This window comes from Larus michahellis, chromosome 4, assembly GCF_964199755.1.
Source record: "Larus michahellis chromosome 4, bLarMic1.1, whole genome shotgun sequence".
In the NCBI taxonomy this organism is placed as follows: domain Eukaryota; kingdom Metazoa; phylum Chordata; class Aves; order Charadriiformes; family Laridae; genus Larus; species Larus michahellis.
This window is the reverse complement of record NC_133899.1, coordinates 32,829,680-32,901,768: the sequence shown is the minus strand read 5'-3', so window position 1 is coordinate 32,901,768 and position 72,089 is coordinate 32,829,680. Positions and strand designations below refer to the sequence as shown.

General features: G+C 44.8%; 2 protein-coding genes and 1 pseudogene across 2 annotated transcripts; all 3 read left to right on the top strand.

The window, feature by feature from the left end:
* Positions 1-16,452: 16,452 nt before the first annotated feature.
* Positions 16,453-17,442, top strand: LOC141743075 (inositol 1,4,5-trisphosphate receptor-interacting protein-like 1). Its single transcript, XM_074586801.1, has one exon. It carries the CDS (start codon positions 16,453-16,455, stop codon positions 17,440-17,442), a length of 990 nt encoding a protein of 329 aa, XP_074442902.1.
* A 3,249-nt stretch (positions 17,443-20,691) lies between these two features.
* LOC141743074 (inositol 1,4,5-trisphosphate receptor-interacting protein-like 1) lies at positions 20,692-21,681 on the top strand. The gene has a single exon (XM_074586800.1). The coding sequence runs from the start codon at positions 20,692-20,694 to the stop codon at positions 21,679-21,681; it is 990 nt and encodes a 329-aa protein (XP_074442901.1).
* A 3,269-nt stretch (positions 21,682-24,950) lies between these two features.
* On the top strand, positions 24,951-51,485 carry LOC141743073 (inositol 1,4,5-trisphosphate receptor-interacting protein-like 1; annotated as a pseudogene).
* Positions 51,486-72,089: the final 20,604 nt, after the last annotated feature.

The window sequence follows — 72,089 nt, the reverse complement described above, 5'->3', positions numbered from 1 at the left end:
ACAAGGACGAAAGGGAAATGCACTTCTTGTTCACTGTTCTTGCGATACTGTATCATCTATTTGATAAATTAGTTATTTAGTAGGTGAAATAATGGTTATTTTTAGTATAGTCTCAATTTAGCATTACCAAAATGAGATAACTCAAGACCCTAAAAATTATAAAAAACGGGATGCCTTTTGGCAGAATTGGAGATAATTAATTTCCTACTGTAATCTCATCATTGCATCCTCTATGTATTTATAAGCTACATCTCCAAACCCAGCTAGCTGCTTTGAGTGAATCACACACATGTGCAAACATCTGTTTATGTTTATGGTCCAATGGCTTCTACTTACTGGGCCAGGAAACCTCCGTTCAGGTCTCAGCTGTGTAATATTCATTTGCCAGCACTGCAGGGTAGAATTAAGTAGACGGCTGACTATGTGAAAGTGTAAGTGACTCTTTTTTGCTTGAGTCCTCCATGGGCAAACAGGAATAGGGGCACTGATAAACAATCCTCCTTCCCTGCCTCAGAGCTGCAGATGGACACACTCCTCCTTCAGCTCATTCCAGACAAACTTGTATTACTGCCTTTCATGCACCAATAGATACTAGCTGGAAATATTTTATTTAACACATATTTTCCTGCTCTGAACAAACAACAAAAAAAAAGGTGATATATTCATTTCCAATACTGAGCAGAACAGCTTCTCAATATGATTACTCTTTCTCATTGACAGAGGATTTCTGAGTATAACAAACCACGCTGTTCTCTTTTGCCTGCAGAATCTACTTTATTTCTGGAGCTTTCAAGGGATTTTAAAGCACTAAGCAAGACAGATAAATAAGAATATAAATGATAATATATACAAGTAACCGCATCATCGCTTTAGTTGAACATAGATCTAGGACTGGACCTGTACTACTGAAAATCCCAAATTCATGTAGACATGTAAGACAGACTTTTCTTGAGTTAACTGGAACAAAATGTAACCGTCTATTCCTAAAGTATTGTCTATTTTCAGGTAGGCAGCTGAACTGCAAATGTATTAGGAGTGCATATGAAGTAGAGAAAGGTTACAGTACAAGCTATAAAGCTGAACAAGCATCCTTTGTCAGTGCATCATGAGCACACGGTGCTGGTGCTATTGCTCATGTGTTATGATATGACCTTGGTCTTACACCGTAATTTTTTATTATCATATAGAGTGATATAAAGCTTACCCAGCTTTTTGAACACAGTCCATCAAATAAGCGCCTCTGCCTTCTCTTCACATTAAAATCTACAGTGATTAATTTCACTTGTAATGAAGTCTTATAAGAAACTTAAAAGCAGAACTGGTTTATCACCTGGGTTATCAAATCTTTGTTAGTGCCACTGAAGGAATCTCAGAATATAAATCTTTGAGAAACAGATAAAACAAACAAATCATAATAATCTAAGATGAAAAAGAGATACACAGCCAATGACAAATAAAGTCGTCTTGCAAATAAATACAGAAGACTATCATAAATATCACTTAGTTTGTCCAAAAAGCTAATACCAGGGACTGACAATTTCGTTTTAGTTTGAAATAAGCAGTGACCTAAAACTTCAAGAAAAGCAATACTATTCTTCATTGATGGCCTAATGAACAAACCAAAAAACAAGTTAGCAGGTGTCTTGTCCTGCCAGCTTCTCAGATATAAGTAAAATAAGACTCCAGTGAAGAAATTAACCATCAAATTAGGAAGTCTTGGGGATTTGAGCAGGAAATAGCTTTTCTGGCCTCTAGAATCCTTTAATTTCACTTCTTAATCTTGATACTTGTCTATCAGAACAGTTTATATAGGGGACAGCCTCTTGCCTTGAAGCAAAAGTACTGTGTGACTTTGACAGAAACACAGGCCTCAGAATAGCTTAGAGTTAAATCTGGAATACTCAGTCCGACATCTTGAAGAATAATTTTGTGCTGGACTTCATGGAAATATGATCATCCTTGCACACTGCTCTCCCCTGTGCTGTATCATGTCCCCCCTCCTGCTCTGTTGGGTTGGTGCCATGCAAACCATGTAATCTTCAGACTGATGAGTGAAGGAGGGGAAGAAAACACTAAAGAAAACACTAAAGAAAACACTGCCTTATGCTTACTTTCTAATGCATCAGCATCATCAGCAACAGCAACAATAGACTGGGCTAGATGAACATTTGATACGACCCATTGATATCCTTTTTGAAATGCTGGACCACATTCATTTTTCTCCTATTGCACTCAGACGGAAGTCAGCATGTTGGCAGTGAAACTGCACGTTGTCTCCTGCCAGTTCTTTGCCAGCCTTACTGTAGAACTTGCATCTGGACCCTAAACTTCAACAGTGTGGGATGAGGTGAAAGGGTTGAGATTGGAGGGCACTGGATGTCATAAAATCATAGAATCATGGAATGGTTCAGGTTGGAAGGGACCTTAAAGATCATCTAGTTCCAACCCCCCTGCCATGGGCAGGGACACCTCCCACTAGACCAGGCTGCTCAAAGCAGCTCATCTGATCCAACCATCCTGCTCAAGCAGGAGCACCTATAACCAGTTGTCCAGGACTGTGTTTAGATGGCTTTTGAATATCTCCAAGGATGGAGATTCCACAGCTTCCCTGGGCAACCTGTACCAGTGCTCAGTCACTCTCACACTAAAAAAATGTTTCCTGATGTTCAGAGGGAACCTCTTGGGTTTCAGATTGTGCCCATTCCTTCTGGTCCTGGCAGCAAGCACAACTGAAAACAGCCTTGCGCCCTCTTCTTTGTGCCTTCCCTTCAGGTACATTTATATAAATTATATATATATATAATTCATACACATTAATAAGATCCACCCTCAGCTTTCTCTTCTCTAGGGTAAACAGTCCCTGGTCTCTCAGCCTTTAAGGAAGCTCTTAAAATTAAGGAACCTCTGCTGGCGGCAAAGGAACCAGGAGGTTTATAAAGTCATCAACGAAGGAATATATCTTCTGTAATTGAGTAATTGCATTTACCTCTCCAAATCAGGCGAGAGAAAGGGATGTGTTACTGGAATTTTACAATCTGGCTCCCTGGATTTGGATGATGAGACTTTAGGGAAGCATATACTCATATCCCACACAGTTATGGGAGAATAACTGCATCATGGATGGGGCATGGTAGCATCCAAAAGGACCCTGGAGTGTCCATTCAGAATCTTCAAGTCCTCTCTTCATCCCAGGTAGAAATAGAGATTTATTATGGAGTAGAAGCAGACTGGGAAAAGCTGGGAACAGCTTCAGGGACCAAACTGAATATCCTCAATGGAATTTGTATTTATACCAGTGTTAAAAAGGCATTTAAACTGCAGGTATTTGAGCCTCAACCTTTATTAAAAAAACCCTGGTTTTAATAAGTACATTTAGTTTTCAGCTTGCTGTACATGAGACATTTGAATGAGAAGAAAACTACCTTGTCTAGGACCATGGAAAATGTGAATATAGACCCAGAAACTAATAAAATGACAACTAAATTTTAAGACTTAATTACGGCCTTTGTTACAGACTCCTCTCTCAGATTTATAGCTAGTGATTTATAAGAGCAGCTGTGTACTGAAAAATGAAGAAAGATGGGAAAACTCGCTAATTTATTGCCAGAGACTAGTCAGTGGGAAGTAAATAAACTCTTTTCTTTCCATATTAGCAGTGGATAAGCTCCTTGTATTTGTGTTCATCTTTGACTATACCTTTAGCTGGTACATTTTTCTAAAGGGCAGCTTTTCACCATTCCGTCGCAGCTCAGCTCCCAGCCTGGCTTATTCTGTGTGCACAGCACAGCGAAGGATGGAGAGCATCCGAATACCTCAGCCACCTCCAGCTGCCAGGGGAATTCGAGGTAAGCCGAATGTAATTTGCACACTGGAAGTTGGCCAGCACACCAGGACTATTATCTCCAGTTTTGCAAAAAGGACTATGGGAATGTTAATTAACACAAGTGCCCAAGACCTTGGTTTTATGTGTCTTCTGGAGGAAGGACACGGGGCTGGAGAGAGGCGCAGAATGTCTAATGAACACAGAAGGTAGTTAAGTTGTTGGCTTTCGTCTGGGTTGGTCATGTTGTGCTCAGAGGCATATGGCATGTTTCAATGATGGGAAGAGAAGGGAGAAATTGCTCAGAGTCATGACCGCCTCATTTTATACTTGATTAGCTCGATGATGACTTACCTATAAGTCTGAAAACAAGTAGCTTGAGTGGGAGTGATTTACACAACTGTCTGAGCGTAAGCCACCACTCCAAAATATGGCACCTATACACGTGGTGTATGCAACAGAGACACAGTTTTAGCTGCTTCCCACCATATGTCTGGTGCCCAAAACCCTAAAAAACATTTTGTTCTCTGAGCTGTTCCCAGTCTTTTAAAGAAAAATACAAATATACATTATAAAGCTGTCTGACACACTTGAATTTTGGCCTCTGTCTGTTTCTGCTAACTAATTTTAGACTGGCAATACACATTTTCCTCCTATATATCACGATTTTCTGTATGCAAAAGCCAGAGTTTGGTTGTGCTGCAGCAGAGAACTCAGGCAGGCTTTAAGCATTGTCAGGAACTAAAGAAACAGAAGATTCCTCAAAAGAAAGATATGCTCATAAACGTTCTCTCTTCCATATGAGTGAGCTACGTTCCAGTGCATGACAAGAACGTAGAGTTAGTACCAATTACTACCATACTTATCATTGGAGGATTGACATGTAGATTGAGCCACTAGAGGGAGATGCAACATGCATTTGGCTGGACTTAGAAGAGAATGCTTTATACTATAAATTCCCTTACAGCAGTTATCAATTGCATATTATCAGTGGTCTTTAAGTCAAATGAGCAGGGCTTTTTAAACTTTTTGTTTCCTAACATGTGAAATATATACATATATAACAAATAGAAATGTGTAATATGTAACATACAGAGGCATAATTGACTTTTAAAATGTGTCCATGTTCATGCCAAAATATGTTCACATATATGCATGGCAGTTGCTACGTGTGGTCCTTGTGCTACAAATGGCTCATAAGCACAGCTCCCAGCTCCCACACTGGGTCTTTGTGAGACAGCAGTGGGGCTGTGATGGTGTGGTGGCTCCTGGGTAACACAAATTCCTGAATTCTGGATGAAATGTTGACAGCCATGGGCTTGGGCCATTCTGCCACTTCTCTCTATGCCCAAAGCCATCTTAATAATGAGATACTGGGCTTCTTGAGAACCTGTGTGAGCCATGATTGAATCTGACCTTGCTCTTAGCTTTCCAGGGCATGTGACAGGTGTCTTATAGCTCTTGGACATATACTTTGTTAAATGGCTTACAGGTTAGGAAGATTACCCCCTAATTTGAGGCATGGTGTCAGGTCTTTAATGGGTGAATATCAAGCACAGAGGAACTGCAATCATTTTGAGGGACAGGCTTAGAATTTAAAATCTGCTTGACAAATGGGTGAAATGAGCTGAGAAAAACTGGATGTAGTTCAACGAAAACAGAGAAAAGTGAACGCTTCTAAGTGGAGATAATGAACTGTACAAACACCGGATGCAAAACGCCTGCTGAGCATCAGCCCTGTGAAACAGGATCTGGAGGTTACCAAGGTTCACAGGCTGAACTTGAGTCAACATTGTCACACGACTGCAAAAAATAAATATTATAGTGGGCTGTGTAAACAGGAGAGTTGCACATAAAAGTCACATGAAGTAATCCTTCCACGTGGCTACGCAAAGACAGTGCTTCTCACCTGATATCCTTGGCACTGTACTTTAAAAAGGAGGTGGGCCAGTGAAAGGGTAACAAATACAGAGCAACAAGAATGTTCAACGTTCTAGAAAATGGGTCCCTTTGGAAGAACTGGGTGGCCTCAACTAGAAAAGAGAAGGTAACACATACCAAGAATGTGAAAAGTTGCCGCAAAGTGCGAAGAAATTGTTCTATTTGTCCTCTATGTCTTGGACAAAGATCAGTGAGTTATTGCCTGCCTTGCAGGAAAGGAGATGGAAAAAGCTGTAGGTGATAAATAGCTGGACAACAGAAGAGATTTCCATGAAAGGTGGTGAACTTTTCATCATTTGAGATTTTCAAGAACAAGTTAAACAAAAGAAGTGAGTTGATCCTGCTTTGGGCACAGAGAAACAGACTAAACAATCTCAAATAGGACCTTCCAGCCCTACTTCTTGACAGTATGACATATCTTCTTGAAAAAAAAAAAAAAAAAGGCTTCAGCAAATATTTGAAATATTTGTTTGAATTAGAGCTACTTATAAAAGCAATAGCATAAAATTAGAATTATTTTTGATGTATATAATCAAATCCTCCTGATATCAGATACTTAGAGATAACAAATAATATTCCAGAAAAAAATTTGTTCAATTTAGTCTAGAGACTGGAATACGGAAGGTGTATAGGGATCAACTTTGTTCTGGCAGGCAGATGAACCACACAAATTAATAAATTCTTTCTTATCTAAATTCTACAACAAGGTCATCCCAGCACATACCTTTCTCAAGTAAAAGTAATGGCTTTTTGTTTGTTTGTTTTTGTGTGTCTAATTTGAATTTAAAGCACAAACATCCTGGCACTGCTGCACCCTAGGTCTGCCATACATTCTCTGAGAATAAAAGCTCCACGCCTCCCTTGTTTACACCCCTTCCTGGCAAAGCCCCAATTGCCTTGAGTCCAATCCAAAAGTACTTCAAACAGAAACCATACGGCTGTGGGGGGAATATTTTTCCTTTAACCAAACATTTCTATGGCACAATTAAATAAACATTTTTTAAGGTTTGCTATTAAATTTTACTAGCATCCTACTGAGTAATACAGCCAGTTGGACTGCTCTAAGTGGCAAACAAACAAACAGTATATTGAAACAAACAGAAAACCCAACAGGACATATTCCGGGAAAGATTGTTCTGAGTGGGGCAGGCGTCATTAGTAGGGCTGCAATGCTCCCAGCTGCTACGTCCCACCACGTACGCTCCATGTTCTGAGGCCTTTTGTGCTTCCTCTTTTAAAAATAATTATTCATTGTGTTTGTGATTAATGAATCTCTTCATTTGGGGATGTCAGTTTTTGTGGTTCCTTTATATCCTGCACGGAGAGATTTGTTCAATGAATGACAATTACATGTTATTCCATTGTCTCAAGGAATGAAAGGCAGAAAAAACATTGTTTGGATTTTTATTTTTTTTTCCTCTTTAAGATTGGCAATGGAATCCAGAAAACTAGACCCAGACAACTTAACTCTGGTGGAAACCAGTTTAACGTTGTTATTAGTTCCATTCAGCCCCCTGGAAGGATTAAAAGGTCATTTGTTTTATGTTACAAACCTCTCCCCAATTTATGTATGGCTGACACGTCGGCTGCTTTGCAAGGAGGCAGCTGGGAGCAGAAGATGGGTGTGAGCACCATGCAATGGCCCAGTCGGGTCCACAGAGCTTGGGGAGCCCCTGCTCAGATGGTGCTTGGGTCCCCCCACCCAACCCCTTTCCCCTGATGGAGCCCCAGGGCCAGATCCAATGGCATGGCTTTGGGTGAGCCTTTACCCCAAACCCCCCCACCACAGGGGATGGAGAAGTCCCGCCATGCTTCAGCTTAGCATCACAGAGGGGATGTTCCCTGGGAGGCTGGGCTGTCCTCTCCTGCAGCAGCCACAGCTGCTAATTTGAATCCAGAAATTGGCTGCTCCTGGATGGGAGCATGACCTCGTGCGAGCACTTATGTGGGCACCAGGACTGCTGTTGCTTTCGCAGTGTTTCTTCTGTTCGGGCATCACTTCAGCAAAACTGGAAGTTTGCCCATGTCTGTGGGCTTTTGGCTGCCTCGGATACATACTGTCCACTCAAAAAGAAAGGACAATTAAAGGAGAAGAAAATAAACATGCTCTTTTCCTAAAAGCATCTTCATTTCCTTCAGTGAGAATATTGATTGACTGGCAACAGAAATTAAAACACAGCAAAAAAACCCTCCAGAACTCAGATTTTAATAAAATAATTCTTTTCTTTTAGAGAGAGAAGTTTCCTCTCCGCCCCCCCATTTTTTTGTCAGAAACACTGCCAGACAGCTGCCAGCCGTAGAACTACACTAAGACAAGCCAACCGCTTTTCAGATCTTTGGAAATGAATGTTGGAGGTACTTTGTTATGCTTAGCTGATTTATCTGGGCACAAAAGGAGCACAGGCACTCTGATGTAGATTAAACAGACATTTTGGTGGTTGAGATAATTTCAATAGTGCAGTCATGGGATTCATTACTTAGAGTTATCCATCAATTTGACGAGCCCAGAACTATGAAAAACAAACAATCCACTGTCTGAATGAATTTCTAAAAAGAAATAAAATTAAAAGAAAAGAAAACAAAACAAAACCAAGTGAGAAAGAAAAGGGAAGGACACAAACACCTGCATCACATCATGCTTTAAATTCAGGCTAAGGATTCTACTTAAGGTAATGGTTTGAAGCCCAGCGTTTCACAAAGTAATTTGCTCAGGCACTGTACTGACTGTGTCGTGGCAGAACAATCTCATCGGGGTATGAGAACAGTGAAAATATTCAGTGCTGGGCTTTCCTGCATTACAATGAGGTGCAGAGCAGGAGCCCTGCTGGAAATCACTCTGCCGTCTCAGAGAAGAGAGTGGGTCACTCTCTCAACCAGGGGACGACTGCAGCATCCCACACAGAACCAAGCTTTTGTATCTCTAACAGTTATCTACTTCCCAGGGGCCGCCTAATTGCCGTTGCCATCAATCCCCTTGTCACCTGCAATTTCAATCAGTCTCCTAAAGGTTTTCCTACCTGGGTTTTCTCTTCAGTGCTACTTTCTCCTTGCCAAACGAGCCTTGGATATCTGTCATGCCAAATGCTTAAGCGATCGTTTCTGGATGACCGGGGAGCAGCAAACTCTTTGATTATAGATGGCCTGTTGTATGTTAGATTAGGTATCTGCTCCACTGTGAAGCTAAATGATACAATGCAGGGGCTGAATAACTTTTCAGTCATGGTCTGGGGTTGCTGTAATCCTTTTTATTTTTCTTAAACCGTGACTAGCCATGTGTTTTCAGTTACAAGTAAATGCAAATCAATCTGTGTGATGTGGACATTAGGGAATCGTGCAATTTTCTTTAATTCATATTATATTAGCTTTCACCCGCAGGATAACATGTGCACATGAAACTTGGGCCAAGGAGAACGGCGGGGGGAAAGGAAGGCAGCAATTATGCATGCTGTAATTGCTCCCACCCAATATTATGGCATGCAATGCATTTGATATGACTGTAACTCCACAGTAGCATGACATTTTAAGCAACGTCAGCATGTGCTTTGCAACTGGCAGCCCCCACGTCCCTCCTCATTCTGCCTTTCCCCGTACAGAGCTCATCCACTATACAGATAGCATTGCTTACCAGCAGCTGCAACAGCTGCGTAAATGAACATACTGTCCTGATGATGGGGTGACAAGCTCTTCGTTTAAATTTCGGTCAACAGCTCCAACACAAGGAGATTCAGAATTAGGTACCAAACCCACATCCAGCAAGGGCTGCTCTGTCTCCAGGAACGCTCCCCAGGAAGCCTACGGGCACGGGAACTGTAGTCCTCAGCAGTGCTGGGAGAGACAACACTTGAACACGCCCTTCTTAAAGGAATGAATTTTTAATAATTTCATGGAAGAGCTATTATTTTGACATTTAGACCACCATTTCAATTCTTCTGAACTTTGCAACGAAAGAATAAAAATACAAGCTTGACACTGATGAGGGTAAGGTGCTGCAGCTCCAGCGGTCTGGATGGAGTTGGGCAGATTTGTTGTATTCAAGGTCATGGTCTTAGAAATGTTGCATTTTATGCTCTTTGGCAAAGCCTGCTACCAGGGCCAACATGCAATGCAGCGTTTTAAGGCAGAAGCAGGTGCATACTGTGCTTTTAATTGCTTTTAGGAAGGATGGTGTTTATTTGAGAGCCTAAATCAAATAGTTGAAAAAGGGGTGAAAAAAAGCATTCTGGACTAATACAAACCCATGGGGTAACATCTGTGCCTGGGCTCACTTTGCTTTGCAAGGGGAAGCACTCACACAAGTTGCTGCAATTAGGTCAGTATCATGTCGAGGTGTGATAACGTGCACTCGTGTGAATGACACTCGAAGACCCAGGAGGTCTCCTCTCAACCAGCATTCCTCAGCTTATCCCGTTAACTTCAAAGCAAATAACTATTTTGTCCCACTAGTATCCTCTAATAGGCCAATAGTAAATTTTAGGTATTAAATTTCTGTTTTAAGATACATGATTCAGAGGTTCCCTCCCTAATGCTGGCCTGACTTAGTAAGTCTCTACACATTGGAATAAGGATGGTTAGTGCAATTACAGAGACTTAATAGGACTTTGGTCAGCTTTCAGTCACCACTGGTTTTGGTCCAAGGATACTGCAGTTTTGCATTGTAAGCGAAAGAAACCACCTAATAAAAGTAACCAAAATACTGTGCTCATATTTATTTAACACAGTGATAGGTCTCAAGAGAGGATTTTATTTCCAAGAGCTGAGCTATAGGAAGATACAGCAGTTTTACTGTAGCAATCGCATGGATCAGGGGGTGTCTTTGGGCTGACAAGGGTATAAAAAGAAAGCTGAAACTTAAAGATTTAAAGATAAAGGGAGAAGAACTAGAGCATAACATGATGGAAAGATGATCTATTAAACAGAGCAGTGGACTTGTATAAAACTGTCACTTCCACAGGAGAAGGACAGTGCACATGGCTGAACAAAACCTGCAACCCTCTGAATGGTGCCCATACACAATAAGGTCAACATTAATGAGCAAATAGTGTTCCAGTGATGCAGGAAATAAATATCTCCTGCTTTCATCCAAGGTGGAAGGCCTCAGCTCCTCACAATTAACCATGGCTCTGTCACGCTGTGCTCCTTTGTTTACTTAGCTCTCTCCTGTGAATCCCAAGCACCAAGTGGTTCGATATTGCCCTATCCAGTGAGTAATCCAGCGTAAAGTACACACAAGCAGGCTGATTTTTCAGATGGAGCCACACAATCGTTCCTTTTTAATTGCATTTGACATTACTGGTAATGTTCTGTGCAGCTCCATGCATAACACACATTTAATTGTACCTGTGTGGTAGTGATAACACTACAGCATGGTAATTTTCTGTATTTGTAGCATGTGGGAGCCAATTCATTTTGGGTATTTCAATGCAGTTTATTAACTGGGAAGATTGGGTAACTGGAACCTCCTTTATTAAAGTTATTGGCTGCCCTGTAGCAACGGAAATAAATTGTGATAATAGCCAGAACAAATTAGCTTGCGTATGTATTAGCCCTTAAACGAAAAGAGGAGGGGGAAACTAACCTTCTCTTGGTACATAAAATGCCCGTATTTGGAAAGGACAAGTATGTTGACAAATAAAAGTAGGCTGATTTAAGAAGAGAAATTCTCTCTTTCCAGGCACCTTACAACACATTGTATGAACTTTAGGGCTGAGCGCGGATTTACACCTCGTGTAGAGGCACTGTGGAGGACAACGGGGACTTCCACTTCAGACAACCTGTACCCCAAGTGCAGCGCAGGTCAGGGCCGTGCCTGGGGGAAAGCTGACCCTCAGCCTGGGAGTGCTGAGGAGAGCCACGCAAAGACAGTTCTGGAAAAGGTACAACCACATCAGCTAGTTACCGCAGCTGAGAAAGATCACCTGCCCTGCTCTCGGCCCTAAGCTGGTCTTGCCCCTGAGTGGGTATCCTTCAGTGGCAGGCAGAGGATCTCTATGTTTTATTATTTACCTTGAAAAATCTCTTCAACACATGGAAAGTCCACCGTGGCTTAGGTCAGCCAGAACTGACCTCAGTTTAATACTGCCACCGGTTTTCACTCAGTGATTTGTGAGAAGAGCTGCTGTACCTCTTCAGAGATTTTGTGCCTCCTCTTAACTCCCTTGAGGCGAACAGAAAGGTATCTGGGGAATGGTTCATGGAGCTCAACACAGGCATCTAGTGCCACTCCAGACTATCCTGGCCCTTGTTGCAGCTCTAAGGGGGTACCGGCATTTCGTACCTGCTGAACTTTAGGGACATCTCAGACACCATACAGTCTATAAAATTACACTAGATTATATCCTTGGACTGTTTCCCTCCTGACTGCAAGAGCCTGTGAATATACACATAAACAAGGTGCTCTGAACTCCTTTATTCCCCTTCTGGTTGCACAGGAAGATGTCAAAGGATCGGTGTAAAAAACCTCATAATCTAGGCTACTGGTTTTTTTATACATAGCTGAGATCCAGAATCACTCCTGACTTTGCTGAGTTAGTCCGTATTTTCAGTAACACACGAGTGCAATTGAGTACCAGGCTGGTATTAAGGAAGTGACTGAAAGCTCAGGTAAGTGATGCGTGAGCACGGTGCTCAGCGTGCATAATACATCTCCTAGCAGTCCTTGGGAGCTCATGAAAATAAGCCAGGAAAGGACTGATAGGGTCCTTGAGGCCAGGTCTCTGCAAGCGCAGAGCAGATTGCTTAGCTCACTGAAAATGCTGCCTGCAGAAACCACAACACGGTCCCCAGCGCACTCTGACAAACAGAAGACCAAAACCCGCAGAAAAAACACGTGGTAAGAAGAGAGCAGGGCAAGCCAGACTCTCACTATTGCCTTTGCTCACACCAGCAGAGAAACTACTCAGTGACATGACACATGAGCTCAAAAAATGGATGTACTTGAAGAAAGGGAGAATAGGAGACGATTGAACCTGCCAATATGACTTGAAGGTAGTGAGAGCTTTAACCTGAATTCTCAGGTTAAAATTCTCACCCTGAATTTTAACCTTGAACACACTGCCACCACACACCCACCGGGCTTTGTGGTGGCTTTTTCTGTACCTCCAGGTGGGCCCACACATCTTATGCAGCACTAATTCTCTCTGGGAGAAGACAAAATAACCAACGAATAGATGTCAGGGAAACCAGCAGCAACCCTACACTTAAAGCTGCTTGGGTAATTAAATGCAAAAAACAAGCTTGAAGAAGAATGCATTTTAAAATGCACAGAGGCCAGGAAGAGTGAACTGTGTGCAGAGGTAAAGACCCTCTTGCAGGTCTTTTGCCAGGAAGGGGAAGACTAGGAAATGTTGTGGAGAAGTAGATGTAGAAAGGATCAACTGAAAGATACCTTTAGGCTCTGGCAGGACATTAATGATTCTGTCTTACTGGTGCAGTGGTGCATATCCAGAGTGCCTACTTTTAGGTTATAAACGGAGGTGTCTGAATTAAAAGCTGGTCTCCTTGAGCTCCCTGGGTAAGTTGCAGATACACAGATGACACAAGAGCTTGGTGTGACTCAGAGGAGGAGAGCTGCCTCCCTTCAGCCACTGCCCCTTCCTTTCCCTTTCTGGAAGCCAAATTAACTCAGAAAATAGCTCATCTTTCCTGTTCGTGGGTTAGTTTTCTCTCAACTGAAGTAGCTCAGAACATGAGAGGCTGATCGTCGGTGCTGACACGAGGCAGTGCCTAGCTGGGAGTGTGGAGGAAGGGGCGCGCAGGGCTGCTGTAGCATCAACCATCTGTTACATTGACCCCACAAAGCCATTCTCTGGAGTGCTCTGAATTTACTTTTGGAAGTCTCTCTTTCAACCAACTTTATGAGGGTGTCTAGCTCCTATTTCAGACCCAAAGTGACAGTGTGAATACCTTCCTTCACTGTTCCCCAGCACGGTAATTCTGACAACAGCAGACTACGGAATGCTAACAATGCTAAGAAATAGCACGGGTGTTTGTTTCTTGTTTCAGAGGCTGGGATTAATTCCAGCACATACTCTACCATTACTGGCACAAATCCTTTTTTTTTTTCCCCTTTTAATTACATCATAAAACAAATGTCATTCACAGGCCTGAAACTAATTTTCTATGAGCAAAGACAATGAAATACATTTGTATAAAGCAAATGCACAAGGAATGAGATGTCAAATCAAACCTAAACTGGTGTTGCTTGTTTTATCTCTGGTAACCTCCATGAGTGTTGCTTTTCTTAGATCACTTTCTAACTGTCTTCAAGTGAGCTCCCTTTTCCCTATAAAGCTCTTCAACAGTGCTCACATGCCTAAAAATCAATCCTGTAATAAACAACATCGTATGGCCTTTGGATTGGCAATGGCTCTTGTTCTACTGCCTCAAGTGAGGCAGATCCTTTTCTTCCCCCAAAATGCATTTTAGGCTTGCCATCAGGCATCTTTTCTTTTTCAGTCTGGCTTTTATAGCAGTCATCTGTGTAGCCTCTGTGTCTTGCCAGTCCTCCTCTCTTGCCATCCAGACAATTTCTCTAGAGACGTTTGCTGCCCACCAGGAGCTCACACTTGGGACATCACTGAGAGGCTGCCAAGCCTGGTGAACCCTGCAGGTTGTCACCCACTCCTACTATGCGTAGGGTCTAACGATGCTGCGAGGAGGCAAATTGGAAGTATCCAAGGGGACACTGTGTTCCTCGGAGCAATGTTCAAAGGATGAGGAGCACAGGTGGCGTTCTCCTCTCTCCCCCCAGCCAGAGGAAGGGGTTCAGGAGGGAGGAGGCAAATTGAAGAGGTGAATGCCTGGCTGCACAGCTGCCACTCAAGGTTTTGGCTTCTGTGATGGTGGATTGACCTTGGAGAAGCCGCATCTGTTGGGAGCTGATGGCATTCCCCTGACCTCATACTGCAGGGAAAAAGAGGGGAGAATGGGCGACACAGAAAGGAAAGGGAAATGCCCGCGCAGCAGCCCTCTGCCAACAGCGGCAGCGTGCTCCTCGCAGTGGCCTCCCCAGCGCAGCAGCCGGTGAAGACCGTGGCGGCTGCAAAGATGATTTTTGCACTGCTTTCCCTTCACACTGTCATGACCATGGTGGCGATTGGACACGGGTCGAGAAACTCCCTGGCAGCTCTGGCTGGGCAGGGACCAAGTGAGAGGCGCTGCTGAGGTGCCTCTGTGTGTTCACTGGGGTCCCGGTGGAGCATCTGCTCATCCCAGACACTCCTCAGGGAGTCGGTGCCACAGAACAGACCGTGCTGGACATGGAGAAGCCGGTGCTGTGTCATCAGGGGGAGTTGCCCACGGGGAAATCTACACCTGCATCCCCAACATCACTCTTGGGAAATGTCTCCTTGGAAGCAGTGTCCTCTCGCCGTGGCACAGCCGGAACGGAGATCCTGCCATGGACAAGCCCCATGCCACCACCAGCATATACACCACCACCCACCCATCGGTGTCCCGAAGGCACCGAGAGCACAACCACCACCACAAGCTCAGAGGCCAGCACCAAGGCAGCCGATTCCATCTCACGGGACGGGATCTCAAGGAGCAAGCAAAGCATCCACGGGCCACAATGCCCCATTTTATGTTTGCTAAGGGTTTGGGGGTGCTTCTGTGATGGTGTGCTCCCCGCCGGGTGCCAACCGGACCTTTATCTCCCATGTCCCTGCCCAAGAGATAACCAGCCGTGGTGGTCACAGTGGGTGCACCTGGTCGCGATGGCGGCATCCAGGGCTCAAAGGTGGTTTCAGGGAGTCCGATAACAACACAATAGCCAAGGGCAAACTTGAGCAATGCCGGTACTGTGGCCAATGTGCAAATAGGACTAGAGCGCAAGCATCTTACCCCTGTAACTAGTCAACAGCCCAGGAGCTCTTGGAGCTCTCCTACATGGCAGCAGGCTACCTTGAGTAGGGACGCCTCTCAAGATTACTTCTCAAGATGCAGATTCCTTGCCACAACAGATCCTGGGTAAGTGACTAATAGCATGCTAAACTTTGAGATCGTAGCTAAGTCATGGAAAGGACTGATTGCGCAGGTATCGTCCTGTAGACATAAACCCTTGAGCAAGACTGGGACTAGCACTGGATCCAGCTGCCCCTGGACTCCTCTCTGAGAAGAAGTCTGGAAAGCAAGAGGGTCCTCTCTGAACTTCCTGACTCAACGGGAGGCTCTCCCTCACAGTTCTGACTGACCCTGCCCTCCACGCAGTAAATGACCGATTGCACCTCGCCATCGAATCCTCTTAAAACACACTCACATTTACTACAAAAAGCTGTCACTGAGCCGGGGTGGGGGGTGCCCAAGGGTGGGGCTGGCTGCCGGCCTGTGATGCGCTCTGTCGCCTGGGACACCACAGGGGACGCATCACAATTTGGGGGGGTGGCTATAAAGGGCAGCAGCAGCAGCGCTGCCCCAGTACGGCCTGGGCTAGCGGTGAGTGGGCTGGCGGGGGGAGGCTGGGCTGGACCAGGACCGGGGCAGAAACGCCGGCCCCCGCGGGGTGGGTTCTCACCCAGCATCGAGGGCCCAGCCACTGGCCCCTGGGCTGGGCACAGGCCTTGCTGCCTCCCCGCTGCCTTGTCCCCTCCCCTACCTGCCCCCATCTTCCTCCGGCTCCCATCCCCATTTCCCCCGCCGCCAGCTCCCTCCCTCCCAGCCCCACTGAACCCCTTCTCTCCCTGTTCCTACAGGCTATGGCTGCAACAATAGTCCTCGCCTTGCTTGCGCAAAGCATCATCCAGCTCCTGCAGAGGGTTGGCAGTGAGCTGGACGACAGCAAGCACGAGCACGTGCAGCAGCTTATGGAGCAGCTGAGCCTGGAGACGACTCGGCTGCTGCAGGAGCTGGAGCGGGGCGCCTTTGCCTGGGGAGCCCTGCTCTTCGCTGCCTTACGGCAATGGCAGTTCTGGGCCATTGCAGGAGTGATGGTCCTGCTCTTCAGGCTCTGCTGCTGGCTCAGGAAAAGGAGCCAACAACCAAAGAAGGACACTTTGAGAGACGAGGCTGATAAGGAGGAGCCAGAAGAAATACCCAGTGTTGCCCTGGATCTGCGCTGGATTTCGGCCACACGCCTTCTGGACCTGTCAGAGTCCTTCACAATGGTGGAGGAGCTGGTGGACGAACTTCTCCGTATCTGCCAAAAACTCTCTTGGGACAGTTTCGTGCCACGACTGGGGCCAGTCATCGGGGTGAGCAGCACCTTACAAGGTTGGATTCCCTGTGAGGAGGAGGCCGTCTACCGCCTACTCGTGCCCCTGAAGCCCCCCCGGGGCCATGCCTTCCACCTGGAGATGGGCAGCGCCACCGAGGACACGCTGGCGAGGAAGGCCAGCCTCCGCGTAGACCTGCGGTGTACCTGCATGAAGGAGCCGCTGGCGGAGGACATGCTGTGCTTCCTCCACCACCCTGAGGAGGAGCTGAGGGAAAAACAGGGGCCCAGCCTCCTACACACCTTCTGCACTGGCCCCTACCTGGACATAGACACAACCGCACGCTGGCTCCAGATGCTGCTAAAAGATGCCTGGGCGGTTATGCCCCAGTCGAGACACTGCTGTCTAACGGTGCTGCCCTCCAAGCACTCCTGCAAGCTCCAGATGACGCACACTTCCAACAGAACCATCCTGATTGAGCTCATGTTTGGAGTGAAGCAGGGCGACTCGTACGCCTTCCTCAGCTGTGAGTAGGCAGAGGCCACTGTTACCAGCAGCAGGACGCGGCCATTGCCAGGAGCCTTCCGATAGAGACTCTCTCCCGTTACCCCCTCCACAGCGACCGCCCCCCCTCTTCCCAAATCCGTTCCCCTGGGGAGCTTTACCCTGTGCTTATTTATGTCAATAAATCACTTGTTTAACACACAGACGCTGCCTCCGTGAGTGTCTGGGCACCACTTTGTTGGGGAACACAGGCACAGGGTGCTGACGGCTCAGCTGCCACAGAGCCAGGGAGCATTTTGCAGAAAAGCTGGTTCCCGTGTATGAAGCACACCAGCGACTGGTGAACTCCCTCTCCTCCCCTCGGTTTAAGCTGAGGCAACCCCTGGCCCACGGCAGCTTGCCATTCCTCTTCAGAGCTGATGTTCCGGCTCTGGTTGCACTGATTCCCTAGCTAAGGCTCCCCCTCCCGCGTTGGGGCAATGGGAATAATTTGTCACCCTCCACAGCTGGGCACATTGCCTGTGTGGCTCCGCAGGGAGGGAGCCTGACGTGGCTTCCTTGGGGGCCATACACAAAGCAAGCCCTGGGAGCGCCATAGCATTGCCCTCGGGTGACCCCAGCGAGGTGGGAATGACGCGGGCCGAGTGGGGAGCCCTTTGCACGGGGGACAAGTGCCACGACGGCAGAGCGGGGCCCTGGCGGCTCTGGCTCCTGTACCAGCATGAGACTCATGCTCTACACCCTCTCGTCACCTCAAGCTTGGGTTCCCACCACTTTAACACGGGAGACTTAACACGTGCAGCAAGGTTAAAGAAAGCTTTTGAGACGCCTCCAATTCCAGGCATGCACTGGCGAAGTCCGTGCCACGGTTTTGAGAAGTAGTGGCCTGGGGGCAGCTGTGTGGCAGGAGAGCTGCACTCATCCCTGCCTTTGGGACACCTCTAGTGGAAATCCAAGGATGGTGTGTGGGTGAAGATTTGCTAGACCTTCAGTAATTGCCACATCAAAAGAACTGCCTACGTTGAAAGAAGGCTAAAGAGGCCCAACGGATGCCCGGTGCCCATGAGCCCAAGGGACGCGGCTTTTCCGGGCTCTGCGAGGGCCGGGCTGTTACAAAACCGACTCTTACCTTTTCTCGCAGCAGGCCTAGTCAGGGACAGCTCGTGCTGTCTGTCTCTCCTGGCCCCGGGCTCTGAGCTGCCAATAGCCTGTCCTCCAAGCCTGAAGCAAGAGCAAAATGCCAGCTCCTCTCAGAAGCACCGCCCCAGGGTGTAGCGAGAGGTGCAGCGAGTCACTGAGTGTCTGCCCAAGCCATCGCTGCCCGTGGTACACTGCTGATGTGCCTTCTAGGGGAGCGGCCACCTTCACCACTGGCTTGGATCAACGAGCCACCCGAACCGGCAGTCTGTGCTGTCGCCGTGAAGCTCCGTGCTGGAACTCAGTCGCGTTGGGGGCAACTCGTCCCGCAGACGGGGTTCAGCCACTGAAAGCCGGCCACAGCGTGGGAGATACTGCTTCGCAAGGGTCTCTGCACAACACACACAGTTCCCTCCGCTGCCGGGAGATCTCAGGCTTGCAAGATAGCCTTGGCGTGTTTGAGGGCGTTTCTGTGCTCCTGACACCCTTGGGCTGTGCGTGGGAGGGACTGGCAGGTCGGCTCGGCTGGTGCCGGCTGTCCCCGTGGCAACTTGCAACCCTGGGAAGTGTTCAGAAACCTTCACAACTGGCCCGTGCCAAGCCAGGAGAGAGGCTGGGATGCAAAGTATAGACTTTCAAGAGTAATTCTTGATTCATGCGTGTGAGGTCTCCCATTCAATTTGGCGCACCCTGAATGCGGTTATACACAAGGTTCTTCTGCCTTTCTCCTGTGGTGAGCTACAACATGGTTTGACGAATCCCTGCTAAACACACGCATACTACAATTTACAAAGCAGCTCTAATTCTGCAGCCATCACCATCCATCTCCTCCTGTCTTGATCTGAACCACCCTGGGGCAGGTCTGGCTACAGCTCCTTCTCTCTGATGCCAGACAAGGGGAGAGTTTCACAGAGGTGGTAGAGGGGCTAGGAGGCAGACATGAAAGTCCGGGACTGGAGAATCCAGGGCAGGGGATGGGACAGGATCTCAAGGAGCAAGCAAAGCATCCACGGGCCACAATGCCCCATTTTATGTTTGCTAAGGGTTTGGGGGTGCTTCTGTGATGGTGTGCTCCCCGCCGGGTGCCAACCGGACCTTTATCTCCCATGTCCCTGCCCAAGAGATAACCAGCCGTGGTGGTCACAGTGGGTGCACCTGGTCGCGATGGCGGCATCCAGGGCTCAAAGGTGGTTTCAGGGAGTCCGACAACAACACAATAGCCAAGGGCAAACTTGAGCAATGCCGGTACTGTGGCCAATGTGCAAATAGGACTAGAGCGCAAGCATCTTACCCCTGTAACTAGTCAACAGCCCAGGAGCTCTTGGAGCTCTCCTACATGGCAGCAGGCTACCTTGAGTAGGGACGCCTCTCAAGATTACTTCTCAAGATGCAGATTCCTTGCCACAACAGATCCTGGGTAAGTGACTAATAGCATGCTAAACTTTGAGATCGTAGCTAAGTCATGGAAAGGACTGATTGCGCAGGTATCGTCCTGTAGACATAAACCCTTGAGCAAGACTGGGACTAGCACTGGATCCAGCTGCCCCTGGACTCCTCTCTGAGAAGGAGTCTGGAAAGCAAGAGGGTCCTCTCTGAACCTCCTGACTCAACGGGAGGCTCTCCCTCACAGTTCTGACTGACCCTGCCCTCCACGCAGTAAATGACCGATTGCACCTCGCCATCGAATCCTCTTAAAACACACTCACATTTACTACAAAAAGCTGTCACTGAGCCGGGGTGGGGGGTGCCCAAGGGTGGGGCTGGCTGCCGGCCTGTGATGCGCTCTGTCGCCTGGGACACCACAGGGGACGCATCACAATTTGGGGGGGTGGCTATAAAGGGCAGCAGCAGCAGCGCTGCCCCAGTACGGCCTGGGCTAGCGGTGAGTGGGCTGGCGGGGGGAGGCTGGGCTGGACCAGGGCCGGGGCAGAAATGCCGGCCCCCGCGGGGTGGGTTCTCACCCAGCATCGAGGGCCCAGCCACTGGCCCCTGGGCTGGGCACAGGCCTTGCTGCCTCCCCGCTGCCTCGTCCCCTCCCCTACCTGCCCCCATCTTCCTCCGGCTCCCATCCCCATTTCCCCCGCCGCCAGCTCCCTCCCTCCCAGTCCCACTGAACCCCTTCTCTCCCTGTTCCTACAGGCTATGGCTGCAACAAGAGTCCTCGCCTTGCTTGCGCAAAGCATCATCCAGCTCCCGCAGAGGGTTGGCAGTGAGCTGGACGACAGCAAGCACGAGCACGTGCAGCAGCTTATGGAGCAGCTGAGCCTGGAGACGACTCGGCTGCTGCAGGAGCTGGAGCGGGGCGCCTTTGCCTGGGGAGCCCTGCTCTTCGCTGCCTTACGGCAATGGCAGTTCTGGGCCATTGCAGGAGTGATGGTCCTGCTCTTCAGGCTCTGCTGCTGGCTCAGGAAAAGGAGCCAACAACCAAAGAAGGACACTTTGAGAGATGAGGCTGATAAGGAGGAGCCAGAAGAAATACCCAGTGTTGCCCTGGATCTGCGCTGGATTTTGGCCACACGCCTTCTGGACCTGTCAGAGTCCTTCACAATGGTGGAGGAGCTGGTGGACGAACTTCTCCGTATCTGCCAAAAACTCTCTTGGGACAGTTTCGTGCCACGACTGGGGCCAGTCATCGGGGTGAGCAGCACCTTACAAGGTTGGATTCCCTGTGAGGAGGAGGCCGTCTACCGCCTACTCGTGCCCCTGAAGCCCCCCCGGGGCCATGCCTTCCACCTGGAGATGGGCAGCGCCACCGAGGACACGCTGGCGAGGAAGGCCAGCCTCCGCGTAGACCTGCGGTGTACCTGCATGAAGGAGCCGCTGGCGGAGGACATGCTGTGCTTCCTCCACCACCCTGAGGAGGAGCTGAGGGAAAAACAGGGGCCCAGCCTCCTACACACCTTCTGCACTGGCCCCTACCTGGACATAGACACAACCGCACGCTGGCTCCAGATGCTGCTAAAAGATGCCTGGGCGGTTATGCCCCAGTCAAGACACTGCTGTCTAACGGTGCTGCCCTCCAAGCACTCCTGCAAGCTCCAGATGACGCACACTTCCAACAGAACCATCCTGATTGAGCTCATGTTTGGAGTGAAGCAGGGCGACTCGTACGCCTTCCTCAGCTGTGAGTAGGCAGAGGCCACTGTTACCAGCAGCAGGACGCGGCCATTGCCAGGAGCCTTCCGATAGAGACTCTCTCCCGTTACCCCCTGCACAGTGACCGCCCCCCCTCTTCCCAAATCCGTTCCCCCGGGGAGCTTCACCCTGTGCTTATTTATGTCAATAAATCACTTGTTTAACGCACAGACGCTGCCTCTGTGAGTGTCTGGGCATCACTTTGTTGGGGAACACAGGCACAGGGTGCTGACGGCTCAGCTGCCACAGAGCCAGGGAGCATTTTGCAGAAAAGCTGGTTCCCGTGTATGAAGCACACCAGCGACTGGTGAACTCCCTCTCCTCCTCTCGGTTTAAGCTGAGGCAACCCCTGGCCCACGGCAGCTTGCCATTCCTCTTCAGAGCTGATGTTCCGGCTCTGGTTGCACTGATTCCCTAGCTAAGGCTCCCCCTCCCGCGTTGGGGCAATGGGAATAATTTGTCACCCTCCACAGCTGGGCACATTGCCTGTGTGGCTCCGCAGGGAGGGAGCCTGACGTGGCTTCCTTGGGGGCCATACACAAAGCAAGCCCTGGGAGCGCCATAGCATTGCCCTCGGGTGACCCCAGCGAGGTGGGAATGACGCGGGCCGAGTGGGGAGCCCTTTGCACGGGGGACAAGTGCCACGACGGCAGAGCGGGGCCCTGGCGGCTCTGGCTCCTGTACCAGCATGAGACTCATGCTCTACACCCTCTCGTCACCTCATGCTCAGGTTCCCACCACTTGAACACAGGAGACTTAACACATGCAGCAAGGTTAAAGAAAGCTTTTGAGACGCCTCCAATTCCAGGCATGCACTGGCGAAGTCCGTGCCACGGTTTTGAGAAGCAGTGGCCTGGGGGCAGCTGTGTGGCAGGAGAGCTGCACTCATCCCTGCCTTTGGGACACCTCTAGTGGAAATCCAAGGATGGTCTGTGGGTGAAGATTTGCTAGACCTTCAGTAATTGCCACATCAAAAGAACTGCCTACGTTGAAAGAAGGCTAAAGAGGCCCAACGGATGCCCGGTGCCCATGAGCCCAAGGGACGCGGCTTTTCTGGGCTCTGCGAGGGCCGGGCTGTTACAAAACCGACTCTTACCTTTTCTCGCAGCAGGCCTAGTCAGGGACAGCTCGTGCTGTCTGTCTCTCCTGGCCCCGGGCTCTGAGCTGCCAATAGCCTGTCCTCCAAGCCTGAAGCAAGAGCAAAATGCCAGCTCCTCTCAGAAGCACCGCCCCAGGGTGTAGCGAGAGGTGCAGCGAGTCACTGAGTGTCTGCCCAAGCCATCGCTGCCCGTGGTACACTGCTGATGTGCCTTCTAGGGGAGCGGCCACCTTCACCACTGGCTTGGATCAACGAGCCACCCGAACCGGCAGTCTGTGCTGTCGCCGTGAAGCTCCGTGCTGGAACTCAGTCGCGTTGGGGGCAACTCGTCCCGCAGACGGGGTTCAGCCACTGAAAGCCGGCCACAGCGTGGGAGATACTGCTTCGCAAGGGTCTCTGCACAACACACACAGTTCCCTCCGCTGCCGGGAGATCTCAGGCTTGCGAGATAGCCTTGGCGTGTTTGAGGGCGTTTCTGTGCTCCTGACACCCTTGGGCTGTGCGTGGGAGGGACTGGCAGGTCGGCTCGGCTGGTGCCGGCTGTCCCCGTGGCAACTTGCAACCCTGGGAAGTGTTCAGAAACCTTCACAACTGGCCCGTGCCAAGCCAGGAGAGAGGCTGGGATGCAAAGTATAGACTTTCAAGAGTAATTCTTGATTCATGCGTATGAGGTCTCCCATTCAAATTGGCGCACCCTGAATGCGGTTATACACAAGGTTCTTCTGCCTTTCTCTGGTGGTGAGCTACAACATGGTTTGACGAATCCCTGCTAAACACACGCATACTACAATTTACAAAGCAGCTCTAATTCTGCAGCCATCACCATCCATCTCCTCCTGTCTTGATCTGAACCACCCTGGGGCAGGTCTGGCTACAGCTCCTTCTCTCTGATGCCAGACAAGGGGAGAGTTTCACAGAGGTGGTAGAGGGGCTAGGAGGCAGACATGAAAGTCCGGGACTGGAGAATCCAGGGCAGGGGATGGGACAGGATCTCAAGGAGCAAGCAAAGCATCCACGGGCCACAATGCCCCATTTTATGTTTGCTAAGGGTTTGGGGGTGCTTCTGTGATGGTGTGCTCCCCGCCGGGTGCCAACCGGACCTTTATCTCCCATGTCCCTGCCCAAGAGATAACCAGCCGTGGTGGTCACAGTGGGTGCACCTGGTCGCGATGGCGGCATCCAGGGCTCAAAGGTGGTTTCAGGGAGTCCGATAACAACACAATAGCCAAGGGCAAACTTGAGCAATGCCGGTACTGTGGCCAATGTGCAAATAGGACTAGAGCGCAAGCATCTTACCCCTGTAACTAGTCAACAGCCCAGGAGCTCTTGGAGCTCTCCTACATGGCAGCAGGCTACCTTGAGTAGGGACGCCTCTCAAGATTACTTCTCAAGATGCAGATTCCTTGCCACAACAGATCCTGGGTAAGTGACTAATAGCATGCTAAACTTTGAGATCGTAGCTAAGTCATGGAAAGGACTGATTGCGCAGGTATCGTCCTGTAGACATAAACCCTTGAGCAAGACTGGGACTAGCACTGGATCCAGCTGCCCCTGGACTCCTCTCTGAGAAGGAGTCTGGAAAGCAAGAGGGTCCTCTCTGAACCTCCTGACTCAACGGGAGGCTCTCCCTCACAGTTCTGACTGACCCTGCCCTCCATGCAGTAAATGACCGATTGCACCTCGCCATCGAATCCTCTTAAAACACACTCACATTTACTACAAAAAGCTGTCACTGAGCCGGGGTGGGGGGTGCCCAAGGGTGGGGCTGGCTGCGGGCCTGTGATGCGCTCTGTCGCCTGGGACACCACAGGGGACGCATCACAATTTGGGGGGGTGGCTATAAAGGGCAGCAGCAGCAGCGCTGCCCCAGTACGGCCTGGGCTAGCGGTGAGTGGGCTGGCGGGGGGAGGCTGGGCTGGACCAGGGCCGGGGCAGAAATGCCGGCCCCCGCGGGGTGGGTTCTCACCCAGCATCGAGGGCCCAGCCACTGGCCCCTCTGCTGGGCACAGGCCTTGCTGCCTCCCCGCTGCCTCATCCCCTCCCCTACCTGCCCCCAGCTCCCTGCGGCTCCCGTCCCGGCTCCCCCCGACGCCAGCTCCCTCCCTCCCTCCCTCCCAGCCCCACTGAACCCCTTCTCTCCCTACTCCTACAGGCTATGGCTGCAAAAATGGTCCTCGCCTTGCTTGTGCAAAGCATCTTCCAGCTCCTGCTGGAAGTTTTGCTGTTTGGCAATGAGCGGGATGACAGCAAGCATGAGTGCGTGCAGCGGTGTGTGGAGACGACTCGGCTGCTGCAGGAGCATGAGTGGAGCAGCTTGGACTGGGGAGCCCTGGCCTTTGCTGCCTTGCAGCAGTTGCAGTGCTGGGCGATTGCTGACCTGTTCTTCGGGCTCTGCTGCTGGCTCTGGAAAAGAAGCCAACGGCCAGACAGCAGTGATGAAGAGGAGAGCTCCAGCAGCAGCAGCACAGAGCTGGAGGAGGAAGGAAGTGGAGAAGATTCTGATGATGAAGGGCATCCTCTGATGACAAGGATTTTTGCAAAGCGCATCTGGTGTTCAGTGGAGAGCATGGCCTACAGGACACAGGTGGTGGAAGAGCTGGTGGGCGACCTCCTGGTTGTCTTGCAAGAACGCCTGTCAAATAGTTTCTTCCCGGTGCTGCAGCCAGCCATCGGGGTGGGCAGCGCCTTTGCAGGTTGGAGTCCCGCTGGGCATGATGCTGTCTACCACCTGCTCGTGCCCCTGAAGCCTCCCCATGGCCATGCCTTCCACTTGGAGCTGGGCACCGCAGGGCAGATGCCGGCAAAGAACTGCGTCCGTGTGGAGCTGGAGTGCACCTGCACGAGGGACCAACGTGTGGAGGACATGCTGTGCTTCCTCCACCACCCTGAGGAAGCGCTACAGAGAAATCTGGATTCCACCCTCCTAAGCACCTTCTGCACCGGCTTCTACCTCGATGCGCAGAAAATTGCCCGCTGGTTTCAGAACTTGGTGATCTCAGCCTGGGGGGAGATGACTCAGTCGCGTCACTACAGTATGGAGATGCTGCCTTCCAGCCGCTCCTGCAAGCTGCAGCTGACAAATGCCTCTGGGAGATCCCTCTTGGTTGAGATGGTGTTTGGGGTGCAGCAAGGCAACTCGGACATTTTCCTCAGCAGCCAGACTACAGAGGCCATCTTCACCCCAAGCACAACTTGGGCAGAGACCTACGCTGTGGCAGAGGCAAAGTTCTTCAGGCGTATGGCCAGGCAGGGTGTGACACCCTCTACCTCAACTGCCTGCAGCTCTGTGCCAGTATCCTTGTGAGCGCAGGCTTTTCCTCCTATACTTGGAAGACGGTTGTCATGCACCTCCTCAACACCATACCCCCGTCAAGCTGGAGCAGGTGGGACTTCATGATGCGGCTGCAGGATATTACGTGCTACCTGCATGGCTGCTTGGAGGAGAAACGCCTGGACCACTTCTTCTTCGGGAATGAGAACATGCCTGAGGACATCACCTTGCCCGCAGCCTTCCAAGCGGCTGAGCCGATCAACCTCTTCCAGTGCCTGGTGCAGGACCCAGCTGCCCACGCCAAGGCATGGCGTGAGTTTGAGGAACTGCAAGATCGGCTCACAAGACTGCAGGTCTTTGGCATCTGAAAGGTCTTCACAAACGGAGCTCTGTTTGTGTCCCCTAGACTGCCCGCACCTCTTTGACGGCATCCCTTCCTTCTGGGAGCTTTATTTTGTACAAAGTTGTCAATAAATGGTGTGTTTGAACAACAGCTGCATCTCTGAGTGAGTTTGCATCAGCTTTTTGGAGAACCCAGGCATAGGGTGCTGGCTGCTCAGCTGCCCCAGAGGTGGGGAGCATTTGCTGAAGAGCTGGTGGGGTGGGCTCTGGTTGCACTGATTCCCTAGCTAAGGCTCCCCCTCCCGTGTTGGGGCAATGGGAATAATTTGTCACCCTCCACAGCTGCGCACATTGCCTGTGTGGCTCCGCAGGGAGGGAGCCTGACGTGGCTTCCTTCTGTGCCATTCACAAAGTTTGGGGGTGCTTCTGTGACGGTGTGCTGCTAGCACAGGCACATTAGAGTAGAGATTTTTCAACATTTTAGGTGTAAATCTTCTCAGAGGAAACTATGAATTTGAAAAGGAAAGGGGTGGAGTTTCAACAACATTGGTTATATATTTGGGAACACAACAGTAGAAGGGACCAATAGTGGTGTTGGTTTCAGTTGATTTCTTCCATTCTTTCTTGCTGAAATAAATTCTTTTTGGCCCAAAAGAAAAATCTGTAGAATTCAGAAAGTGCCTATCAGTTTGTGAGGTTTTATTAGTCTTCAATGTAACATGGGACCATATTTAAAGGCCATTTCTGGATTTTGCTAGCAGATTCCAGACCGGCTTTTTGATAGCCTTTTTTCCTGAGCTTCTGAAAGCGTCTTTGGCAGGAAATTGCAAGATCTGTGATTTTGCTTGTGCTGTTTTGAGAAATTCTGCCAATGGCAACACCAAACAAGCTCCAAAGAATGATACAAGAATGACCCCTACAAGGCTTTAGCTTGGTTGGCTAGGTAGGGCTCTCCAGAGCAGCATCTAATTCTGCAGGGCAACATCATTATGCAACAGATGCCAATCCAGACAGAAGATATTAATATTTAGGGATATAGGTGGAGGATGATATAAGTCTTTTATTGGTATTTTCAAGAGCCCCTCATCTGAAGTCTGTTTAATACCTCCTAGCATGGTATCATCACATAGTGTGAGATATTCCCTAGGGCAAAGAGCTTTCTCCAAAAACCCAAAAAGCTGACATAGCACAGAAGTGACCTGGTGAGGTAATAACCAGAGCAGGGATTGATTGAACCCCAGCCTCAAGAACTCCTAGTCTGCACAGTCAATCCAACCAGACTTTGTTGCCTACCAGTGACATGGTCAGGATTGTGTATCCAGTCTCAGACATGGAAAGCTCCATGCAGAAAAATACAATATTGGCAGGGTATCCTTATTAGCAGTCTCAGGAGGCCAAAGGGTCAATCTTACTGATCTGATTGCTAGTCCCCTCAGTAGACAAAGGAATGCTTCATCTTTACTCACCACCTCATCCAGCAAAGCTAGTTTCAATTTCATGCATCACCCATTTTTCTTAGAGCAAAGATAAAATCTTTTTTTTTTTTTTAATTTTTTCTTCCAAGAAGATTTGGGAATAATGCTTAACTGAGGCTTCTTTTAATTTTAGAAATTGGTTACTTGGAGTGAATTTCAGTTTGCTCAGTCTAGGGAAAAATCGATGAGGAGTAGAAATTAGTTTTCTGAATGGTAAGAACAAAAATAAACTCCTTTACAAAATAATGCAAATTATATTGTCAGATTTTAAGCAGAAGGACAAAACACAGGAAGAAACTGGTATCGAAATGCCTTTGTGCCCCTCAGGTGGGTCAGAGGGACCCTGAGGATCTTCTGAGTCATTGCCTACAATTCATTTTCAAGGCACAAATTCTCCTCTGATATAACACAGTGCTACTTTCTTTCATCTGCCCACTTTTTCTTACCTTTGCAATGGAGATACTGGGGTATTTTATGGTAGGAGGGGAACTTACGACACTTGTCTGATATAGCAGTGGTAGAAGAAAGGCATTTATTGGGGCGAAATTTATAAACTGGCTTGAATCACAGCTCTGAGATCAAAGTTTTCTTTGCCTCAATTCTTTTTGAGGAGGCTGGGGTACTGGGCCTCAGCCTGGCCACAAAAATCAACACCTTTTGAGCTTTTTTTTTAGTAAATAGGTGCAAAAGAAAGTAAAAAGAGAAAATACCAGAATATCAAATGTGGGTTGTTAAGTTGCAGAATGAAAATGAGAAACTGTAGGAATTGTGGAACTTCCAGTATTCCTATTCAGCAGAAATTATACAGTGACTTAAGTGGTTAGCTGTAAAAATAAACATGTTTATTACAGAGCGAGGGGAGGTAAAGGAAGTCATCCCAAAACAAGAGCCAACCCAAGGAAAAGCAAGACAAACAATATTGTTACCATAAGAATATATAAAGCTTTCTGACTTTGACCTAAAATAGGCAGTTAAACATAACAATGTCACCATTGTATGTATTTCTGCTATAAATCATTTCAACATCAGTGAGAATGCAGCTGACAAAGGAAACACTATTTTTAAAATACAAATTGTTACCCAGTAGCGGAAGCTGGATAATGTTGGAAGTTATTTTTTGTATCAGTATATGCTGTACACCTTAATTGGTAATTTTCTCTGCATGAGTGATTGGGAGATTTTATTAAAAATACATTAATTTTTAGAATGGGATATTTAAAAAGTTAATAGCATGGCACAGACAACAGCATTTATGGGTGAAAAGAGGAAAGGAATGGCAGACATGCAGAGAAAATGGCTATGTGAGACAGAAATTCAGAGAGGAATGAATATGCTGTTTTAGCTGGCTTTAGCATTGTTTCTCATTAGGAGAGTTTCTTTCTCATTGACTTCCTAGTTCTCACCCTTTTTTTCTACCTCATCTGCCTCTTCTGCCTGGACTGTGATGGCAGCTACAAGGCGGACTTCAAAAAGAAATCTGCGGACTTCAGGAATAGATCCAAGATGAGAGAATGGAGATTGTCTACTTTGCTGGGCTGTGTAGTGCTCAACAGCAGGGCAAACATTCCTCTCTTAGGTTTAAAACTTCCAACAAATTACTTCAATGGCAGCATAAAACAAATTGATTTTGAGAAATCAAAAGGATCTCTCTTAAGATTTTTCTCCATCCACTCTGTTAGACTCAAGCTTGTTGGAGGGTAGGAGATCTGTTTCAGTTTGTTCCTTTATGAAGTCTCAGTATTTTCTGAGTAGGAGGAACCCATCTGAAGGAGAAATCACTCCCCTCAACTGGAGGAGATCCCCAGGATCTCTTGTGACACAGAGCCAGCCAGGATGGCGTCAAAGCCCAAACCTGTCTTCACTGATGTTAGCCCCTGGGCTTTCAAGGTCTGAGCCCTTTGAAGTGGCTCTGCTTTCCCTCCCACGGCCCTTTCTCTTTCCGCTCACACCAGCCCTTCAACTCTCCCTCATTTCTGCTGGAGCAGCTTCCCCACTCACTCCCCGCAGGGTCCCCTCCTCTTTATTACCCTCTCAAAAACTCCATCTGTTCAGACATCAACTCCAAAACCAACAGTGACTGCTTCGGGGAAAGAAGTCGTAAAAGCACCACTGCCTGGTAAGTGAAAACACTGTGTGTGTAAGGAGGCGGTCTGGGACCCATCCAGCTCCATGTGGTGGACGCATGTCTGGCACCCCACAATAGCTTTCTGTACCTCTGATGGGCACACGAGCCTGGCAGAAGTTACCTTGGGGAAAGAGTACGGCAAATGTAAAGAAACAGCGGTGTGTTAGGGAAAGGAGACTTGTCAGCACGGTTAGGAATGGCTTAGTCTTTTCACACTATCTGTGCACAGAGAGAAGTTTAATAAGTTAGTTCATTAGTAAAAAGAAGACTCCCTTTTTCCAGAACTAGAAGGAGGAGGCATTTTGGTGCTTTCTTGTAGCCCACCACCAACCTCCTGCAAAAAGATTCTCCTTTCTTCCTGGAGAGCTGAGATGTACCAGAAGGCAGACACACACTGTAAGGTGCTACTGCCTTAGCGGTCAGGCAAACCCTCGTAAGGTTTCCACCACAATTTAGGAACACCACTTTTATTTTTATGTATTGGTACTAGTGTCTACCATCCCTAGCACTGAGAGTACCCCCCTGCACCGGTGCTGTGCATGTGCCTATAGTCAGGGCTCTTGTCGTCGAGGGACTTGGACTCTGCTGAGCCTGGTTTTCACTGGCAAAACTTGTGCCTGTGCTACAGTTGCCCCCAGTGCATGGGAACTCATTTCTTCGGCTGGTGCTTTTATTTCATGCCATACAGCTTCTGCTGCCACTGGCCTGGCTATAGGGAACTGGAGAGGATTAGGAGCTGCAGTGGAGGAAGAGTCATTTCCACGGCATATGGATCTGACATCCCAATTCTGCTCATCTTCCATGGTAGGGCAAAGGGGGGATTAAAAACCAAAAATCCTAGCATTTTTTTAAATCAAGGAGGGAATAATCTCAATGGTGGGTGGCATTTACTCCTTCAATGGTCCCATGTTTGGTAGGCTGAAGGTGTCAGTGGAGACTGATGAAATCTAGGTCATCTGCCAGAGCCCAGCTGCAGTCAGTAAATCATTATTATCTAACGACTATCCGGTAGCCTATATGAAGTGAGTTGGTCTCTTTCAGCCTCCCAGTGGGTAAATGTTCACCCTACAAAACTGCTGGTGTAATTGGTGTTAATTGTCCGTGTCAGCAGAGGCTGTGAGGTGCTCACTGTGTGTCAGGGCTCAAGCACACGGGCAAATAAACAGCAAATGGTCTGCACCTTGCAGCAGACACCGAGTGGACAAACCTGAGCTACCAGTCCACGAGCTGCCAATTCTACAATAAATAAGTAAATAAATAAGATAAAAACTAAAAGTGAAAGCGTGAGCTGTAGATGGGCCTGTAACGGCCGAAGTGTTTCACCAAAGCTGTTGCCTTATGAGTGCGCTGGAGATGCTGGTGAGTGAAACAGTACCACGGAAAATTCAAGTCTTTCTGACCAAGGTGGAAGCTTCTTCCAGGATTTTGTTAAAGAAACTTATTTAAAAAACAAGCTCAGAATGGCTTCCTGTGAGCAGAAGTATTTTTTCCCATTTCTTCTTCCCATCAGTTTTGAAATATAAGGAAATGCTACAAGAAACTCTGACCCGCTAAGGCTGGAAGGGTGCTTATGATGAGTGACATGAAATAAATGGAAGACAAATAGAAAACTCACTTGGGGCATACCATTAAGCAAGGACCACTGAACACGGGGTGAGCTAGCCTGCCAGACACAAGACTCCCTCCTTCTCTCCTGCTGAACAGAGAAAGGGGACAATATCTGCGACAGTCCATATGGTTATGGTGTGGAGTGTTCGCCTCCCTTTTGCCCCTGATCAAGCTTCAGCTGCTGTGCCAGTATGGCCCTAAACCCAACATAAGCAGCATCCCAGGGAACGCAGTGATTCCCTTTGCTGACAGAGTGTGGTTTGCCGGGCTCCGGTCCCATTCAGTCCCTGCATAAACACCATGGTCTGTCAGGGGTGTCAGTATGTCATAAAGGGATTTCTTTCATAAAGGTATTAAATTCTCATCATTTTAGAAAGATATTAATGTCGCTATCAGATTGCAGATGACTATTATCAGCATACAATAGAGGTGCATAATGACATCCTAGGGCAAGATAGAACTTAGCTGTTGCCAATAAATAATGCAATTTAATTTTATAGGTTCCCCCCACCCGCCTTTGGCTGTGTGTCTTGCTGTCCGAGGCATTTTGGAGATGGCTTATACGATGGTGTGGAAATGGTTCTCAAATGCCAGAAGCTGCAACATGGCTTTTCCACAGTGGGCACTACATGGCCACATTGTACGGCTGGGTTAGGGAAAGAGCGTCGCAGATTTGCCTGTCTGTGCTCTAACCTCAGCTTGCTGTTTGCTGCAACATTTCAAATCCATGTAAGCAGTAGGCAAGTTAGTCCTAAAACGTTATGGGATGCCAGCTGGTGTCGTAAAACTGCTCCTTACCAGCCTGACAGCAAAATCACCTGGCTCTCATTCACATTGATCGGGGCACATTTTTGCTGGTGGGAACAGACTCCATATCAAGCGTGGTCCTAATGGAGCACAAATTCTTTCTGTTTTCCACTTCCACAGCTAACGTGCTCTGTGTTCTGGTCAGATAGCAAAGCAAGGGCAGACACAGGTTTATCCCTCCTCCCCCTGCTCTCAGCTCCATGCCCTTCACACATAAGGGTTTGTCTTTGTAGGCTAAGCCGTAAGAAGCAGAACTGATAAAATATTCAGGAGGATTTTCAGTGACCTCTGCTGTAAGACTCCCCTCCATCAAGGTACCCCAGGCTCAGAAGGGAAGAATGAAAGAAAAATCAGTCTTAACGATTGTTTTTTCTGATCAGTCAAATAAACATAATTAGTTAATGCCACTTCATATGGAGAAATGTTCCCGTCTGTACAAATACAGCCTTTAGATGTCCTGGCCTCTCTATTGACAGTCCTGGAGGAATGAGAAAGTGCACAGGGCTTCACCACCCCTTCTTTTGCAACTGCTGAGGAGCAATTCGAAATATAGTTAAGGACCCATCCTGGTGCACTGGGCTTTAAGAAGAATCAGGACACTGAGGACAAAAGAATGCTGCAAAAAACAGCAGGGCTTCCAGTCTGCTGTAATAAACCATTATAGCAATAGAAAGGATGCTGGCTTTGTTTGCTTATTTATTTTGGTGGGCTTAAAACCTTTTTTCTTTCTCTTCCTTCAGAGACATAAGCTTTGTTTCACAGCACTCAGCTGGAGAACATGCACAACTTTAGTTATAGATGGTTACAGTTTGTTACCTTCTGGGAAGGCTTTGCTGGGAAAGTAGCTTTTGGGCTTTTTTTCTGCCCATGGCTGCTACAAGACACACAACAGCTTGTACCTGTCAGCAAAACCAGTCCTTTTTCTTAACTGCCCTGCTGCCTAACACTCTTATTTCACAGTGTCAGGCACTGTGAGCACTTTAATCTGTTAAAAGGGCTCTTTTTTCCTTTTAACACTGAACCCATGTTTTATTTATCAGTCTTTGATTTAGAAACGCTTAGAAGGCATAACACGTTTTCTAAGATGGATGACTTCTCTGTGGCTTTTGTGCGTGCCCGTGTGTGTGTGCATAGGTGTTGTCGTTGCTGGAAGTCCAAAGGAAAGCATCTTTATACAGAAACGCTCTCTGGCATGTAGTCCTGGAGAACTGCTGCTCTCTAACAACAGCTTTCTGAGCAGAGACCTATAAAGCTGTTCTGTTAAGAGCCAGATCCAGCTCTCATTGAAGTCAATGGGAGTCTTTGCCTTGGCTTCAGTGGGCTTTTTTCCAGGTCCCGCTGAAAAAGAGCGAAACAGTGCTGAATAAAGGGAGATGTAAATACTGCAGTTTGTTTCTGGGATGCTTTAAAGTCATATGAAGCTAGTTAGATTTATCATCTCCAGCTGATAGTATAAAACTCAGTCAGAGGTTACAGAAACTTAATTTCCTAGCTAGGGAAATAAAATCCTCATCACCGCCCCACCATGTTCAGTGGTTTTTTGGGGCAACCATGTTCCAGCCCCACAAGCTGCCTCTCTCCTCCAGCCTGTTTGGCAAAGGCGTGAGCTTCCCCCAGCCCTCCCACCACCCTGCCTGATCCAGGGGGATGCGTCGACAGAAACCCAGGAAACCCCATCTCCCCATGCGCAGACCCGAGAGCTCCATGCTGTGCATCACAGCGAAAGACCCCGCTGGCCACACAAATTACTCAGTGTCTGTGCCGAGGGTAGCCAAAAGCAGCTCTTTTACCCTCCAAGAGACCAACCATGCAGTTTGCAACTCGTTTTTAAGTTGCTGTTACAGGGAAAGAAGGCCTTTAGCAGCGCTAGCGCTCAGTCTTGCACATGTGGCCAGGGCAGACCCAAGCCCCGTCCATCACTCGCAGCGCCTCTGACCAACATGTGGACCACATCTGTGTTGCATTTCACAAGGGACACGCATCCATATGTGCATTCACGTATGTGCTCTCTATACTGCCCCGTACTCTGCAATGGAGCCTTCCCTAGCTTTGCAATACCTTGAACATTAATCTAGTATATAATTAGGAGTGTGTTAAATACAGTCTGGCAAAGGGAAAACACATGCTTGTTCAGCAGCTGGGGTAGAGGACATCTGCCCCACTGGAGGCTGGGTCTGCCACAAGGAAATCCAGTATTGAGGCTGTTCCTGGGGCCACAGTGGAAAACGGCTTTTGTGGAGAGCAGCTGTGAGTAGGAGGTGAATTTTGCTGCTGTCTGATGGCAGCTGAAAAGGTCCCTGGGGTAACAGCAATTGGGTGGCATGACCACGCTCTAACACCTTCTCCTCTCAGTGTAGCCAGCCAGGGTCCTACATCTGCAGACATAAAGGCTATTATTGCGTTGCTCTGAGCTTTTCCACATAAGAGTGAGCTCCTGGATGTCCTACTCTTAATCAGGAGGGCTGGGAAGTCTCACATTGCTCTGTGGCCACCCGTTATGGCCTGATTACACGAGACAAAAGTCAGGTCAGGATCAGATCTCCCTGTAAGGAAAGAGGGTTAGGGAGCATCTCCTGCAGGACAGAGGGTGATTAGGAGCACTCCAGCCACGTTATCTGTGGGCTCAGCCCCTGAAGGAGCTCATCCCCTTGCTTCCTATCTAAAAATCTTCCTATCTGGTCACGCCGTGACCCAGTTAATAAAACCAGACTATTTTAAATATCCAAGAAGAAAATTATTGTGATATCCACTGGTTTCTTGTATCATGTCTTATTACCACTACCCTTATTTACAACTTTTTCTTCTGAGACATTTCTGAAACCAACATTTTTAGGCCTGCGTTTAAACGGCAGATCCCTGAGGCTGGGGTGCCACCTCACTAGTTCAACAGGCACTCTGTGCTGCCAGCCTGGCAGCTGCCGTGGAGTCTGTCAGATGGTCATGAGGATGATGAGATGTCTAGACAGCCTTGAAGTCCTGATGGCTATTTGTCTTTCACTCACATTTCACTGGGAAGGAGTTGTTAATATTTGGTTGCTTAAACAGAAGACTCTCTTCAAACCCCTCCCTTGATCCAAGCATACTGCGCATTGGTCCCATCTCCAGTAAGAAAGTGATGTTTTCCCCCTGGAAATATGCTCCACAGAGACAGCTTCACTACGTAATCCTGTCAATCAGCTGCCAATCACTATGGTAACTGGGTGCCAAATACAATATTAAGATAAGCATTAAATAGCTGCCAAATGAGGCCCTCTCTGTTCTCACCATCTTAAAATCTTCATCTTTCTTTTACTCTCTCTTCTCATCTTCTCTGTCTGCTACTGATGTGCAGTTTTCTCTTTCCTAACAAGGTCTCTGTAAAGAGTCCCTGCTCAGTGTCCTGCAACTATTGAGATGCCACCGAGGCTGGAAAACAGGGTTGGCTGGAATACATACACTTTTCAACAGTATACAATACAGTACTTTTCAAAGAAATGGAAACCAAATAAATTTGTTTTGTTTTGTTTTGTCTCACTTCATTTGGAGTCTCTTGTTACACTCTCCATCTGCATTGGCATGCCATGGTTGCTGCCCATGTTGTCTGACCAGCCAATGACGTAAGAACAAAGTTAGATGACGGATCCTTTAACCCGTTATCCTTTCTCCATCAGCAGCAGAAAACTAAGGAAAAACTATAGGAAGCAGAGGAATTATAGGAATTTTTCCAGCAGCCTGTAGCTCAGGGACTTTCTGAGCTGGAGGTAACATCTGGAATATCATCGTTGCCCCTGATAGACCTCCTCCATCAAATTTGTTGATCCAAACTTGAACTCATTTGTACTTTCAGCCTCACAACATCCTGTATTAAAAAGTTCCCCGATGAAATTAGTGCAGGATGTGAAAAGTTCTTCATGTTTGTGCTCACTCTGCTCTTTGGGCATTCCGCTGACTGCCTCCTTGAGTGTTATATGATGAAAAGTAGTTTAGTTCCCTGTTCCTCTTCCATAATTCATGGGTCTAGCACCTGTTGTTTCAGTTGTCAAAAACCATGGAAATGTTTTGTTTCTCTATTTGTTTCCACACACCGTAGGTTGAAAACATTGAAACGTTGCCATATTCAAAAGGTTATTTATAACCTTATTGGAAAATTCCTCCTGTGATGTTTTGAACCCAGCCAAAGCAGAAGAGGCATGAGACTTACCACTTCATAGGAAATTCTGCCATTTTGACGTCTTTTCCAATTTGAAGCAGAAAAAGTATCATTTTTGCAAAAAAATAAACACAGTCACTTGGGAGAGCTCAGCGCATTGCGTTCCAAGTAAGCAAATGTGTCCAATTGCCTAAAAGTTGAAAAACAAAACCTGCCTTTCGAACAGCCGTCTGACAGTGAAAAACAAAAAAAAAAGGAAGAAAAAAAAGAAATGAAAAGCCTTTATGCCAAATACTGTACTGTGAAATTTGGTGTTTTGACAACATCAAACACTCTGTGATTTTTGCCTCTGAACTGAACTTTCATCCACTCCAAATAAAAACCAAGCAACTTGCTCAAAATATATCCATTTTGAAGGAAACCATGCTGATAAAAGCTTTCCTACAAGGTGCTCCATGTTGCATAGGTTGATCTTGGGAAGGAGAATAGTGACCAGGATTTTATCTGTGACTCTGCCCTGTTGGAAAGTGTTGGTTTTACAGGCTGAGTCTCAGCTTTAACCAAACCTCCAGCTGCAAAGGAGCCAGCTCTTGCTGCAGTTGGCATTTGCAGAGACCCTGCGGCCCGGCCGGCTGCCATGCCAGGGCATCTCCCTCGCTCAGTGCCAACTTGTATCTGTCACCACGTTCCCTCAGACTTCCCAGCCAGCTGTCCAGGACTGGCGTCATCTGGAAATCAGGTGGCTGGTTGCTCCCCAAAGCTGTGAGCCACTTGTGGCCACGGTGGGCTTCTCCCACCGCGTGGCTGGGAGAAGAGGGAGGTGTTCTGAAAGAAATGGCATTTACAGGGATACACAGGCTGGTCTTCTCTGTGCCCTAGCTGTTGGACAATGTTCAGGAGCAGGCACAATGCCATCTTGACAGGTGGACTTAAGTGTAGGTAGCCAAAAGGTCACATATGTGCGTAAAAGACATTTGTTGAAAGCAGATGCTCTGAGCTGGGATAAGAAACAGTCCGTAGCTCCCACACATCATAAATATGGCATCGACCCTGCCACTGGATTAACAACAAAACTAAACATGGGAGCTTTGGGCTGCGGTGGGTGAGATACAGCTTTCTTGATTATGGGCCCATGTTTTATTTTATTTTTTTTATTCCCTGTTGTCTTTCCTCTATGGAATGGGCAAAAAGGGGTTTCCCAGACTTGGTAATGTATTTTGAGAGTTCCATGTGTCATTAGGGTAGGGGAAAAAACGCCTACAGCCCAAACGTGCTTCACAGCTTTGTATGTGGATACGAATGCAGATTAATATGATATTAATGTAATGCAATTAAGAAAAAGCTGATGTTATTGTTTGAGACAGACATTATTTCCCCATAGAAGAGTAAATCAATTGCAATTATTGCACTTTCTTTAAGAATTTGCACATTTTACTCTAGGTCAGTTCTATTACTGAAATGAGGTACTACTACATTTTAGCTACTCTGAACAAAGGGCAGAGGCAGTCACAGGTACAACGTGTGACTAATCATGCTGCACGCGTAACCATTCAAGAGTTAATGAGGGACAAACTAAACATAAATGCTCTCCTGAGTGTTTACATTCTTTAAAAAATAAAATAAAAACAAGTCAGGGAAGGGAAGGGAAGGGAAGGGAAGGGAAGGGAAGGGAAGGGAAGGGAAGGGAAGGGAAGGGAAGGGAAGGGAAGGGAAGGGAAGGGAAGGGAAGGGAAGGGAAGGGAAGGGAAGAAAAGAAAAAGCCAGCATCTGTCTGCTTTTCCACTGAAGCATCAGTAACAGAAATCCTCTTCTGGAGCTATTTATTGCCACCAATCTTTGACACATTCACACCGTGACCCCCGCACCTGTAATGCGATACACAGGCGAAACAAAAGCATGAAGGGAAAGGGCTCAGCTTCCTCTGCTTAATTACTTCATGCAAAACAAAAGCCACCCAACGGGTTGTTTGGAAGAGAAAACAATACCGAGCACCCTTGCAGTTGCTGTGGACAAACGACGTGTAAGTAAAATTCCCCACCTGGCACGGAGCCAGGGGACACGGGTGTCACCAGCACCCTCCTCCCGTCCCCCATGCAGAAACAGAAATGCTTTTATCCCATTTGGGCACTAAAATTCTTCACTTTATGGACAGCTATTTTGGTGTAGGGGAGAGCTGGAAGCAGCTTTGGGCAGCAAAGGCCACAGTGGAGACTTGGAGGAGAGGCAGAGGGCGTGATGCAAAATGGCTGCAAGCCCCGTGTCACTGAGCCAGATAGGGCCAAAATGTGCTTGGAGCTGCTTGGAAGCCAGGATGGCCAAGACAGGGTATATCTCAGCTGTACTCTCTTAATGGCTTTCACAAAAAGAGGTTTTAGGGAGTTGTGGCACATCTGCATCCCTGCAAATTACTTTTAACCAAAACCTGGTTACTACCAATTTTTGATTGCACTGGCCTTGAGTGCCCACAGGTTTATTTCAGGATAAATGTGAAGAACAGTATCGTTAAGCTTAAACCAGCAGGATTCATGGGGCTATGTTCTTGTTGCGTGTTTGCAAACCTGAAGCTCAGATGGCAGCCCAGGGCGCCAGTGGCATCCCACCAGGCATCCTGCAGGCAGTCATCACAGGTCTCAGCTGGGAGGCAGCAGGTTTCAAACACATGGGGACAACCATTGCAGCTGCCACATCCCGGCTCAGACCAGCGCCAGGATGGCCCTTTTCCGATCCACTGCGAGGACTGAAGCCAGACTCGTTGGTTTGATGCCGGACAAGGGTGGAGGAGAGCTGCTTGCAGAGCAGCAGTCTCTGCTAAGAAGCAGTTTCATTGCTGCCTGCCCGCTGTGCTCTGTAGCATCTCTGTGGCAGCCCATGAGAAAGCCGCCTTTTCCCTCAGGGCTGCCAAACAGCCCGGAGGTGACACTGAAATCGCTAGAGCCCACACTCTGGACCGAAAGTGGGTCTAATGCTGTTTATCTACAGTATAAAAAGGAATATGTGCATGTGTGGGGGTAAGCTTAATATAAATACCTGATATTAGGAAGTTAATTTCCAAAGAACTGTAAAAGATGCTATTTCTTTGTATCTTATGTTTGAAGACTTGCTGGTGTACCACTATACTGTTACAGTATCTTCAGCACTAGTATGTGTTTTCTTTTTTTTACAAGCACCAAGTAGTTCAAAGATCATGTTTTAAAGCTCTTTCATTCAGTCAGAGAAGGGAAAGCTCTAAATCATCCCTGTTGTGTTTTTCCACATTAAAGAGCAATAACTAAGAACACCAGGAGCTAATCTATTCCACGTTTTCATGTCCCTCTAGCGACATGTTACAGGAATGGCTTTAACTGACATTTTGTCCTACAGAAAAAGCAGGCCTTCAAAAAGCACAAAACCATGCAGACACCAAACCCCACAGAATATTTTCTCCAAGACTTCCTTTTTTTGTAAGGAATTCCCAGAACTCACCACAAATATATTGGTGACAATAAATCCCTTACTTGGTTGAACAGGGAAAGTCTCCCAAGATAATGTCCTTTTAACTCAAATGTGTAAGAACAAACAGCTAAAGGGAAATCCCTCTAACATCCTTCATCATTTCCCATTGCCTTCAGAGCACACCTTTACACTCATCAGGATTTCAGCCCTGCCTCCAGCCGATAAAATAAGACATAGCTCCCGTGTCGCTTTTTCTATGCAAGGTTAGTATGAAGCATCCATCAGGAGCAGTGAGGCCGACCACTGCCCAGTCCCAGCTCTGGACAATGTGTAGGACTCAGTCCCACCACCACCAGCTCCTGAATACAGAAACCACTTACAGGCTGCCCAAATTATTCCCCGCCTCTCAGGGCTACGGAGGAGGATCTGTCTGTGAAACAGATACCCCCAGAAGTACATGGCTAATTGTTTAGGTTGGGTTTTTAAGGGGTATGGGCTGATGGAGGAGCTGGACTCAAGACATCTGTTTTCTGACATTGTGCAAACAAGCTAAATCACCTGGCCCCTGGCTGGAGAGGGAGATGCCTTTGTCCCAGTGAAGAGCCGAGGTTCATGCTGTCCTTGACAGTCTCAGAGGGAGCGAGATGTGCTACACAAACTCTCCTGACCAAAGCAGGGTACCCCATGAGCCAATCTTCCTGCATCCTACTTAAACCAGATGCTCATAGGAGCAGCAGTCAGAGGGACGCCCAGGTCCTTGCTCAGCTCTCACTACCTTTTCAAACTTAAATACGCACAATCCTGTTAACCTTTTACTTAAGAGGCTTATTTGTAGCTGTCGCATGCCACACACCTCTCTATATATCCATGATCTCTGTTGTATCCATGGCCGGATCCAAATCCATTGTCTTTGCCACTTGACACCGAGGACATGGCGCTGCCCCCGAGAGAGTTACAGGCCTCCACAATGGGCATTCCCACAGCCAGCTCCCATCAGAGCATCATGGATGACATGCACAGATGTGCACAGATGCACAGAAACAAACACTTAACTTGGAATTACATTGGCTCTATCCACATTTTTTTGTGAGCCTCTTCCAAATGGTGTGTTAGCCTCCAAGGTCAGAATGCGGGAGCTCCAGAAGGGGCTTGCTTCTCCTGACCATTGCAGAAAACCAATAGATGAAAAGGGGAGAAATTTTCCCTCCTTTTGATGGCTCTGCCCTGTCAGTATAGGGAAAGAGGAAGAGGAGAGCGTGATCTACACAGAGCTATTTCAGACTGTCCCAGCTGAGAACCCAGACTTGAATGCCTTGTAAAACAAGCTTTTAGCTTAACAAGCCCTGTCTATTGACTGTATCATATTGGTCTTTATGAATATTTCATGCATTCTCCCTTCTTCCCACTCCTTCTTGCAGTTATTTGTTAAACAGAACTTATTAAAACTGGAAAAAAAAAAGCATTTGAGGAGCATTTATTTTAAAGACTTACAGGATGATGTAGTCAAAAACATATTTTAAAGATTTAGCAGAATCAAACATTAGAGATTAAAGCAAGGAGAGTGCCAATTAACTATCTTACATAGAAATGGGACAGTCAATAAGTCATAAACCCATCAAGTTGTCTTGGTGGTGAAATGCTTTTCATCAGAACTAGATAAAAGGTATTCAGAAGACATGCACTATGTATTGAAAGTATCCTTAATGCACACATTTTTCAACTCTACTCTTTAATGTACAGAGCTTGAGGTCAGTTTGCAAGAGCAGAATGCCATCTTTATAAGAAATTCATATCTGTAAATATTTCAATTATATCTCAACAAAACAGAGAAAGGACTCAGAAGTGCAGAAACTGTAAATACAAGGCAGATAGAACTCACTATAGAGAGTTTTTCTTCCTATTTGAGCTGCACAAGTTGACCCTACTCTAAAATTTATACTGTAGGCCTCTTTAGTGAGTATGGATTCGAGCACAGCACATTCATTTCTAGGATGTGATCTTATAGTGACCACAATCCGTGTCAGTAACAGTGTTGTCAATAGGATTCGAATAAAAGTTTTTGCAGTTCTACATGCCCACAGCTGGTGAGTGACAGGACATCCTGATGATGAGTGTGGGTTTTGCTCTTATGGCAACCTGTCCTACAGTCCTTTTATTTGCACCATTTTCATATGCTTCTCTAAGCACTGATGAAATTAGTCCTGAGTGAAACCTCTACATGGAAGTGTGAAAGAAAGTCTGGATGCAGCACAGATTATGAAATGGGCCTCTAACCTAAGTTCTTCTTGCAGAAGACATTCCAGTAAGGGAGTGGAAGGGATGTAATACGAAGTATTCCACTCATCTCATTGCCAGAGGAGCTTTTGAACAATGAGCTTCATTTTTCCTTCCACTGCACTAAAACAAAACCCAGCTTCTCCAAAAAACATTTATGGAATTATACCAGCACAACATTGATGGTATGGACTAGAGAATTAGATTTGCTGTACTTAAAGGAAACAATTGAAGAAGATTACAAAAGGAAGGGCAAACTCAAAGTCTTCAGCTTTCATTAAAACTATTCATTTCCTTAGCAAGGCAGAAAATTGGATAGCTCTCCTTCTGTTCATAATATAATGGCTTGTGTTCAGTCAGAGCCCTACCTACCTGCTTAAAAGCAAATCATATGTAGCAGCGATACACATTCATTACCATCCTCTCTCAAGATAATTTGACAGTTCCATGGCATGGTGCCACAGTTGGTCGTTATCTCTATCCCCAAGTGTCGCACTCTCCTGCAAGATGTTGCAGTGACAAAGAAATCGCTGGTAGCTCCATTTGGCTTTCTTCATCTGGTCAGCATCTACTCCAAGAGGAAGGGCTCCAGGGATTTTACAGAGGGATGCAGGCATAAAACAGTCTCACTGCTTTTGTGTCGGGTTTTTTGTTTGTTTTTTTGTTTGTTTGTTTATTTGTTCGTGTTTTTTTAAGATTTAAATATTCACAGAAGGAGCAGTTAACTGGAAATAATAAAGTGGAAAAAAGAACCTGTCACCCTTAAATACTGGAAACTGCTCCCGCTGCCTCCCACCAACTGGCTGCTTCTTATCCACTTGTAACTTTCTCAGAGGACTTAAGGAAGTCGGTAAAGAAGATCTAGAAGGATCATTATTCAGTCCTTCCTCTTACCAATACAAGTTTGCTGTTATCCCAGTATGCTCTACCACCATGGCCTTTGTGCCCCAAGAGGTTGATAGCTTATCAGGCCAACAATAAGATAATTACAAAATTGATGTTAAAAAAAATGAAACAACCTCCAATTCCATCATTTTCTGCCTTATTGTCAAATGCCCCGCCATTTACATGATTTACTGTGCATATGTTTTTTTCTCTGTCTCCAAGCCCAGAATTATCTTCTATTGAGGCTGTATCAGCTGCTGGTGCTTGCAGATTTTCTTTGTCCTTTCCAACCTGCGAAATATCATCTGCAGAATCCAAATCACTGTCTGCCTATTCTCTTATCTTCTACTTCTTTTACCCATCAATAGCCAAGCTGTGCTGTTCGGTAACTACAACATATTGTAGGAAGGAACTGATAAGTACATCAAACAGCATTCACAGACTACACACAAACATGCGCCACTGACATTTTTTATTGCCTGTGACAAGTCACCCATCCCCACTCAGTCTTTCCAGACGCATAATGCAGATTTCAAGTCTGTGTCACTGTAGGTACTCTTTATTATAAAGAACTTATGCATATATAATCACAGCTAGAATTTGAAAACCATATGCAGACAAAAAGTACATTTCTTTCTAATATTACCAAAAAAAGGATGACTATAAAACTGTAAGGATGGGAGAGCTAAATTAAATATCTAAATAAGGAATGGTCAGATAAGCGCTTGTGATTTAATGGAAGCAATTTAACATTTCTCCTTAGCTAAGGTGTGGTAACTTGTCTCGTGTGACTCCCACGTCTGTTGCTCTGCAAAGTAATATCCACTTTGTGTAAAATTCACACCACTGATATGGCTTGTGCTCCAGATGACAAGGAGTTCATACAAAGTTGGTTACTGAAGATTAGTCAAAGAGGGGCAACTCTTCAAATTCCTTGCTTTTTTGTGATCTGCTCATTGTCATCTGAAACAATGAAACAGCTACAAATTTCCCGGTGACCATAGTTCACATATTTAAAAGTTCAAAAAGCTTAAGGCAAACTTATCAAAGTTGGACGCAAGTTACTGCAGAAAAAGTGATCATTGGACCCCCTTTTAGATTGAGGCTGAATTTGTAACACAAAACTTAAATATTTTTCACTGCAAGCAAGGGAAAAAATTATTGGGCTAACCTGGACTGCTCAGGAGAAAAAAAACCAGATTCATTTCTTAATTGTCTGATAGGGTCCCCATGAGATTTGGGTAAATCACCTAACCTCTGGTTATGAGTTTCCCCCTGTCAAATGTCATTTGTTCTTACCCAGGTGCTGTTCTTCAGTTTTTTTGTAAATGGGTAGATAAACCAAACCAAGGCTAAACTAAAGGTCACTACTCTAATGAGTCATGTACCTAAATCCCATCCAGTCAAATTTAGGTTTTACTGCAATGCATCACCTCGATTATCAATTCTATAGCAATGTATATTACATGTGTGCATTCAGTATTCCCGCAGTGGCAAGACTGGAAAAATGTGATACAGGCTTTAATATTAAGTCAAGATTGTTGCAGATTAGGTTTCACATATGTTTTGACTATGGTTATATTTTTCACTATTATTTTAGTTTGTCATATTCCACACACATTTAAAATGTTAACTAATCTCTTGCAACTGTTAATCTTTAATCATTTCCCCACTACCAAACCCTAAAAAAAGGGACTCTGCAAAACCTGGAAATAATTATGAAAAGAAGGTATAGGCGTCTGTTTTTTAGGTTTGAGCTGTGACTGATAAGCGGTTCTGTTGTTCATAAAGGGAAAACATCTGTAAAGATTTAAGCCATCAGGAATGATAACCTCTGAACTCTCACCCCACGCTGAGCTCCAGTAAATGAGCGCACCTATCTGTCCTGCCAAGTGTAACGCGATACAGATGTGAAGTTTACACCACAGGCTGTTTGTCTGGCTTTGAATCTTGAAGTTAGATTGGGAGGATTCTTAAAACAGCAAATACAGGATCACAACAAATTAAAATCAATAAAGTGAGAGGAGCAACTATGTATTTTATGTCAGTTTTGAAAGATTAAAGATTTTTAGATAGTGAAACAAAATACATGCCAATTTTTACCAGGGGCTTCAGGAAAGATTCCATCTGGGTCTTGCAGAGGAATGTGAAGTCACCAGCTTCTATGTAAATTTTAAAAATATAGACAAAGAAAGCACAAACTAGTTTTATCTGGATAAGAAATTAATACCTGCTGTAGCTGAACTGAATGACACAGTAATGCAGGTATTAACAGCATGCAATATTACAGGGTAATGAAATAAGTCAGCCCACAGTCTCACAAGTCATAGGAAGCCCTGTAGTTGTGCTCAGACAGCCACAACACCAAACTACAGCCACAAATCCTCCTCCAGTGCTTTTCCCCCCAGGCCCGAGGTTTGAAAGGAAACACACTCCACAAACCTTTTAATTTAGCTTGGCCCTTTTTAATGAGAAAGGATGTTTTTAAACAGACATGTGCCCTGGTTTTCCTTCCCCTTCTAGCGCATGCATCAGCCAAATAAATATTATGAAAGGATTAAATATCTTGTGCTTCTCTTGGATATTTCATCCGAGTATATCCAAAGTGCTTTACAAACTTCAATTAATCCCCCACAGAGAGCAGCACGCATAGCCATGAGCAGCGGGGAGAGGCGGCAGGTACGAGTGTCTCTCTCAACTGCACGATGGGTGAGCGTAGGGCGGGCATGGGACTCCAGCCATCCCTTGCTTCCACATCTTTTCTGCTGGGTTTTCGCAGGCATTTGCAATTTGTATCAGGCAGCAAAGACAATGATTTCAAGCTTGTGTGGGCACTGGACACTTCAACTCTCTCTCCCCATTTAGTGAGACCCACAGCGCCTCTTTACTACCATGACCAAGGCAAGAGCCGTGGTGTGGTTGAACTGGGCACACAAGTTCCTCCAGTCTCTCCATCCACCTTCCCAAGGCTTTGACCTTGGGTTGTGGGTAGGACAGAACTGGGCAGCGGGCTTCAACTTCTAGCAAACCAGCATGGCAAAGCACAGGGTGTCTGAAGCCTGCCTTCTGATGTCTCATTTAAGACACCTGAATTACATTATTTCTCTGGATGTCAAAAATCATCGCCAGAACGCATATGATCTCTCTGTACCTGAGACTACAAGGGTTTGGGCAGGTTTTTTTTCATTTCTTTCCTTCTTTACAAAAAATGTGTCAAAGACATAATTTATTACAATGAAACCGTGAACATACAAAACAAAACTGACATCTCCTCACTTCAAATGCCTTTGTGCCTAGAAGACAGGAGATAAAAAGGCAATTGATACGGGTAAACAAAGCCATATTTTATGTCTTTCTCCTGCCTTCCAGACTGTAATGGGCTGCGGTCTGCAGCTCGGAGAACTTCTGCCTGATTTATATGCATTTTTTAAGCAAGTCTCACTGTTTCAGCTTTGTAGCAGGACCAGCAGCAATGGCACCTGTGTTCGGGGGTCAGGCCATTAAAGCACACGACTGTGTGCCATTCGTCCCCGGGAGCCGCCAGCTGAACAGCAGCTGGGGTAGGAGTTTTGAAGCATCTCAGTATGGCACTGCTCACTGAGAGCTTTTTGTGATTCATTGACAAGCTGGTCACCATGGAAAACAATGCTGCTCCCAGCATATTTCTTTGGTTTGATGTATTATTAGACTTGCCTCCTGTTCTTGGATTTTTGTTTTGTTTTGTTTCAATGGCCGTAAGTACGTTTCTGCAGAGCCAGCAACACTGGCCTGTGAAGCAATGTGAAATGCTGCACATACAGCATGATCCCGCAGGCCCAGGCTCTGCTCCAGCTGGGCTGTGTCCCTCTAGATGTCATGAACAGACAGATGCCAGGCATCCAAGCATGATTTCAGGTTTACAAGGAGAGAACTGTGCAATTTATTCCCATGTCAATGCAAGCTCCTGGGGCTTTTGGACAATCACGGGCCACAGGCTGGTAGAACAAGGAACCACATGATGACGGGATTATGCACAGCACCGTTTTTCCAGCTGAATCCTGAGTAATGAAGGCAATGAAGGGGATGTCAATCATCAGTTTTCAAGAGGCCCGGATAAAGGATTTCAGTCCAAAATACGGGCATTAAATTGAGTGGAGTTTTAAAACCTGGTAGATTAAGCTGTCAGGACTCTTGGGTTTCCATTCTGAAATGCAGAATGTGACTCCCCAGAGAGACAGCTTATGCTTGGTTGCATAAATACACATATATGTGACTGATTTGTCCTGCCAGGCTGGAAGACGATGGCTGTATAAGCCTCAGCATAGGCCTGCTGGCATTCCTCAGGAGTAGGAGTCTCTGTGAAGTGAGGCTATGGCATTATCCTTGACTTGAGCATTTTGATAAACCTGGCATTGAGTCTGAAGCATGAATCATGGCACAGAGTAGGCTGCAGCTGTACCCTGAAAACTGGGTCTGGATGTTGGCGATGAGTAATATATTAGTATTACAGTGGCATCACGGCTCTAAATGTACTTAATATCCAACGATGCTGGGGTGGTATCTGGGATATTAGCCTTGTACCTAGCTCTCGAAAGCCAAGGTCAGCCCTTCTGGGATCTGAATCCACTGCCCTCACTTTGGGTGGGTTTGATGGCAATAGGACGTTGGAAGGTCTCACGTCCTCTCTCAGTCATGCATGCTACATGGCTGTGCCAAACCTGTGCATCTTTTTTTGGATGTGAACAATAGCATCATAGTGCTGAATACTTGGGCCACAACGGAAACATTCTCTGATATTTCTATTCTGACAAAGAGATGCAAAGAAAAGCAGGCAGCTTTTCTTCTCCTCTGTAACTGCAACAGGATTGTCCTTGTTGACGAGGTGAGTAACATTTTCCCCTGTGTAATTCTTGGCAAACACAGCAGGAAGAAGAAAGGGTTGAGCCAGAATCCACATGCAACACTGTTCTACAGCATCTCAAGTTCAGCTGGCCAGCAGCCTTCTCAGAAAATAAAAGCGATAGTCTAGGAAGCAGCAGACTGCATAGTAACAAGACCATCATGCAGGAAAACCGAGACACCCAAAGCAGGATATAGAAATATATTTATAAAGGGCAATTATTAAACTTTTGTGTATGTTTAGCAATTGCTTTGCTGAATGCTGTTTAATGTTACAGGGAATATAAGTATTTGTGGAATCTTTCTTAAATTTCAAAATTCAGGCCAGATTCACGGAGAACTTGTGACTGTATATTCAGTTCTCGAAGACCATTTTTGAGTCTTAAATGGAAAACTATAAATCCATGTCTGGATGAGATTCTGAGAACTGCAAGACTTCAGCCAAGATGTGGTTATGGTGATGACCAAGTTTCTGTGGATGTTTTCCAGTTCATTGAAATCTGGACAAGTCAAAAATTAAAATAAAACAAACTATCCAGATTGACCATCACCTAAAAGTAAGCCTGAAGAGCATTTACCATTAAAGCTGCAGAATCGGTCCGGTAGTTCTTGCTTGACCCCATTTCCTTGAGCATTACCAAGTCTCAAACCAAGAGACTTTCCTACAGTCAGATCTGACAAAGGATAGGAAAAATCACCCAAATAATACTGGAGTGGAAACAGGCAAAACGCAGGAGCCACCCTATTCAATGCTGCTTCCATAGGAGCTTCCCTTAGGCCTGTATATAACTCTAGGGAGGTTTGAATCCCTCTGACTACAAGTGGGTGAATAGAAAGGAAACTTTAAACTACATCTGTGCCCCTGGCTTCACGCTGACCTGAATCTGGGATTTTTGGACATAGACACTGCCTTTCATTTGAGACACAGCACTTCCCAAACTTTCATGAACTGGAGCTGAGGAGGACAGCTGTTGCTGTAGTTGCATGCAGGTGTGTTGGCAGGTCCTTTGGTGTCTCACATGGGTTATATTTTCACTAATATCTGCACCAGGAACATAAACACATTCTGGACAGCAGCACCATAATTCAGCTGCATGCCCTCCTTCTTCATAAGGAAAGAAAAGTATTGCCTACCATTTCTCAGATTTTTCTAATCCAAGGTTTAATTAATCTTTTGATGCAATCTCTAAACTATCTTGATTACTGTTTCCACAATGGATTTCCTTTGTGACTAAATATAGATCAAGCTAAATTCTGGAGATAAGCTTACTAATTCTATTTTGCCTTCCACTTTGCTTGCTCACTGGCAGGTGGAGCTTTTGGTTTTCAGCAATTGTTTTTCTGCTTTCTGTTGCCTTATAGTTTGCTAACTCAACAGTTATGTCCTGGTTTAGTCTTGATAGAGTCGACTTTCTTACTGGCAGCTGGTGTGGTTTTGGATTTCTGATGGGTGTAGATAGGTTTTTTGTTGTTGCTAAGAGGTCAAGGCCTTTTCTGCTCCTCGCACCACCCCGCCAGTGAGCAGGCTGGGGGGGGCACGAGAAGCTGGGAGGGGACACAGCCGGGACAGCTGACCCCAACTGACCAAAGGGAAATTCCATATCATATGACGTCATACTCAGTATATAAAGCTGGGGGAAGAAGAAGGAAGGGGAGCACATTCGGAGTTATGGTGTTTTTTCTTCCCAAGTAACCATTACGTGTGATGGAGCCTTGCTTTTCTGGAGATGGCTGAACACCTGGCCATGGGAAGCAGTGAATGAATTCCTTGTTTTGTTTTGCTTGTATGTGCAGCTTTTGCTTTACTTATTAAACTGTTTCTATCTCAACCCAGAAGTTTTCTCACTTTTACTCTTCTGATTCTCTTCCCCGTCCTGCTGTGGGGGCAAGTGAGTGAGTGTCTGCATGGTCCTAGTTGTTGGCTGGTGTTAAACCACGCAAGTTCCAATGTTAAGAAACATGCAACACACCACGCTGCTGAATTTCTCAGTGCCTTTATACTCTAACCAAGGGTGTCCATGGATGCAGACAAGAATGAAAAGGAATAACCAATTTTTCACGCAGAGACCAGTACAGTGATGGGACCTGGCAGAACTGTAGTCTGACCTGTTGGGGTTTTTTTTGGCAATGGTTGACATTCAGCAGTGGAAAGCTCATACATTCATTGCTGTACTTGGAGAAGTTGCTCCAGGCACAAAACTGGATGTCAGTAAAGTAAAAAAAACAACTCCGGTTTTGAATGAAATTTATAAACAAAATAATGGGCAAACAAAATAAAAGAAGTTGTGTTGCTGTAGCCAGATCAATCATGCAACAATGTAAGGAAGGCAAAAAATATGTAAAGAAATGATATTCTTTTAGTGAAAGGTGAACAAATAGGCTCCATTTTTGGATAAAGAAAATCTTCATTGTGTGAAAATGATAATAAAATTGGGAGAATTTCACTTGGGTTTTGCTCTACTCCTCAGCTCAGATAAGGTTGTCTTTTCAGGTCAAAATGTCTTTCTCAAATTCACACGTGAACCTATTGATTATTTGAGAGTTTTACAGCATTTTCAAGGGGTTCTATTTACAATATTTGTCAGCCACAGTTTAGACAAAAAGCATAAAATAATGCTGCCGTTAACTTAACTTGTCTATAAAATAGAGTTCCTTGATCTGCTCTTGCTGTGCAGTATATGCAAAATACCTTAGCACATTCCTTGAGTAGTTTCTTGAGCATTCAGGTTTTCCTTGGGCTTCACAGAATGACATGCCGAAGAGTAACTGGAAAGAAAATAAATGAACACTTCTCCCTGAAGTAAAGATAGGTGTAAAGAGTGCCTAGGTCTTACTGAGAAGATCGGTACTTCATTATAGTAAGCACTGTAAATGCTTTTTCCTAAAAAACAAGTTTATTAAGTTTGCAATAGATAAAACAGAAAAACATTGAAAGGGAAATAGGGCAAAATTCCCTCCTAACAGAGCAGATCAAATGCAGAACCTGGAATACAACCCAAGTGGCTGGATTTTCAGCACCTTACAGCCAGGCTGAGTTGCTTCATGCTTTTGAGATTCCTGGTCCATCTCTACTCAGAGTGGCTGCAGTGAAGAGCTGAGTGTAAAACAGACTTACGCGGCTGTAGCAATGAACACAACTGTGCCCATTGTTTAAGCTCATAATGGCCATGCTAACTCTTGGTAGATACTTAGAGTTTGTTTACTCTTGGATCGTGGTCAATCAAAGTGGGTTACAAAATCCAGCCATTTCCCTTACTTCATCTTGTTTCCATATTGTTTTCCCAGTATTTAAACAATAGTCATCTTTCTTATTTCCACAGTTCACTTTTGAAAGGAAGGCAGATCAGCTGTGAAATCTGTTTCTAAGTGAGATCCTGTTTTTTTTCCTATTTTTCATTAGGGTTGGTGGAGATGTGACGGAATCAGATGACTTACACAAGGTTACAAAGCAAGTTCTTCAGGTCATACTAGAATGAAGGATTCTATTGACTTAAAAACAGTCAGTTTAACTACTCGACTCCTGCTAATAGCTTTTTTCTGTCTCTTAACCAAAGAAAATCTTCTTCATTATTTTCTTATGAACCATGGTTTTTTTGCTTTTAATAAAAAATAATTGCTTTTAAAAAGACATAAAAATGTAAATAGGAAAAATATCTCCATAAATTGCTGCATAGCTTTATTTGTCATTGTTATTTATTACAGTATTTGTGTTAGTTATTCATGGAGATTCTGGATAAGCCCAGAGCCCATTGCTAAATAAGGCATTGAAATTAGCTCTTCTGCCCACCCCTACCCACTCTGAAGCTCCTCTATTTACTCCCTTCACAACATGGGAAAATCATTTATTTCCTCTGTTCCTCAGCGTTATCCCTGTAATACGCTTGGGAGCCATTTCCTCCCCATTTTGTCCATCCAGCCTGACAGAGCTTATAACTGCAAGACAACATGCTTCTTCCCTGATTCTTTTACAGTACCTGATATCTCGGCAGTCTACGTGCTGCCATAACACAGCGATAATGAGATTTAAAAAAATGAAAGCAAATCAAAGGGATATCATACATCACACACTACAGTAGAAAGAGGCCTAAAGGACTAGTCATTATCCCATGTACTATTTGTAGTTAATGTCTGGAAAGAGATGATTCTTCTCCATCATAAGATCGTCTTATGACTGCATGTTTAATTGCATCAATTCAGTCTTCTGCTCTTACCACAACTCTCCTTCTTCCAAATAACTCTCAAGCAGAGGCTCTATTGGGAAACGTTGGCAGAACCTCCCCTACCCTCGCAGGAGAACAAAATGCTCTTTCCTCTACCCGAGTGCCTCCACAGGCTTCTTAGGATGATAAGTACTTTCAGATATGGAAGCCATGCAAGTATCTAGCAATATGGTCAATGAAAGTCAACTGTGATTCAGTCCACTTCTAGATTAAGGTGTTTTAAGAGTGGGAGATCGAGCATAGCACATAAACTGTGGAAGGAAAGGGCAAGAAGAGGACAGGGGTTAGCTTTATTATTTCTGTAAGGACCCTTTCTAAACTGGAGGCTGTACTTTAGGAATGCCATCCTTCTGCTGTGACATTCATTCAGTGGCAAGCTGTCCTGGAACTAAGCTGAATGTGTAAGACAGGAAAACTTAAGCCATTCCTTGGTTTGATCCCTTTTCACTGTGTCCCCAGCTACCACATTTTCCTTTCTCTTTTGACAGGTCTTTTCATTACAGACCTGAGACCACCAGATGTTTTGCTGCCTTCATCCCTGAATAGCATTTCCTACACCTTCTGCTCAAGCCAAACACAGATCTGGCATGCCTCTTTCTTTCTCCCAGTTAATTCTTACTCAGTACTGTTGCATTTAACCCTGCCTTCTGCCTTTTGCTGTTCTTCCTACCCTCTGCTCTACTCTGTGGTGACCTACCAAAATTCAGCAGCAAAAGTTTTTTGTTATTTCCATTGTGACTTCTTGTTGAATTCTGAATTCTGACATATAATTCATAAGGACCTGCTGCCTGTCAACTTTTAATACTTCTAATTGCCTATCTGCTCTGGTATAATCATAAAGCCATTTAACATTTCACTTCCCCCCCCAGGAAAATGTATCCTAGTCACAGAAATGTGACCTTCAGCTCCTTTTGTGAATGCTGAAGGAAAGAAATCATTCAGACTGTCAGCAACATTATCAACCCAACTGTCACTAGCTTCCCAGTCATGCTCTTTAATAGCTAGATAGCCTCATTACCTTGGTGTTTACTTCAGCTTTCTTGGGACAGAGAAATAAGGGTGTTTATCTGTAATTCCCATGGCATTTTTGTTTTGTGTGTTCATGTCAGCAATCCTGGTAAACCTTCTTCAGGTCTCCATCTTTTGAGCAGACCTTGGGCCTTAGGGATGGACTTTTTGTGCTCCCCTCAGCTTCTGCCTCTTCTCAGACTGCTCCTGGAGGTATCACTGGTGCCTACGTGAAACCACAGCAGCAGATAGTAGTCAGTATGAGGCTTGGTAGTCTGTTGGTGACATCCCTGATACAAGCCCCTGGTAAGCAGCACACCTCTCTAGAGAGTGTGTCAGGTCAGAAAATGGGTGCCTCTGTACCCTTCAGAAGAAAGACACCTACTTTAGAGCTCCTCCAAGTAGCGGTCTAACTGCAAACACAAAAGGGGTGGAGGGATATCAGTCTTTATGGACTGTCACAAAAAATTGTGGACTTCTTTTCTGCCTTCAGTGGTCAGTAGATCTATGACTTCCAGGCAGCACACAAGAGTTTCATCTGACATTTGAAGAAGGGGCTATTTGCCCAGCTTCTGACAAATGAGAATACAACCAGGTGTTAGGCAAGCCATTTATCAAGTCAACATATTACTGAGTATTCAGTGTTCATTTTATCCCTCTTGATTTCTATCGTCTTTCTCTTCAATGCTTTATTTGCCTTATACAGTATCCCAGTTTGCTATTTTGAAGCTGGTTGTTGGGGTCCTCCCTTTTGCTCCTCTCTGTAGCTTTGATTGTCATTTTAATTCCCTCTGTAGTGTATGTGACCCCAGCTAATATTCTGAAGCCCAAATTGTCCTCTAACATTATTTCATCAACCTCCTCTCCGAGTTACACTCAAACCCAGCTTTGTTTCTTTGCCTGTCAGCTGATGCCCAGATTGAATTAGAAAGCACTCTCATTCCAGATTTAGAAATATATTTCCTCTACTTAATGCAATCTTGTCTGTATCTGGGTAATTAAAATCATCTATTACTACCACTCAGGTTCATTTACATGTTTTATCTTTTAAAATTTATGCAATAATTACATAAAATACTGTGCTCCAATGGGCCAGCTGGATGGAGTACAAATAGTATGGCATACCTTATTATGGAAACATACCTCCAGCTACGAGCACCGACTCTACCATTTCCAGGCTTTGCCTGGAATCAGTGATTTGTCAATGATTTGTGAATCATCCTTCACAAATAAATCAATGTAACTTTGTTTGTATATCTGCTTCTTTCCTCGAGAATTGACAAAAATTTCTGATGGAGCGTTCCTGAAGATAAGGACCTGAGAAAGTTCAAGAGTTCTGAATTTTTTATCTAGTGAGCTGGTTGACTACACAGTTAAATCAATAACTACACCTAATTCACCATGTAGGAGGGCATTGTAGAGAACACAGAAACGAGATAGCTTGCGAAACATTACATAGGCTTTCTCAGTGTGAAGGGAAAACCAGATATTTCTCCTTCTTACTATATCTCTTTTCCATTTCATAGACAGCAAAGTAATTCTGATATAATGTTTTTCACTATTTACATTTAATTTCAGTATTCAGCAACTACCTTCCTGTCCTGTTTGCCCTTCTTTTTCCCCTTCCTCTCATTTTTCATCCTCTTTTACAAGAGCTCACCTCACCTCTCTTTTCTCTATGTGCTGCTCAGCCCTTCCTACAACCTCTTGAACAGTTTTCAGAGCCAGCAGAGAAGGCAATGCACCCCATCCCTGCCTTCTGATCCTAAGTGAGATGAAAATGGAAGCATTGAAAAAAAGCCCCCTAAAACCTCCACATCTGAAAGACATAAAAATTTCCTAGCAAAAGTACCCAAAAATGGCAAAAGAAGCCTCCAGAAAAAAACATAATTTCCCCACAACTGTTGCTTGCCCATGTTCCAGAGGTGATCCTCTTCACAATAGGAATATATTTTATTCCATTTGAAGTAATTAACTGCTATTATCAACCTCAGTGACTGCTTGCTTTTGAGACCTTCCTATTAAAACAGGTTGGGAATGAAATTCTTTGTACGCTGCTAACGTAAGTAACGCTGTAATGTAAGGGCTGACTTTCTTTTGTGGGGAGGTTTTTGTGAAGCTAGACTATTTCAGCAATCAGCAAGACACTAGAATAATAATTTTCTTAAAGCTTCAGTTTCTTGGTCATTACAGTTTCATTGTGAAATATAATAAATTATTTCAATTTTTAATGAGAGCTCCTTGCTTTCCAGCTCTAAAGTTTAAAAAATATTTTTTCATATGTGTAGAAAAATTGTAAGTAATTTGGTTTGACAAGGCACAAAAGGTAGTAAAACCATCTAAGCAACTTAATTTTCTAGTTACTTGTGAGACAATGCACCACATCCGAAATGACTTAAAAATTTAGTCTTTCCTTGAAAATAAATCAGCTTAGAAGCTTATGACAGGTACACTCAGCCTCCTTTCATAGTCCACCCCACTCCAATTCATTCAGCTTCGTACGTTAATGAAAGAACAGGAAAAAATCTCTTGTGTTAAACCATTCAGCTTCTTTGTCAAAATATTAAAGGATCCCAGTGCAGCGCAGCTGTATGAATGACTTTTCAAAGCAGGAGAAATATCTGGTCTGTGTACTTAAAACCCTTCAAGCAGCAAAACAGACTGCATGGGAAAGGGAGCCTGTGAGATGCAGAAAGTTGTATGTTGGAGCTACGGTCAATTTTGTTTCTGAAGCCTGATCCAAGTCAATGCAGATCCATCTGCTGGCCCCGGCAGAGGTAGAACATGGCAGCTCGAATGGTCATATCTGTTCCATTAACGTGTGCTCATGTTTTACCAAAGGGCTGCTAGTTAAAATATGCATCTTTTTCTTCTTCAGCTCCCCTCCTTCAAAGGCACAGCTATTCATCCTCCATTTCTTTTACAAACATGTGATGAATACAGATCCAAATCCGGCTGCTTTTCTTGAGATCTGATATTCCTGACATCAAATCTCAAGGATCAAAGTAAAACATTCATTAAATCTGTCCAGCATAGCCATAATGATGTCCTTAAATGGAATATGGTACTTTAAACATCAAAAAACACCTTTCTCCTAAAGTAAGGGAACACTCACTTCTCTTATTTACCTGATGGCTTGAGATGTTTTTCAGAAGTTTTACCAGACTGGGGAAATGCAAATACTGTTTAGACTTTTAAAAATATGAAAGGGCAGCATGCTTATTAAGTAGATAGCCTTTTATTTCCTTACCAAAGTACGCCATCATGTTCTGGGTCCTCAGGGAGACATCTCCAGGAACCATAAAAAATGCAATTCCTAGAACTAAGGATTTAAATTTTTCATCTCTCTAGCGTTCAAGAAGATAACCTTTACAAGAAATGTAAGCCTGGGTGTTAAATAGCAATTGACACTTGAATATAGCTGATTTTTTTAATCATTTTGATTAAATCTATCCAGGTCATAAATATATACCTGTATAACATCATAATGTGGAGCTAAGGTGAAGTTCAGAAACCTACAATTAATTTTCAAATATACAAATTCTTTTATGATACTAGGAAATTTTTTTCATGGCAGATGGGAGGGGGGAAGAAATGTTGAATACCGTATTTTTCCCTTTCTTTAATAACCCTTTATGAAGCGAGTGAGGCCAAGGCTCTGCATATGCAGTCTGCTAGGTATGTAGATAGAGGGCAGTTATAAATATGAGCAGTGACATCTTACAGCAGGGTGTGGGGGGAACATCCTGGGTAATCAATTTAGGCTGACAGTCAGTATCACGAGACACGTGATATTCGCTACAGTGACAGCGTTATCTGGGCGAGAGGAGGGTTGGTTTCCATTAGGAAACCCTATTTTCCAGAGATTTGGAACCTGACACAATAATTATTAAAACTTGTCATTAAAAAAGTTTTCCATTCACTAGCATAATTTCCCCTTGAAGAACTGATGACCAAAACGGAGATGGCTATTTTAGGATAGCTGAAGACAGAAAGGAGAGGGGAAAACCCCACCCATTGTAGTAACATTAGGGGTTGGTTTGCTTTCCATTAGCAAAGGGAGCTGCAGAATTCTGAAAACAACAAATGCTTAGGAGCTGTATCAGCCAGAGCCAGCTCATGGTATAGGCAACATAGGTAACTGCCCAGGGTAAGGGTACTGTGCCTTTGCTTCTAAAGAGGCAAAAACTAGAGACAAAGAGACGAGTGAAGAGCAGGGCTTCCCCGCCTCCATTTACCCACAGTCCCACTTTGCCCCCCAGATTTTTCCTCCCTCCCAGGACCTATTCTTCTGCAGCTACAAAATAAATCACTGCATTGCCAGCACATTGCTGCACGCATTGTCCAGATGCACAACTTTCTGAGGCAGAACTTCAGCGCTCAGACTCAACAATCTTATCTATTTTTTAAAACAGCCTGGGTCAGGGCTTGGAGGGTTGTAAAAGGAGATTATAAAAGGGCACTACCAGGGAGAAAGTTTATCACCCAAAGAGTAAAACAAACGTGACAGACGTGATGAGAGAGGAGGAGATAGGAGGACTGCTATCCCCAGTGACGCGCCTATTAATTGCGCATGGGGAGATTAAGTGAGCAGCCAAAAGGTCATGCAGGAAGAGCCTGGTCTCCTGACACCTCATCCAGTGCCGTATCCACCAGACCTTCCTTCCTCCTGAGACACAGATTTTTTTCTGAGAAAGGACTGCAGAAATCATCCTGGCTTTGCCATGCAGCCCTGCTGCTCATGAAGCCTTCCAAGCTGACACCAAATCAAATGTACATAATGCTATTTGTCAATTTCCAAGATGTATCTTTTTTCATTCCTTATGTTTATAAGGATTTTTAACACAGAAATGCTCACTTTAAGAACTAAATACATTGCTTTCTACCACTGAAATCACTAAGCAGTTAAATTTTACTCAGACTGCTATTGAATATTATCAGTTCAAGGATTTAATGTGGCCTTGATTATTGGGCAAATCTTAAAAGATAGGGAGTTGGTTGGGAAAAGCATCTGCAAGTTCAGACAGTGATGCGTATCCAAGGCTCTAAAGTCACTGCAATTGGGATGTAAAACTGACAAAAGCAAGATCTGTTCATGAGATTTCTGGCAAAGCTTCTGCTAATCCCAACCAAAATTTAGAGCAGCTTCCCATCAACACATCAGCACTTCTGGGCCTAGTCCTAAACAGATTTTGTAAATGTAAAAGGCAGTAAATACAGAAGTAGGTTTTTCCAGACTTTCTAAGAGCTCCTTAAAGTGCTGAAGTTGCTTTGGCTTCTAAAAATGAACTGAGCAATCCAGCACGTCTTCTTCCAAGTGGTTTGTTCAGCCCTGTCCTTAACGTTGCTGGGCTGCTATCCTCGGCTGCTGAGCTGAATCCTGCTCCAGACTGGTGCAACTACGCTCCCATTGGATGCTTTAGGTGCAACTCATCCAGCTGGCATTTGGAAATATAATAGGAAGAATATGGGTTTTTTTCTTTCTCTCGAACTTCTGCACAAATTAGAGTTCTTTTCCTTTGAAGAGATAAAATGGTGGTATATTCTGACCCTTGGAAGCAGTGTGAAAAAAAGCCCCAAATGTATTCACATCCTCTGTAGTATATAAACAGGGCTGAATGTGATTAGCTGGCTACTAAAACACCCCAAGAAATAATCAAGACACTGACAGATGTTGAAAGGTCAATGCTTAGCTTGCCACTTGCCCCCAAAATTCTGGCCAAAGTATTGAACTTCGTCACCACCTCGGCAATTAGAGGCTTGTTCCGCCTCTTAAGTAGACAGGGAAAGAAGCAGGAAAAAACTGCAGCAAGACCTTACATTTTTGAGATGCCACTGAATTGTTGAGCTGCCTCACCCAAGTTTCCTTAGAATTTGCAAACAGCAGGAAATTTCAGCTGACAGACCGTTTCTTTTCCCTGCATTCCGCCTCCAACATGCTCTCCTCTGTCTTGACTCAGGGAAGAGCTGTGCAAGAGCGCTACCATGGTCTATAATATTTTTTTAATGTCTGAATTTTAAACAGGCAATAGCGAGCAAGATTGCCAGGTAATGTCATGATCTGAAACCAAGCAAACATGTGTCAATGGGAGGGGGAGAAGTGGTTGGAGGCAAGAAAGTTTCTGAATACATTCTGTCATTTTTCACACTGCATATTCAGTACAGAGCTAGTCTTCAGCTAAGACATGCATATACTGTGGATCACACTGCTTGGGAGTGCTTAGAGGAATTCTATGAGAGGTAAAAAAACACCAAAATAAGCCCACAGAAATTAATTATGCTGTTCAATTAATGGTTCTGGAGCAGTTCTCATTGTGCTTAAAATCAGCATCACCCCCTAGAATTACATTAGCTGCAGACCCAGCCCTAAGTCCCTTTTCCTTCTCTTTGATGCATCAGTTCTGTCTTCACAATTACAGCTGTTATTTATTTTGCTAAATCTATGTTAATTTATCCCTGAAACTAAGGGTCTTTCAATCTCCGTTACCATAACGGTGTCACATTAACACAGTTTTTAAAATGTAAATTGATTTATTTTGATTTTGTCTGACCTTTAAAAATGAGTAAAACTATTTAAACGGTGTAATAAACCACTTCAAGAAGTCTAAACACTCTAAAATACAACAAATATGTATGGATTAGTTTAATAATGGAGTGGAGAGCTCAGAAAGCGGTCCTGCTAGCAGGTTCTCTGTGCTGACAAACAGAAGTTTGCAAGCTCTTAGAGTTCAGAAAGCTGCAATAACTTCAACGGGGGAAAGAAACCTACAACAGCTAAGAGGAGGAAAACAGCGAAAGAAAGGAAAATTGATTCTTCACTTCTAGGGTATGTTAGAAAACCTGCTGAAGGGGTGTCATTGTTTAACCCCAGCTGGCAACTGCTCACTCCATGCAGCCACTTGCTCACTCCCCCTAGTTTGGATGGGGAAGAGAATAAGAAGAGTAAAAGTGAGAAAAATACTTCTGGACTGAGATAAAGACAGTTTAAAGCAAAAGCTGCACACGTAAGCAAAGGAAGACAAGGGATTCATTCACTACTTCCCATGGGCAGGCAGGTGTTCAGCCATCTCCAGGAAAGCAGGGCTCCATCACGTGTCACCATTACTTGGGAAGACAAATGCCATCACTCTGAACGTCTCCCCCTTCCTTCTTCTTCCCCCAGATTTATATGCTGAGCATGACACCATACAGTATGGAACATCCCTTTGGTCAGTTGGGGTCAGCTATCCCAGCTGTGTCCCCTCACAGCTTCTTGTGCCCCCTCCCCCCCCCAGCCTGCTCCCTGGCGGGGTGGTGCGAGGAGCAGAAAAGGCCTTGACTGCCTCGCAACAACTGAAAGCATCAGCGTGCTATCAAAAGTATTTCTCATCCCAAATTCAAAACACAGTACTATACTAGCTGCTAGTAAAAAAGTTACCTCTATACCAACTGAAACCACAACAACGGGCAAACCATTCCTGGAGCTCAAATCCTGGTTTTAAGGCCAAAAATTGTTATTTTTCCATTGATTTCAGCATTGCCAGAATTCCATTAGAAGGGCTGATCCCCAGCAAAAGTTGCACCAACCCACAGAGTAGCAGATGCAGTTTGAGGACCAACAGCTGAGTTTCTGAATCCCTGCCCCACTAAGAGCCGGGCAGAGCTCAATGCTGCCCCCACACCTGCAGCTGCCCTTAGTTTGGCTTTGCAAAGTTATGTGCAGTTGTTTTGCAGTGTCTTTTAGGGGCAAGGAAGCAGTGCCAGCATGTGCCCAGAGTGCACGGTGCATGCCCTGCTCCATAGATAAGCAGGCCATTCCTGTGCACAGTGGAGGCTTGCATAAGCAGAGGAAAACCACTACATTGGAGAACCTGGCCCCTGCGGTACAATTCCCGTTGCCCTTTGCTTCCTCTGTAAAACCAGGGATAGTAAAACCTCACAGAACAGAAGGGAAATACAGAAGTCATTAAAAATATCGAAATATTTTCCGTGGCAGAAAGGAAATACAATAAAGAGCTTTGAACCAAATAAATACTCTGCCTTACCTATTCAATCAAGTGATAAAATAAAAGAGAAAGTAGGCAATAAAAAGTGAACTGAACACACAAAACAGTAGCAGGCAGGGACGAGTGTGTAAAAGGAAGCAGAGCCAGAGGATTTCAGGTTATTAAGGAAAAAGAAACAGAAATCCTGTAAAGGACTCAGGCCACCAATCTTCATTTTGATTTCTAAAAAAAAAAGTGGAACAAACTGTCTCCTGGAAGATAAAAGTGGATAAGCAACAGACGCTATAGATTTGTCATGAGCAAGGTGTGTCAAATCCATCTAACTTTCTTTGACCACATCAAGGGTTGTGTGAATAAGGGAGAGGCAATAGGCGTATTTGACCTTAATAAGGCTTTTGACACTATCTCACATGACATTCTCATTAGGAAGCTAGGCAAATACTGTCTTGATGAAACCGGTATGAGAGGGGTGAAAAAGTGATTGGAAATCTATACTTACCAAGTACCTATCAATGGTTCATTATCCAAATGGAAGGGTGTATTGAGTGACATTCTGCAGGAGTCTGTCCTAAGTCCACATTTATTCAATATTTTCATTAACGGGGATGATGGAATAGGAAATATGTTTATTAAATTTGCAGAGGATATGGAGCAAGGATGGACTACAAGCTCACTGAAAATTCAAAATGATCTTGTCTATTGAAAGAACATTCTGAAAATTAGCAGGAAGCTGAATGGAACGAAGTTTGTTAGGGAGAAAAGCAAAGCAAATAATATTTCAGCAAGAATAATCAACTGCACTTATCTGAGCTGGGTAGCAATAGGCTAGGCAGCAATTTTACTGACAAAGACCCTGGAGTTGTAGCAGATCAAAACATGGACATGAGTCAGCGATGTCATTTCTAGTTCAGGCAGGAGTGCTGTGAGAAAGAACATCAAGTAATTCATATATTTGACTCAGCACAAAGAAAGATTCTACAAAAGTTTTGCTCTATTGGAGCACCATTCTCTGAAAAAGATGCTGTCCAAAAGGCAGCGGTAAGAGCGGTCAGGATCTAAGCTAATACAACCAGTTGTGTGTGAGCCAGAGAACTGGGATTATTTATGCTACTGAAAAGGTCCCAGAGGGGTGCATAATAGCCCTTAAGCAGACAAAAGGCTGTTACAGATAAGATATGGTCTGCTTTCTATGTCCATGAAGGTTGGAACAGGAACTAATGAGTTTAAATTACAAACAAGGAAAATTTGTGTTAGACACAAGGGAAACTTTAATGGTAAGGATAGAGAAATTCTGGAATAAATTTCCTGACAATGTTATTGAATCTTCTAAACAATGTTTCTAGGAAAGGTTGGACAATTAAGAGTCAAGAATTATGTAGGTATAGATGATTATGTTAGGGATGTTAGGTGATTAACCTTCCCTTCCAGCTCTATCATTTTATTAAGTGAAGTTATAGACTTTCTAAGGAGTCGTGGCTGAGCTAATGGAAATGACAATGTCTGGAGATGGAATTTGGGTGAGCTGAGTGCTGTCCCATGCTGGAACTCAGAGAACCGGAATATGAAATTTCCAGAACAATGGCCAAAACTTATAATTAACGTATCTTTATGATTGTTGGTCCCTATATGTAATAGGAGAGAGAGAGAGAAAGAAAAAGGGGCAAACTAGCAACTAGAGGTCAAATATTCTGATCAAGTATGTCCAATGCTTTAGGACAAATTCTGAACAAAAGAAAAATGAAACACACAAAAAATCTTGTTGAAAGTATGTTGGATCAAACTCAGACTTCTCTATTAGTAACACAGTTGTTTTTTTCTTTAGGAAGAAATGTCCCCTCAACTTACTGCCTGGGAAATTACTAGTTAAACTGAGCACGCTGGAGATGAAAGCAAAACATTTAATTACTGAGGAACTGACTGAAGAGGATATGGCAATGGATTAGAGGAAGGTATTAGCGAAGTTCCAGAAGGATAGGTCTTGGGATCACTTTTCACTAGGTGGTCTGGCTCTAAAAGTGGGAGTCTTTGCTGATGACACAGGGTTGAGAGTCATCACTAAGACACAGGAAAACAAAGAAATAATTGTAGTAGTATAAAAATGCTAGAAATGGAATGTGGTTTCATAGCCAAAGTGCATGTCACGCATATGGAGACCGATGACAGAGCTGATTAGAGAGCTCATGAGCTGGATACAACAAAGAGCGAAAAGTTCACGGGTTTCAGAAGAAAAAAATCATTCTTTAATGAGTCATTAATGTGTTCTGAACAGAGGAAGAAGAGCAGCTGAAATAATAAACAGTATCCATTAGGACATTCCCAACATTAAGGAGGAAGCATGTGCACCATTGTGCAAGGCACCAAGGAGAATTGTCTGAAGACTCAATTTAAGGAGTGGATGCACTGAATGGATCGGGTAAAGGAGAACACATTTTATGAGAGGAGCTTGAAAGGGGTTGACTTTATTTTGCAAAGCTATATAATCCAGAACAGAATAGAGAACGAGGTAAATTCACTCTCATCAAAGATACTCAGGGCTGTAGCATGGTGAGGAAAATTCTAGGAAAAATGTTATTTTAGCTAAAGGACAATGCTAACACAAGAGCAATGAACCATGAACAATTTTAGTCTAGCTACTACAAAGAAGCTTTCAACCTCTGTAACAATATGCTGATATTAGCAGTTGTTTTGTCCTACCACTGAATTTGTTTAGAGTTTGATCTGTTTATGAACAAGGTTTATAAATGGTATTGTATGAAGGGATGGCAAACTGGTCCCTCCTTTTTCCCTTCCTAGCTCTGTGCTCCCACAAACCTTTTCTTACCTGGCTAGAGTAAGCAAGTAGGATGAACTTTTGGGATCTGCAGCTTTGAAAGAATGGTGCAGTGATACTGTGGTTGAGGGCAACAAAATTTGTTTCATTGCTGTTTCAATCAGTATGCAATTTCTTCCAGCTCTGACAGTCTGTCAAATGTGAATTCCCCAAGGACTGGAAGGAGATGGTGTATTCCATGTGACAGTGTACTTTGGACCTGAAGGTTTCAAGGCAGATGTACTTACCAAGAAAGGAAACATCGAGCAAGCACCCTTGCCTCCCTTCCTACTCCAGCGTAAGAGATTTGTCATGAGCAGTCTAGTGCAAAAGTAGCTATTCTCAAATTAGGGAGAATGGGATAATATGTTACTTAAAAGCCAGATGACAGCCAAAATGCCAATCAGAGCAAGCCCTGACTTCTGCTAATGTACTGTTATACATTGCCATATGCACACGTACCAGTTTATGTTTCCTCTACAAGCCTAGCATGAGCTATTTCCTGTTAATTATTTAGAGTATGGAGCTGATTACCTAAGAACAGCTCTCACTGCTGCATAATTAGACGACTCAGACTTTTAGATACAAGAAGCGTAAACAACACAAGGTAAGCATCTAACGGAACAACCAGCTTATGCTCTACTTCACATATTAATATGTTTCCACATTTGAAGGCAAACATTATTATGTCTTAGAGAATAAGTATTCCAGAGCAATAACGCCAAGCAAACAGACTTGTGGCACACACGTTCAGCAACAGCAAATAAGAAGGGATTTGATCACGGTCAAACTGAGCAGTTGGCCAGAAATCCAGTGGACATTTATTTTGGAAGCTTTCTAACAGCTCTACTGCTGGGCCCACTTTATGCTAAGTGTCTCTAATATGCGGCAGTGCTGGTCAAACACCAGAAATTATCTGTATGCTCTTTCCAAAAATTCCAGCCAGCTGGTCAGGGAATAAAGGAATTTTATAATGAGAAGATTCATACTTTCCCTCTGCCTTCTTTATGGAAATATTTTGGCTATTTTTAATTCTTTCTTACCTAGGATTATAGCATCAATATTTATTTTTCAATTTAAATTATGAACTTTTAATATAGAAATTATACAGTAAATATTTTGCTTATTATGCTTACTATTTTGTGTGCTTAACATAAGAATGTTGAAGTCTTCAGAGTAAAAGACAGTTTTTCAAAGCACAGCTGGGGTTAAGAAACAGGGGAATCCTCAATGTCTTGGGGACTTTGGATACTCCACACTGAATACACCAACAATATGACAGTTTAGGAACACCCATAGTAAGTCAAAATAAAAATCCACCCAGCCCAATAATGTCTTCAGGAATGGCAAAGATGCTAAGACAAGAAACAGGACAAGTATAAGCTGGTATAATCTCTCTATATCAACATCAATCAAAAGAAATGGACTGGGAACAAAAAAGAAAAACAAATTGGAAAAAGTAGTATAAGATCAAAACTAAAAGAAGTAAAAAAAAAAAAAAGCCAATGTTGGCCTACAATCCTTGAATTACATCATGCTGAAAACTCCAATAAAATGTATGCTGTGTCCAGTACACTTTTTTTTTAAAATACCACCCCCCCGCCCCCCACTCCTTATGACATTCAAGCAAGCACCCCAAAGGCCTATTAACAACCTACCCAAATTCACTTCCAGGCAGTACTCCTGTAACTGAAATCAGCTGTCTCATTGCTTCTGTGCAAGCCAGCACACTTGGATTCAATCAGGTTATTGTTTACTCAGAAAGCTGGGAAAATAGGTTTATTGCTGAGGATCCCTGTCGTATGGCTGTCATACCTCTCAGATTCACAGAGCTTAAAGCCATGAGGATAAAACTGGTCTCACACCCTATACAGATCCCAGATACCCCTCACATACCTCTGTGAAATCCTATGCTCAGCGAAGGCATCCAGTTTTGTCCTGATGCAGTGAAGACACTTTATTTGCCATAGTAGTGCATCATTGCTGTATCCATCCTTAACTAATTGCCCTGGTTCTGCCTGTGGCCTCTCTGACTTTCCAGTGTTCTCTCTAAATCATGGATGCCAGAACTATACCTTGTCTTTCAGTATTAGCCTGACCCGTGCCAGAGGCAGAGGTAAAACCACCTGCTTGCTCCTACCTCTCTCCTCCTGTGCATACAGCCATGTCTCTCGTTAGACCTTTTTGCCACTGCAGCAGAAACATCCACAGTTTTCCCCTGTCACGGGATTTTTAAACCCTGTCGATCATGAGATTTGGATTTATGACACAGTTCAATGCCAGTTGGCTTCAATGGTCATTGGATTGCACTCTGGAGGATTTCCGAGACACAAACAGCAGAATGAACTGGAGTACTAGATCTCTAGAGACTGACTCTAAAACAGTCTTATGTCTTCCCTTGTCTGCAAAGCTGCACAGTGGACGACTAATTCGCACTACTGTGGGAGTACTGTATTCTAGTAATCAGTTTTTCAGCTTAAAAAACTTGGCTTCAGAAGAGAAAAAAAATGAAACAGTGAAACATTTTCATTCAAATAGACATAACCTAAGTAGCCAACTGCAGTTTAATTTAAACTGCATTCATGTTGACAAAAAGTATAGTGGCTAAATTGCTTGCACTAATAATACTCTGCCCATGTACTTTGCTTACAGATGGTCATTAATATCATAATGATGATCTGTGACAGACAGGCTGCAGTGTGTGCAACTATCCTATTTAGTTTAGCCAGGATGAATTGTCCAGCTATAATTCACTAGCATTTAAAAAGAACACTGTGAGCTACAATGTATATGAGAAGACAACAGGCAGCTTGAGATGACTCTGCTAAGCATGTTGCTTTCTACATGTATGTCTTCCGTGGGGCATATCTTGCAGGGTGGGATCATATATCCAAATACAAGACACAGAAAAAACAGAAGAAGGAGAGCAGAACTTGTCTATTTTGTCTTCAAGATTATTTTTTCCCACAATAATGACAGAGTGGTTTAACTTCTTGGGACAGCTGTGGTTACAGAATCGCTGTGCCTGACAGGTGACAAATCCTGTCACACTTTTTTTAAAATGGAAATTAAGACCAGAGCCCCTTACAAAACTGAAGTCCTCAGAAGTTCCTCTGCCTCTTTTACAACGGAGGAGAGATGTCCCCATTCTCCTGCCCTTATTCTTTGCTGGAAAATTGCTCTTACAGGCTGCTTTGGCTGTGACTGAGATAACAAAGTGTGATCCTGTCACATAGTTGCCTCATATTATTGAATATTTGTTGAATTTTACTGGTGGAGTGAGCCATCCATTCTAAATGCAAGACTTCAAAACACAAAAAGGTACCCATAAAGCTATCATGATTGTGTTTTCATGAATCCTGTTCCTACATCCTGAATTTTGTGACTTGTATTAGGTGCACAGTAGAAAACTGAGTGAATGACTTAGAGTAACTGGATAAGGATCCCAAAGCAAGCAGAAGCATCTGGTATCTGAATTTAAGATAGGTCAGAATCATCATAGCTGTATTTAACATCTTTGTGTGCTCTATCTCCCAGAGGACTAGGAGGTTTGAAGCGATTATTAATGTGGCTAATGGGCACTACATGAGAAACTGAGAAAAAGTGGCTCTTCTAAGCCAGACTGAATGTCCACCAGCCTTGGTAGACCAAGAAGAGAACAGAAGAGCAGAAAAGAATAGGAAAACCGGTTAATGTTTCCCCTAGTAATTCCTCCTAACCTTCAGCCTCTGCAGCTCAGAGTCTTTCCAAGTCAGAAGTAGTTTCTGTGCATCTCAACTCTCGAGGGATGTCTCTTCTGGGGACTTCTGTCCAGTCTCTCCTCAACTTTCAGCATCAATGATGTCCTATGGCAAGAGCTGCTTCTGTTAGAGCACGTTTCGTGAACAACTGCCTCCTTTCCTTTGTACTCTGAACTTCCCACTTAGTGGCTTTGCATCAGACCTACTGGTTCCCAAATGCCAACTTGTATTGTCCCTGTTTTACAGACCTTGCCTGGCTGAGCAGATAGGCAGGACACATAATTTTTTGATTTGCCTAACATGGAGACCAATCTATTCTTTATTTTTGATTTGTTGGCATACAACTACGTTACTGGCATCATACAAAAATGCACCTTTCATCAGTTATTAACTGTCTTATTTATAATTAACTGTCTCATCATATATAATCATACATATAACCATAGCAGTACTCTCCCTTTTGTCCAGTCAGAGAAGCCAGAGACAGATATATAACTGAATCCTGCCCTCCAAACGGAGAAGAATGCTTTGCTAAATTTTTGTGATGACATTTCAGTGATCAGCAAAATTCCTGGTTAAAATTCACATAAAAATATTTAATCCAGAAATTTAAAATTTTGCATGCAATTCCTCATTTCTCCTGGTATTTTGCAAAACAAAAATCCAGAAAATTTCAAAGCTTAAAACCCCTTTCTGCCCCTTTCTTCTTACTGCGGGATGTTGTGACGAGGAGCTATATCTGGCATACACTTGTGGAACAGGTGTCTGAGTAAAGGAAACTCTGGTGGCTTATCTCATCAGAATATGACAGTCCAGCCACTTTCTCTGTTATCTCCCTCTAATACTACGTCAGTTCTACTTATGCATCCCTTATCAGCTGACATCTGCAATGCCCTTTGTATTGTGAGACATCATTGAGAAGATTGAAAATCTTGAGTGGACGTCATTGCCTCTCTCATTAACCATTACACTCTCGTCTGAAGCAGTAAGCATGTTTTCTGTCTGTTCACAGGTGTTACTACCCCTTTATTTAACAGCAATTCTTGGTGCCTTGAAAGTAATCCCCATGAAGGATGATAAAGAATCTCAAGTCTCCTAACAGGCTGCTGCTCGCTGCCTGTGAACGCGCCGATCCGATCAGCTGGGCTCACTGAAATTTCAAGACACACACACAGAGTCAGCCTGTTAAAGCACTCACGTGCTGTGACAGTGAGCGTGGTTTCAAGCTGTAGATTAGATTGTGACTTCCAAAAAGCAAGTTAAATCCCATGCACAATTCCTGGAGATGATGCATTTCGTATATTAAAGTGGGTTGAGTCCTAATCTTCTTGGTTCCTGGCTATCAGTTCACCTATTAGAGGGACACAGCAGCAATGAGCAGTGGCAAAAGTGCTGCCTTCAGTTTGAAGCTATGGTACTGAGTAGCTCTGGGCACTGGATAAGGATCACAACTGGTCAAATACTGAAACGCTGGTTTGTGAAAATTTTCACTGAGTTTGGTTTGCTTTAAATCACTGCTTGCTGGTTATATTATTTACACATACTCAGATACCTCTAGGATATCTCTGGAACTACTTGTTAATACCCAAAGTTTTAGGCATTTTAGCATGAATTATTGCTTATTTGAAAATACCTACTGAAGTATATTATTCATTATTTACCACAGGAAGTAAAACTGCTAACAGGTCGCACAGGAGACTACACGTGTGCAGGGGTGAATAACCAAAGCCTGTCTCCTCTGAAGCAGTAGCACAGGTTAAGAAAGTTCTCAACCCTAACTATGATGCACCTGTTTCCACATGAGAAAGATGCTTCCCGCCAAGATGGATTATTCTCTGGAACAATTTACTAATCCAAAAGAAGGGGCCGCATTATTAAAGGAGGTTATTTGTAAACAGTAAAACAATCCATCAGAAATTGAGATACTGTATTCCCCCCCTAGTGTTTCAATTTGGATTTAACCTGAGTGCACGGGTGGGACCCTTTCCATCTAACTGAGGTAATTTAAGAGTCAAAAGTCAGGTTTAAACTGTTTGCAGATTTAGTGGAGGCAGAAAGGCAGACAAGGCTCTTCGAGTTATTTAGTGCCACTGCAAAATGAGATGGTCAAATATTCTCAATATTTTACTAGAAAACTTGTAAATTCACCAAGTCAAGCTGGACCAAATCCCCTGCAGCGACAAGCCACAGCGGCTCTGCTAGGATCCATGCAAATACATATATTACAACCCAGATTTGAATTATAAGGGTTAAATCCAGTTTGAGAATCCAAATGCTTCGCAGCACGGGATGTTTTTAGGTTTGTAACTCACCGGTTTCACCCACAGTATCTTCACTGCCACAGTACTTGTACTGGTTGTCCATGGCACAGAAAAGCTACTGAAAAAACTGAAAGTATTCAGCCCTAGATGCGGTAGTTGCAGGGCAATGCACAGAAACCGCTCTTCTGCAACTCACAGTAAAGCTGTTGTCAAGAAAATGGAAGTTCTTCTTGCTACTGCAATCTTAGACATCACTTGTAACAGCGGGAAGAGAACAATTTTCAAAGACAAGCCTGATCTTCAAATTGATAGCATCTTTTTCAGCTTCCCATTGGGACACGGGGGACATTAGATGCCCAGATAACATAATTTCCACTGGAAGTGTCTGACAAAGATTAGTGTATTTGCAAAAGGGCAGAGCATTCTTTTCAGACACGGCTTCTGGTTTGAAGTCACTCTCCATGCTGCGTTTTCTTTTCTGTGCACTCAGAAATCCGTTTATAGCTCTTATGTGATGTCCCGTGGAAAGTAACAACTCTGGGTCAGTTCCTCAGGTAGCATAAATCAATGTGGCCGTACTGACTTCAGTATAGCCATCAAATGTAGCTGAAGGTCTGGCTCTGCTGACATTTAATTCCTGCGTTTGAAACCCGAATACGTGCACAAACACTGAGACCCCTTAAATTAAATGTTTTTATTCAGGGGGAAAAGTACTCACTTTAGCAGAAACTAACAGCCCTCCAGCTTTCAGCTCTCTCTAAATAACTCAGACGAGCAAATCAATCAACACCTTTTTTTCCAAGCTTACAACAGAGTGCAGTAGATTTACTATAAGTACTAGATTTTTTTCTGATGGTATATATGTGTATCTGAGGTAAAACATAAATAACATAAAAGTTCCAGTTAATATCGCCCTGAGCAGGAATATGTTTTTTTCTTTCATGTATGATTTTCATGGCTATATTCAGGCAGTGATGTTATTCATCTCTTTATTCTCAGTTCAGCAGAGCTGTCTGCAAGTGACACCCAGAGCGAGTGTGTAATCTGGAATATGTGATGGGAAAGCTGGGTGAATAAAACAACATCCATTTGCAAGACAGTAGAAGATTTTAATCCTAAATTTCTCACATCTTAGGGCTCCGGTTCCCTGTCTGCAGTCCCTTTGCAGCGTCTGGTCTGGGAGGTAATCAGCTGTCACACTCTAAGCTCATTCAGTTTTGATAAAGCCAGAGCAAAGGCATGGCAGAGCTGCAGTTGGGAGGCAACAGGACAACAGTAGTGGGGGCCCTACCACTGATCCCAGCAACAGGGGAAGAGCCAGAGCAGCCATTTGCCATCTAAAATGAGTGAGGCTACAGCAAAGACAGTAACCCAGAGCGCCAGTGCTGAAGTAGCTGTGCTGTTCCCTGTCACCCAAACCCATTTTGTGCCCGTGCTTTGGAGGACCACATAATGAGGCACCTGAATCTAAGCTTTCTGCAAGAGTCTCGGCCTGGAAATCAAGGCACCTTTTTGACCTGATCCCCAGTACCATCCATCCATGGAAAGGCTGACAGGCACTTCACCTTGCTACTGTGTCAAATCCTCTGGGCTGGGCAGGTTTCCTCTTTTCTCAGCCTTTCCATGAAAAACAAGCAGTGGAGCCCAGCGTTCATTTCTCCTAGCTGACTGCCATCCTCCTTAGACCAGAGTCCTGACCCAAAATGCTTGCTTGCTTTTTAGCCCTCAGATCTCAGGTCTTCTGACTACACAAAAGAAGAAAAGGACACCAAACAACAGGACGCTGCTGTGTCTGAAGAGCATGGATGATGAAGCCTTTACTGCCTGAGAAGCAAATTTATTAGGAAGATAAAGAGGAGCCATGATAGATTAAATGTTGCTGAGAGATGAAGTAGATATCCTTAAGGGTCTGAGCGATTTCTTCATCCCAGGAAATGGAGAACCTGTAATATCCCAGAGTCCATGTTTTGCTTGAGGGGAATAGAAATGCTAAAGAAAAAAACCTCACTGCAGTAGAGAAGATAATAAGGCAATTAAAGCTCCTAGTACTGTTAAAA

Excerpts from the sequence above, each read along its gene's own strand:
- LOC141743075 (XM_074586801.1), top strand. The coding sequence starts at position 16,453 with ATGGCTGCAACAATAGTCCTCGCCTTGCTTGCGCAAAGCATCATCCAG.
- LOC141743074 (XM_074586800.1), top strand. The coding sequence starts at position 20,692 with ATGGCTGCAACAAGAGTCCTCGCCTTGCTTGCGCAAAGCATCATCCAG.